Source organism: Cornus florida, unplaced genomic scaffold (assembly GCF_030987335.1).
Source record: "Cornus florida cultivar Cherokee Brave unplaced genomic scaffold, ASM3098733v1 CherokeeBrave_3.0.0_Hap2_Chr05, whole genome shotgun sequence".
NCBI lineage: Eukaryota > Viridiplantae > Streptophyta > Magnoliopsida > Cornales > Cornaceae > Cornus > Cornus florida.
The window spans coordinates 116,222,927-116,278,485 of NW_026775575.1; the positions used below are offsets into that span (position 1 = coordinate 116,222,927).

Here is a 55,559-nt window from a genome sequence, read left to right on the forward strand (position 1 = left end):
AATCATCAAACTCCACAACAAGGTCATCCAATTGAAGTTGCATGCTCTCTTCATTTAAAAACACCAAAAGAAAAATTAATATAAATACCAATGAAAGTAAATTTAATTTAATTAATAGAAATTTGAATTGATTACCTTTTATATTAAATAACCAATCTCTTGTGCAAACCAAAGCCTCCACATTCTCAGGTTTAAGACAACTACGGAATTGATCAAGAATTCAACCACCAACACTAAAAGCAGGCTCGGAAGCAACCGTAGACACTGGAATGCTTAATACATCTCGAGCCATACGAGAAAGTACTGGATACCTGAACTGGTTGGCCTTCCAATATACAAGCACATCAAGGTCTACTTTCCTATCAACCTTTGGCTCATCCAAATACAATTCTAATTATGATTTTTAAGCACTAGCAAATTCATCACTTTCAAAACTATCAAATTCCTATATAAAAAATAAATAAGTAAAAGCAAGTACTCAAATAAATATTTTACAAGAATAAAGTAAAACTAGTTAAAATACGTAAATGAAAAAATAAAATATCAAATTACCTGCATGATATCTCTACTCTCTTTTGTCCAAAGTGCTTCTTCTCTTTCATAAGAACAACTTCCAACTGTTTGTGAAATGGCTTTTGTGCTCATAGGAGAAGGAGAATCATGCAAATACTCATTAAAGAGACTAAACAAGTTATCACGGACCTTTTTGATCTCTCTAGAATCATACCCATAAATCTTAGTGTAACTAAAAGCCACAAAATAAAGCTTGAAACGAGGGTCTAAAATCACAGCAATAGCAAGGATCATGCTAAATTCTGACCAATATTTAAAGAATTTCGAATACATTTTAGTGGCCATGCTAGACAAGAACTCATCCAAACTCTCCTTTTCAGTTAGCAATTTTCGTTGAACTAAAAACACAGCAGGGAAGTACAAATTTGCTGTAGCATATTTTGTTCTAGAAAAGACTTTGGTGACATTATAAAATTCTCTTAAGAAATTGCAAATCTTCTCCACTTTGCTCCACTCATCTTTAGATGGACAATGCTTATAATTTGAGTCACTTAATGCCATGTGACAAAATGCACGACGATAATAAATGGCACACTCAAGCATAATAAATGTTGAGTTCCATCTTGTAGAAACATCTTGCCTCAAACCTTTTTTAGAATCCAAAGACACATGAGAAATGCATTCCAAAAATTTTTGTTTTCTCCCCGGAGAACCTTTAACACACTTAACACTTTCACGAATCTTAATGACAGATTCATCAATTTCTTTTAAACCATCTTGCACAATCAAATTCAAAATATGAGCACAACACCGAATATGAAAATAATTACCATCACTCAACAATGCATCATTTAAATTTAATTGACACTTCAACATGTCAACAAATGAAGTATTTGAAGAAGCATTGTCCAAAGTGATTGAAAATAGTTTTTTCTCAATCCCCCATTCGGTTAACAATGTGTAAATTTTTTCATTTATGGTAACCCCATTATGTGGTGATGGCATGTAGCAAAAGTTCAAGATTCTTTTCTGTAATTGCCAATCATCATCAATAAAATGTGCAGTCAGGCACAAGTACCCATCAGTAGTTAAAGAAGTCCATAAATCAGATGTCAAACAAATCCTACCCTGCACTGATCCTAACAAGTGTCGAAGCCTACCCTTTTCAGTTTTATACATTTTCAAGATATCAGCCTTAGCAGTATTCCTACTAATAGGTTGAAAATCCTCACATAAATATCGACATACTGCTCTAATGCCCTCATACTCAACAAATTGAAAAGGTAGCTCATGCATTATAATAGCAGCAGTCAATAATTCACGAAACTTTTCAGGATCAAATTTTGATGAATGCACTTGAGATAAAAGAAGCTGACCTACATCACGTGTGTTCTTTCTGATACAATTATCAATATGCCGCTTCATATTCCCAGTTCCATACTTGGAACTACACAAATAAACCGTCCCGCATTTGTTGCACTCGCATCTTGGCTTCTTGTCTTTAGCAAGATGACGCATCTTAAAATATTTCCAAACGGCAGAGGTGAATTTTCTTTTTCGTTTTACAGCTTTTTTTGGTTTGAAAGCTTCCTCATCTCCTTGTAGCTCTTCAACTTCATCGCCACTTTCTTCAACATCTTCAAGGTTTATTTGAATATCAGTAGCAGCATCCATCTACAAGTTTGCACCGAAATAAAAGAAAAGTAAAAAGATAAGATAATAGAATACAAAAATAATTTACTAAGTTAATTTAATATATATTTCTTATTTTAAGAAAAGATTAGTTATTGTTCTAATTTCTAATACACCCAAATTCTTTTTTCTGTAATAATCTCTAGAGTTTAATACAAAATAATTATAACATAGAAATTTTCTTTTGTTTCAACAAAAAGTATTTCAAAATTTTTTTTCGCAAAAAATAAAATATAAGTGTGTGTAAATGTCTAAGAAATTATTTAACTCAAAAATATTTGTGGAATTTATATTTCAGTAAAGAATATACAATATTTCTAAACGATTTAATCCAAGCATAAAAGAAACTAAAAAAGAACAAGAAATACACTGACATACATATATGTGTGTGCTTACATAGAAAATTAGAAATACACAGAGACATATATATATATATATATATATGACTTATAGATGGTGTGGTCCAGCTTTGTCTTTCTGGGAAGAAAGGTAAAGATGATCAAAGAAATTTATCTGTATAGCCCAAATCTTATATTCTTATATACTAAAAATAGAACCGGCATCAATTGAAAATATAGAGATAGTGTCTGAAACATTCATTAGATTTTGAGCCTAAGCAAAGATTTGATTACTCTCCCTTTGACCATCTTCTGTCAAATCTCAGAAGAAACACCAATGAACCAATCAACACAACACACAAATAAATAAAGCACTAACACTAACCATATTTGCTAAAAAGAACCTCGGAATATCAAGTTCGTAGTGATAAAAACTATATTTCAGTATGCTGCTTGTAAAACTGCCACATGAGGAATCGAAGACGATCAAAGCTAGGGTTCGTAATCGCCTTTTGCTCTCTGTCGGCAGAAACAAAAAAATGGAAATAGTGAATAATGAATATAAGAGATAAGAAATGAAATAGGTACTAAAATCGAATGATCTGTACCTTTGTCGACTTTGTGTTAGAACTCGATAGAAGGAAGAAATCACATGAGGAATCGAAGAAGATCAAAGGCTCAAAGCTAGGGTTCGTACTTCTTAATCGCCTTTTGCTCTCTGTCGATAGAAACAAGAAGATGGAATATGCCGTATGCGATAATGCGATAGGGTTAGTGCTTTTTTTCTCATATTTTTAATTTTACACCTATATAGACAAATTTACTAATTTAGCCTCTCTTATTTCACAATTTACTATTTTATATTTTAAATGGGTTTGGTCGTATCCGTGTTGACACGACCCGTTTAACCCGTTTAATTAAACGGGTTACGCGGGTTGAACCCGAACCCAACCCAATTTTTTTCGTGTTTTAATCGTGTCAACCCTTATCCGACCCAAACCCATTTATACTAAACCCAAACCCTTTTATCTCGTGTCGTGTTCGTGCCGTGTTATCGTGTCGTGTCCAATTTTGCCACCCCTAATATATATATATATATATATATATATATATATATATATATGTGTTGATGTATAAAAGATCACCATCCTGATCCATATATGTACTATTTATAAGACACGCTCCACACACTTCAATGTCTATATATTAACTTTGGAAAATCTCGTGAAAGTTGATCCTAAAGGAAAGTAGTGATGGACAACAATAGCAACGACATGACTTTTTGAATAAGCTCACAAGGTCGATGATATGGATTGTTGAAATCACTTACATCAACTTGAAGTATAAATAAAACTAGTGTTCATGGCGTATTTACCCGAAAAAGAGACAGAAATGGAAAAAGGGAAGGTCATGAATGGACCCCATCCTGTAATTGAATCATGCAAAAGCATTTTTTTTATCTAATATATTTTTGTATCTTCAAAATAAATATGTTATATGAGTATTTGTATCATTTTTGCATAGTTATTGTATTATTGATGTAATACATATGTTATATTTTGTGCAGTCCCAGTCCAATGGTAGGGCATGTATTGTTTGGGGTCTTTGGCCCGTGTTCGAAATCCACCAGCATTATTTCTCCTCCCCTTTAACTTCTAACTTCTTAGACGTGACATTCTGTATTTAAATTGCACCGGAGTATCCTAAGAAATGTCCTAATTTTAATATGAATATATTTATATCTATATATTCATATTAAAACATTTACACCTATCTTTTAAAAGTGATGGCACACGAGCAACATTAATATTTGTTGTGACATTATAGTCGGCTCAATTTGGTGACAAGAACAGTACTCCCATTTCACATGCGCATTAAAACCCTCTTCTGGAAATTATTAAAACCCTCTTCTGGAAATTAAAGAACCCGTACTAGGTTAATAACACTTCAACTTCTTATGATTTTCAGAAAGAAGGTAGCGTCCCTGTTATGGAAAAAAATAACTCTTCTTTTGATTTGCATATGTTGTCAGTCGCAGTGGCAAAGTCAAATTTTTTTTTTAACAGGGAGCAGTTATTAAATTACAATAATATGATAAGAAATTTTGAAACAAAATAAGGGATTTTTTCTGAGTTTTGATTCTTAAAAATTTTGTGGGACTCATTGGAGGAGGGGGAGAAAAAAAAAAGGGGGGGGTTTTATGAGATTTAAAAGTTTTGTTGGGCAAATGACTTAAAAAATGAGGGATTTTTATTATCAAAATTTATGTATAAGATATACAATTAATATAATATTTCAACGGGAGCAATGTGGCTCCATTGGTTGTCAGGAAATAGAACTGAAATTACATTTCAAAAAAAAAAATGAAATTAAAAGTTCATCTATTTTTTTATTTTTACATGAGATGTTAAGAGAGATTGGATGGAGACATACCTAATTTTTGATGTTATTTTGTAGACAATGTAGTACGTTTTTTTTTTTACTTAAAATGTGACTGCATGCAATTATGAATCAAGTCATTTGATGGTATTGGTGGAACCACGAACAAGAAAAAGAGGGAGGAATATCACTATCATTATGTTGCCCTTATCTGAAAAAAATAAAAAAAAATATGATTATTATGGTTGAGACTTCAAGTGCACCGAATATTAGTCTCTATTGTAATCATATTATAATTATAATTAAAGATCCTAACTTTCTAGCTGGTGATATTCTTTTACCTTGAGAGTCACATGACCCTATCAACCTCCTCACCTTGCCACAGTGGTACAAGACAAAATAATTATCACTGTTACTTAACAGTAAATCCTTCACAATCACAGTGGTACCAACTAAAGTAGGAATTGTAAAAAAAAAAATTGGGGTACGGTTTCGACAACCTCGTCCCATGAGAGGGATCTTCCCATGAACCAAAACACCTCTTTTTTTTTTTTTTTTTTGATTTAATACAAATAATTACTGTATGCATAATGTATATACAAATGTTTACAACATAAATAGTCTTATATATATATATATATATATATCTCTATATATATACTCTTGTAGTACTTTTATATATGTTCTACATATATCAAGTCATATCATGCAACTAGCAACCATCTCTCGCCCCATCTAAAAGGCCTTTTTAATCCCTTCACCCCACGACATTTGTTTGCACCTCTTAGCCAGCTCATTCCATTCAACACCAACACCAACAACACCAAAACCAAACCCCCCCCTCTCTCTCTCTCATCAAATCCTCTCTCTCTCTACACTGCTTGTCAACGTTTTCTCCACCAGATCTCTCGGAGTAACCCTTTGGAGATGCGTGCTTGTTGAGATTTCAACTCTCTGGTTTTCTGGCTCTTTCCTCTCTCTTTAATACATTGCGTTTTTAACCAGTACATATCTATATCTATATCTATATCTATATCTATACACGCACATATCTAATGTATGTGTAGTCTCAACTCAACATTGCCATTCTTCGTTATCTGTTCTTTTCGTTATTTTTCACGAGGTTTGGTTCGATTTCTCTCTGAAGGACTTGGTGGGTTTTTATTTTTGTGTTTTTGTGTTTTATTTTTTCTTGTTGCGATAACAGAGTTTTAGAGAGAGAAGATGGAGAATGGTTCTGTGGAGAGAGAAAGCGGTGCCGGCGCTTTCATGTTCAGCGATGAGGAGATGAGTGAGATAAGTGGGTTGAAGACAGGCGATGATTATGTGGAGGTGACGTGTGGGTGTACGAGTCATAGATATGGCGATGCTGTTGGGAGGCTTAGGGTTTTCGTTGGTGGTGATCTCGAAATCAGCTGTGAATGTACCCCTGGTTGTCAGGAAGGTCTCTCTCTCTCTACTTTCTATCTCATCTTTGCTCTTTCTGGGAAATGGGTTTCACTCATATGCATGCTATATTTATATATACGGAGAGTCCGTGGTTCACTGGTTTGAAGTTGATGGCTTTCACTCTGTGTTTTCTAGTCTGCTTTACCATCGAATATGGTTTCCTTTCGGTTTTCATTGATGGGCTTGAGAGCATTTTGAGATTTACTTTGTCTTTGTTTAATACAGCTCAATTGTATGTTGATTTGTCTAAGTGAAAGAGTTGTCCTTGCTATCATTCAACAAAATATTGTGTATCTATATTCCTTCACTTCTTTCTTTCATTGCTGAGTTTCAGAGTGGATCATGTTGTTTTAGTTGATAAAGACACACCTTTTGAAGTGGCTATGGCTAAATGAAACCTACTTTGTTGTTATTGTTTGTGATTGAAATGTGGTGTATGCTTCATTTTTTAAGTTTTGATTTCTGATGCTAGAGTTCTGTTTGGGGAAATGAAATCTTTGTATAATCATGTAGGATGATTTGTTTTCAACTTGGCTTTTAACCATGATATGTTATTGCTTTTGATGGCACATCTTCGCAACTCTTGTACACTTCAAGCTGATTCATGGTTAAGGCAATCAAGAATGATTTTTTCCAGAACCTTCTTGGTTTCTCTTAGGGATTAGAATTCATACTTAAGTTTTGAGAAGCCTGACTACTGATAGTAAAGCTAGCTAGGATGCCATGTTTTTCATTACTCATCAATAAAGGAAAAATAAAATAAGATTAAAGACGAGTATTTGATGATCGCTATCCAAAAAGTTTTTACATGATAATTTATTTTGCATATGCTTCTATTTCTTGTCAGTGCGAATCTGTTTCTACAACATGATAATTTATTTTTCATATGCTTCTATTTCTTGTTCGTGTGAATCTGTTTCTACAACATGATAATTAGAATTTATAAGGCAGGTGGTTGAAGCTCTGTGGAGCAACTTTTCTAACAACTGGGGTTTCCAACTTCCCACAACTAATAGGCTTCTGGTGCGGTGCTGTTCATTAAGATGGTTAGAGCATAGTTAAATCACTGAATATTTCTGAAGTTCAATCTAATATGCATGAAGAATTGATGTGGAACACTAGAATGTTAAGAACTTCATATTGATTGGGGACTGAAGTTTGGCAACCACTCTTGAGGATGTTGTGATTACAAAAGTGTATGCTAAGATGAAGATTTAGCCAGTGAAGTGCTGTTTTGGGAACTCTTATTTTCTTTATAGGAGGATGAATTGTGTCAGAGTGGTAAATTTTGTAGCCATCTTCCTCCAACTGACTTTTTCTGACTTCCGAAGTGTAAGCCTTCAGCATTTGTTGGGACTCACCATTGGAAATATCACCTTGTGTTCTTCTCACTGAACATTCATTTCTATTCATTCGTAATTGTAGCAACAGTCCTTATGGCATTTGAAAATAATTTGTTGGATAATATGTCTCAATTGCTCAATGTATTCTCAGGACGAGTCCCATAAGCAGTAATTAATATTCTTAATCCTGGCAACTATACTGCTAGGAATGTTGGGCTAGTCATGTAAGTTATTATTAATTACTTTAAGCTTGCATGAGAAAAACCAGTATTCTTAGTTGAGTGCATATGCTTATTGAAAATAATACTACATTGGTAATTCTAATTTTATTCTTCTTCTTCTTCTTCATCTTCCTTTATTTATTTTTTTGCTGAAAACGTTTTCTTCAGGCTTTTTTATTTAAAAATGGTGTTTTTCTTGATTAGATAAGTTGACCCCCGCTGCATTTGAGAAACATTCTGGACGAGAAACTGCTAGGAAATGGAAGAATAATGTTTGGGTCATAGTTAATGGGGAGAAGGTTCCGTTGACGAAGACAGCGCTGCTTAAATATTACAATCAAGCATCAAAAAGTGCCAATGGATCCCATAGATCTCATAATGGTCGAGTTTGTCATCGTGATGAGTTTGTTTGCTGCAGTAGGTGTAACAAAGAGCGCAGGTTCCGTCTCCGCACCAAAGAGGAATGCCGGGCTTATCATGATGCATTAGCAGATGTTAATTGGAAGTGTACTGATATGCCATATGACAAGTAAGTTTCTCCTCCTTAAATTGAATGAATGCTTGACGAGTATTCTTTTCATATTATATTTTGATTTTTCTTCTCTAACATACAAAAGCCCTAGCAATTTTTTAAAATGTTACTGTGGCTTTTTTGCCACACAACAAAAATGAATTACATGTAAATTTGTGTTCTGTATTGACTACCTCATTATCTGTATCTATTTGATGTGTATAAAAGATTTGAAATGATAATACGTAGAAATGTTAATATAGTTCATCAGTCATGAATCTTTCAGACACGTTTGCAAATTTCAGCGCTGTATTTGCCTTATGATCCTAAAAGTTATGTTTTTTATTTATTAAGTTATTCTAACCCCATCATTTACCTAGCTATGTGTAAAGCTTAATTATTTGAGTACACTATTGTGGCATGCATTGAATTGCCAGTGCCATAGGGAGCTTAAATTATTGTGGGGTAGTTATTTTGTATTTTTTGGGTGATTTTTCTTTTGCAAATTAATAAATTGGTAACTTTTAGATACAACATTAAAGTCTATACTGATTATTTTAACTTTGGGTCCTTTGCTCAGGAACCGTTTAAACACAAGTGTAAGATTTTATAGATGTTGCTTTGTCATTACATGGTGATTGTTGATACTAATTAGTACATTTGTATTTTAGGTGTATTTCCTTTGTTGGTTGAATATTCTCTACATATCTGAGTTGTATCAACTTTAAATGCAATCGGAAGAAATGAAACAATTAGAATTAGGATGTAAAAGAGGATTTTGATATCTGAGGAACTCATGGTTCTAAGATGATATATTCATTGTTCACAATTACATAGTCGTCATCAGCTGTAATGGCTAGGAGAAACTCTTAATCCCCCCCCCCCGGCGCCCCCCCCCCCCCCCCCCCCCCCCCCCTTTTTTTTTTGATAAGTTTTAATCCCCCTTCTTTTTTCTTTTTTGATAAGTTTTAATCCCCCTTCTTTATCACCCAACACTCTTTGCTACTCTTTTTTCTCTCTTCCATCCCATGTATTTTGTTTGTTGTATTATATAAGATCTCTAGATTTTGGTTGTGCCATGAATTGACTTCTATTGGTCCAATTGCAGTCATACAATGTCCATCTTATTGCTGCAGCTAAGCATTACAAGGACAAATGTACTTGTTAGGCATTTTTGTATATAAATATTTTTGGTAAGTAGGCCAATTTTATAGTTGAGTTGCATTTGAGCACAGTTTTGTTAGCATCTCTGCACTATGGCCTTTTCTTTTCTTGCTTTTGGGAGCCAAGAGCAAGAGATTTACTTTTCATTTGAAGTAGATACTAGTTGCTATCAGCAGCTAAATTTTTGCCTTTTCCTTTGGTAAGTACTAACATTACCATCACTAATGCAACATTTGTATCATCACTATCACCACGGTCACTATCATCTCCACTGATGCCACCCCCACCATAACTGTTACCTTGAAGTCACTGCACCATAATTATTTGTTGTACGTAACCATATGTCACATAATTCTACCATTACTTTTTTTGTTGCTATATCCATCATTAGCACCACCGAAACACTACCACCGCCACCTCGGCTGTAACTATCAGTTTTCCCATAGCTGCCGTCTCCTTTTCACTGCTTCTATCCCCATCATTGCCAGCATTTCATGCCACTGCTGCCTTTTTTTTTATTGCCTTTTCTGCCATTCCCATGAACAGTAAGGCATTACATGCTTTCTTGTTTCCAATTTTATACCTGTTGCCGAACATCCTACTGAATTTACTCTGATTTTGCAAGAAGAGTCGAGCTGACAGAATGCTTTTTCTAGCTTCTCAAAAGTACTTCTATAATAGGCACCAAACATTGGCTCTCTACGAATAGATTTTTTCCTTCATCCAATTACTTACTATAACCTCCACGCCAATTCAAGAGTTTGTATCCCATTGGTTGGTTTTATTCTAATCTTGTGTAGAAGACGAGGTGTGAGCTATCTTATTTACTGTCTTTTGAGGTTTTACTTCTGACCTTGGTCTAGGCCCCTTTTGAGATTGAACACCTTCACCTTCACCTTCTCCTCTACTGTAAAATAGGGATGGTTAGTTGGGGTTGGAGGAAAAGGTTCCTTTGCCAATCCTATCAGGGTGGTATTTGTAACGACCCGAACCTGGGGTCCGAATCACTATCCGGGTCCTTACCAGAACCCGATGACACACAAGGGCAAAATAGTCATTTCAAGGTAAATATGTAGGGTGAGTTGAGTATGAGTAGTCATATGGTCCTCTCTAACCTCACATTAACCAAGTAACCCAAGTCCATAAGTTTCTAATGGTCATAGGTTTAGTTTCCCATTTTTACCCATTGTAGGTTTGAAGGATTTCCCGACACTACTTCACTAAAATTGCTATAACTCTCAGTATAGTTGGAATTTGGGAATGGGATTGATATCATTGGAAAGCTGACTTCAAGCTGGTCAGTTTAGACTCAAGAATGACCCAATTTGGGTTTGAAATGAGGGAGTTATGGCCGTTCGAAGTTTGGGTTGACAACCAGTGGGCAAGTAAGGGTGCTCGATCGATCGAGTCCAAGCTCGAACGGTGGGGCCTAGAGCATGAAATTTGAAGTTTTCTCAAAAAATTTTAAGTAGGAGAGGCTCTGATCGATCGAGTGACCCAGAAAATGGTCAATTTGGACTCTTATTGGTTGCCATCCATCCCAAACCATGAATTTAACCACCTAGGCCATACTAAACCTGTCCTAACTCACAACAATTATAGAATAACCATCCCATAACCTTAAACATCAATTTGAACATTCATCATAGCTCAGTTACATTCATGCTTAGTCTTAAAACAAAATGGTCCCCATTCATAACATACACCTCTTGATGACCCTGTGAATCCAAACAAAGCATAGAAAATGGGAAACGGGATCATGCTATTTTAGGGGAGAATAAACCAACATCAAGGTCAACCAATCCATGCTATATAATGCGATGCTAATGTCACCCCCCATTTCCAAAAACCTTTTCCTTTTATCCTTTCCAAACTGTTAACGCAACCCGGCCCATGGCAACTCCTTGTCGCCACAAGAGAAGGATTGGCTAACTATCCCTGATCTATGGCAACTCCATAGCGTCATTTGGGGCCTAGATAGCTCAACCACGCTAGGGCAGTCCCTCTAGTTCCCTCTAGGTTCCATTAACGCCACGTACACTAGGCAAATCCTAGCCGTCTGGTTTTCGCAAACCGTTCTTCAAAACTTTTCCCCAAAGTTTTTTCTTTTTCTTTTCAAAGCAATTCCCCATTTCTTGCCCAATGCTAATGCATGAATGCTTCATGCCTTTCAATGCCATGCCAATATAAAATTTCATACATTACACCTATATCATGCTTGCATGCTTTAGGAGTAAATTCCTGCACCAACATCACATTTTCATTTTTAACAATCATGGCCTCATAACAATTAAAGCATGTAGGAAAACCAACTAAGCACATATCTTTACAACAATTTCCTTAAACATGCATTTTAACACAATTTCCACATAGAACACCATATCATGCTTCACATACATATAAGTTCTAATAGCCATGAACAAAACCTACAATTTAGCGCGCAAGGATACAATTACAATAGAGGTAATTCACAAAAATCATGGAGATTGAGTCTTAGAAACCCATACTTCAAAAGTTTAAGCCAAAGCCCCAAATCAAGCCCTATATTTCAAAATCCCAAGGGTGGTCAAATGAAGATCGACTCCGATCAACTTGTAGCCCTCATCGAGCTCTTTAACTAAATCCAAGAGAAAATAGATGAAAAATGGCTTTGAAGTTGGAATTTTAGAGAGAACAAAAGTTTAGAGAGAGAGAGAGAGAGCATTTCGGCTAAAGAAGAAGAAGAAGTGCAGAATTTTGCACTACAATATTGCTATAACATGCATTAGTCAATGGCGGGGCCCACTTTAACCCACCAAAAGCCCATTTTGCCCCTCCCCCATGTGTATATGTATACATATGCTATAATGATGAAATTAAACACTTATCCAAATAGTTTTGCACCACATAGTGATGTATGAAATGCAGCGGCCCCGAAAATAACCCCGTGCATGACAAATTCTGTTGCGGGTCTCGCCCGGGACCTCCTGGCCTGAAAATTTGAAAAACGCCGAAATGGTCAACAATACATTTCTAAGAGTCCCGAACTCGAAGAAATGCCCCAACTGACTCTCGAAACTCACCCAGCACATCCCACGTTGTCCGCCATGTAAAACGAGGCGAAAGATTAAAATAATGCCGAAAAATAAAAAAATCCTAGATAATGGAAAAATAGAAAAATGAGAAACATTACAGTATCTGTACTACTTTGCTAATTGCCTTCTTACGCACTTATTGTTATTCTTTTTCTTTTTATTTATTCCTTGACCTCTATAATCTTCCCCTCAATGGTTCCAACAGAAGATCTCAATAACTTTATAACACAAGCTCTTATGATTATTTCGTATCTCTCAATTTATCTTCATTACCCTTTAAAAATATAAATCGGCGTGCTGTTTGTTCGATGCCTGATTTTGAAGTGAACAAGAGATGTTTAATATAATTTAATTGGGTTAAGATACATATAAAGGAAGCCTTTTTGTTCTGAACCATGAAGGTAGTTAACATGCCTGTCACAGGATAGAAGTTGTTGAATTATGGATGGAAGCTGAGTTGGATTGGCCAAGAAATCTTTAAGCTTGTTAGGACTTGGAGTTTGGTAACTTCCTAGGCATTCTCAGACTTTGACAAACGACTCATTTAATATTACTTCTGTTATCAGATAATGTGATTCTCTCCTGAAGAATGGAGGCCTTAGATATCTGTAGTGCGATTGTTGGAGCCACCAGTTTCACCATGTAGGGGCAGTTGCAAGCAGATCATTTCTTTTGGGTAAGAGAAGATCCACTTCATTGGAGAGAATGATGCCTATGATAATCTTAATCTTACATTTGAGCAAAGTGAGACATTGTTACTAATGATTCACGAGTAGTTAATTATCAGAAATGAAATTGTCCTTTGGAAATGCTAACATTCTTTTAAAGCACACAGATGTTTAGTTGGTACCTGGTACAACTAGCGATTTTTTTATATGATGATGTTCTTAGGGATATGAAAAAACAAAATGTAAGTTGCTCATTGACGAAAGCAATAAAATCCAATCTAAAGTTCGGAAGAGATGTCTGAAAGAACATTGACATCCTTGATTATATAGAACTAGTGATTTAAAATAATGACATAGTTTTGGTGACTCACCTTTTTAATCAGGAAGCTGTACAGCATAAATTATCACGTGATGTTGCTCATTAAGGTGGCCTGTCTTCAGCCCATCAAACCTGAACCTGGCTCAAAGAAAGAGAGCCTATTGACTATCGGTTACCTGTCCCCCAGTATCACCTGACCACCACCTCCTATAATGCCATGTCAGATTTAACGACTCTTTTGAACTTCTTATTGCATTCTATAAGTATCATGCGTGCCTCATAAATTATTCAACCTCTACAGTCATGATCTTTGGCATACTTAGTATAATATCCTAATCAAGTAACCATAGAGCTACAAGGCTTGTCCTATTGAACTGCAAAATGGAGTCATGCCATCATCTGCCTACATACCAAAGTCGGTTGAGAGGCCAGAAGACCTTCACCACCAAACCCACTCTCACTAAAGAAGCTCAACTACCTCAGCCCACGCGTGAATGCCTTAGTCAATCTTTTCATGTGATCTCTCCTGTAATACCTTCACCTTCAGGTGTCACAGGTCATCATCATATTGTCAATCTTTTCTCATCAAGCTCACCTTTGCTTCTACCTAGCTCAGGCCATTGTGGACTTGCAATGTATTTTGAGCAATACCTCTATCATTTTAATAATCATTTTGAACCCGCACTAGCTATACAAGTGTCCACGAAGCTCCATGAAGAGGGAACTGCATTTTATAATACGTAAATGCTGCGCACATGCTTATGTAGTTGGCATTTGTGTGTTTTTTTTTTTTTTGTCTGTGTTTGGATGTGTGGGCAGATTGTGTCTTGGTTATATAAGTTGGTAGATAAGAAAGCCAGGATACCACAACTGACGAAGCATCTAGGGTAAGACACCACAAGAATATCATCTCCAATAAAGCCATCAATTCTCAGTTCTACATGATAAAACATTCATTGGCAACCAATATATATATATATATATATATATATATATATATATCTTAGAATAATTTGAACACCACCAAGGATTGTAGCCTAGTTGTATCTCCTCTTCCTCCCAAAGTGGAAGGTGAGGGTTCAAGTCTCCTTAAAAACAAATGGGTGTATGACCTGAAAATCTGCTATTAGATGCTCAATCAGCCAAAAAAATGTGGTTAGCTGGACCATTCTTTCATTAGTCTCTTTGCCCACATTTGCGTATTTACTTCGTTTTTAATATACTTGTAACATAGCCTTTTGAAGTTATTGGTGCATAAAAAATGACCTGTAATGGCTATTAGAAACATGTGTGTGCAGCTGGACATTTTTAAACAGAAAAATTCTAAATGTGGAAATATCCTTTATCATGAACTGGGATTGTCAACTTCAAAATTGCCTCTTTTAGCTACTCGAGAAAAGCAGGTGATACTTGTTTTCTTTGTGAGATCTTTGACATGTCAATTTATTGCAGTGATTGAATTACACTTTTATGCACAGGTTGAGGTGGGATGTAAATGTCAATTGTAGAAACTTGGATGTAATTCTTTCCAAAGTTTTACTGTAAGCTTATCCAGTGCAAGGAATGGATGGAAATTGAATTTGCATATGCACACACAAACACATGCAAGTACATATATGTATTACACATGTATATACTAATTTATTTGTGCTTGGACCAGCATAATGTTTGATTTACATATGTAAATGTTTTTGTTTCATTTGCTACAGAATAACATGTGACGATGATGAAGAACGAGCAAGTCGCAGAGTTTATAGGGGCTGCTCCCGTTCTCCAACATGCAGAGGTTGCACCTCCTGTGTGTGTTTTGGATGTGAAATCTGTCGTTTTGCAGACTGCAGCTGCCAGACTTGCAGCGATTTCACTAGGAATGCAAGGGCTTGAATCTCCAAAACACTGCTTTCCAGTCCTTAAGTTTCCTTTTTATATTTGATGGGTTCCTTATTCCCATTGTTACTTCATTTAAACCCATGCCAATTTTTACAGAGAGCTCAAGTGAAACTCACTTTTTACATGAAACTGATTTTTCTTTCCCGAATCACAGCTTTTATGTGTTACTTTATAATTTAGAACTAGCAACTCCAGCAATTTATTAGCTTCAATAGACTGATTTCTTATGGATGAGATATTGACGTTTGCAAGCATGCTTTAGGAGTCGTTGCTCGAAGCAATGGTACCAAGTATTGGCGGCTAAGAATGGGTATATAGGTTTAAATATAAAGCCAACCACTTTATGTAAACAATGTTAAAGGTTAGATTGTCATGGGTGTACACGGATCTGTTCAAACTGTCAAGCCCATTTAAACTAATACGATATGTCGTCTGACACATGCAAAGATAATGGCTTTTGCAATGTGGGTCTTTGCTTTTGTTTTTCCGAGGAAAGTAATGCAGAAGTCTAGATTTAAGCTCGTTCTCGAAAGGCTTTTTTGCCTCTTAAGGAAGATTTGATTAGAGCATAGTTTAGCGACTCTTGTGGCACGAATATGGTACAAAGCCCTGTAGTTTCTGCCACCTCTAGCCAGTCAGGAATGGACGCACGCAACAAGATATTGAAGTTCTAGAATTTGTCCGGTCCAGCAATTCAGAACGTTTTTGTCCTTGAATGATGAAATTTTGAGAAGAGGCCTTTGATTGTTGAAGTCTTGAAGAAGGTTGTCACTGGTTATTTTGCTTATATATAAGGTTAACTGACCTGTGAAATGAATTACATTTAGCTTCAGCAGTAAACAGCTGAATAATATCAGCAAACTTACTCTACCTCTAGTTTAATGAATCGGTTTCTATTGATATAACTGTCAATGGAGGTTCCATTCATCCCTGCATCAATGTTTTACTCAGTTGGCATGGTGCCAAAAAATTGATCAAACAATTCTCATTTACTTGTACGGTTGCAAAATATCAAGTTCTGAGCTCACCATAGGTTGCAAAATCGAGTTCTGAACTCACCATGTGAGAAGAATAGGAGGAAAACAAAAAGGATGTCCAATAAAGAAGCCACTAGCCCTCAAACCCAATCGCATACAGGAAAGGCAAACAAGTTTCAAAATGCCAGCCTCTTTACAAAGACTATTATAAGTTTATCTACAACACCAACTAATTATTTGGATTGCTGCTGGGCTCTCCCTCTACCTCTCCCTCTTCCGAAACGACCGCCGCCTCTGGGGTATTGTCTCCCACCACGACCAAGATACACAGCCTGATTAAAATTCTGAGAAGCTTCAATGTGGCCTGGATTAACAGGTGGTGGCTGAAGATCACAATTGTTTTCTTTTTGCATTCCACTTGACGGAGCTCCTTGTTCTTCCACATTTATGGGTGGGCAAGGATGCTGGTTCCGCAATTCCATCCCAAACGGTGTTTGGTTGAAGCCACTTTGGCTTGCATATGGAGGCCAAGGCGCATATGCGGGTCCTGCAGAAAAATATGACTGCTGACCTGGTAAAACAAGATTAGATGGTAACATCTGGCTAGGATTGAACTGCTGTTGAAATGGCATTCTGTTCGGGAAAGGCATCTGATAGGATTGCTGAAGATGAGTCTGTTGCAGCCACGGCATACTATTTGTTGGATATCCATTAGGAAGAACAGTGCCTTGTTGCTGCTGACACGGCATCCCATTTGTAAAAACCCCATTAGAAGGTGTAACAAAACCAGGGGCCTGCGCCAGTTGCAGAAATGGTGGAACGCAGCCTGGACCGCCAGTAAAGCCTTGTCCTTGGTTAAAGCCTTGACCTTGGCCAAAGGAGTGAGGAAAATTACCACGGTCTAGTGGCACTGCAAAGGGTGCGATACAATGTTGGTTTTGGTTAGGTGGAAGCTTGCACACATCTACTAGCCCTTCTGAGGCTGAAGGTTGACCATTTTTCCTGGAAACATCTAGCTCTTCTGAGGTTGAAGGTTGACCATTTTTCCATGTTCCGCCACGATTTTTGAACTTCCTACCTTTTTTTGTGTTTCCATGTTTCTGGTCATTAGTTCCCCCCCTTTTTGTCATCTTCAGCATCCTCCTGTATTCAGCCTCTTTCTCATCATCTGAAAACTCTGCCTCATCCGACATCTCTTCGTCATTTTCACCAGATGCATCATACCCTTTCTTGTAAAGATTGGGGTCTTTGAGGACATGATCCACAAATTCTGGGACAAAAGAGATCAGAGTGCCTTGTTGAATCCCAACAGGGACTTCATTGTCTGAATTGTATCTTACCATGTAATAAGGATTCTTGACAGGTCCAAAAATTTCATCAACAAGCCCTAATGGGGATCTGCTTCCTGTTATCCAGAGGATAGAACCCTCGTTAAGAGGGTTGTGCTTCTCCGCCCCTTCCACAATGACTTGGGAACCGATAATCTGTATAATTGTAAATAAGAGCAAAAGCAATAGCATTTGAGTGACTGACACTCCTATGTAATTGTGTGTGAATGTGATGAAAGGATTTTTTTTTATTTATTATTATTATTATTATTTTGGTTTATTTTTAAAATCAGGTTCTTGTTTTCTATGAGCTTACCGATAAAACAAATCCTACTGGTAGGGTCTGATGATACGGTTGCAAGGTCACATTCACTGGAGGAACTGGAGGGAGATCCTGCATAAAAAAGATTACCAAAAATAATTTTATTGCATGCAGATAAAACACAACAGAAATAGGGATGTGATATTCACACTCCATAAAAGTATTGACACTCCAAAAAAGTACTCTTGCACTCCACCAGATTATTTAATTAAAGAAATGACACAACTGCCACTAAAAGTGGAACGTAAGAGTACTTCTGTGGACACAATTCATCTCATTTTTTTAAGGGGAAAAAAAAAAGAAGCAAGTGGAATGTGAGAGTAATTTTGTATAGTAAGAATATCATTTCCTAGATAGTGTCATAAAGATTCAGACTTACAAAAAAGTCTCCCGGACGGTCACAGTATTTCAAATGTAATATGATAGGCTGAGCCTTCATTAATTCAACTAAGGAAATAAAATGATGTAAGAAACGAAGAGTACAAGAAATTTGTATTTCATTAATTCAGGAATATAATTGTAAATGTTGTAGCCATTTTGTCCAAAATAATGTCAAAGGTTAGTAGAATCTCTAGTTTACACCTCCCAACACCCTTTGTAGGAGGGACCAATGTTAGATCATAACCTTTTTGTATAACTATAAAATCTTTTAGCCAAGAGAAAATCCATAAAGTGTTTACAAGTGAATAATTCAACAAAAAAGGTAATAAAGGAAGAAATTTTTTTAACGATCTAATCCAACAAATGATATGACATACTATAGCACATTCATGACCACTAATTACTATTTATACTTTCAGCGGCCTAGAGGTGTTAATATACTCTTATTATGGTTATTTAAAAAGGGTATTGATGGCACGCTTGCAAAACAATGAACCGGTGGCCCCCCAAATTTTCAATTTCATTTTTTTTTCTTCCAAAATCCTTATTTATGATTACCAATCTATTGTAAGTTTACAAAAGGAATTACATGTGGCCCCTTCAAAGTCCATTTAATCTTTTTAATTGTACTTTTAAATGTCCATACCTAGTGAAATACACACACACACACGCATATATATGTACTACCAGCCCACTGCATCACATCAATTAGGGGTGGCAATTTGACCCACCACAGCGAGTTCCACTTTCCACCACATATGGAATGGAGATGGTATTCCTTTAAACAGGTTAAGAGCATATATGGGATTAAGATACAATCGGGTTCGGGGCAGGGATAGAGATACAAGGATAACCCGCCTGGAACATATGTATCTCTTAAGAGAGTTATGGTTTCTAATTTTGTATCCTATTCTACTCAATTGCCGCCGCTCTCTTCTCTCGCAACTCCCAGTCTCGGCTGCTCACCGGCTACTCCTTTTGACCAACCACTATAGCCACGGCAGCTATGGTTCTCACCAGTAAAATCGTGTGTACTCTCTCTCTATTACATAAATATGTCTATGTAAACATATCATAGTTGTACTAAGGCGCAAAAGGCCTTCTGGAGCCTAAGCACAGGGTGCAAGTCTGATCGAAGTAAGGCGCGTGTATATAACAATGCATATTTAAACATATATTATTATATATATTCATAATCAAGCAATAATTGCAGTTAATGGAAGCAAGGAACCATAAATTTATGAATTTTGTCAAATATTTCATAAGGTTAAACAATAAGATATATGATATAGAACCTTTTAATTTAGTAGTCATTAAGTAAAAAAGAAAATGATACGAATAAATGATTAAAAAATACAAGGCGCGCCTTTTTTAAGCCTAGACCTACTAAAAAGCGTGAGCCGGAGGGCTTTATGTGAGCCTGATTGAAGGGGCTTCGCCTGTAGTAGGTTGAGGCGCTCTGGTTGAGCTTTGACGAGGGCTTTTTTGGAGCCTGGAACCTACTAAAAAGCATGAGCCTGAGGGCTTTATATGAACCTGATTGAAGGGGCCTGGCTGTAGTAGGTTGAGGCGTTCTACCTGAACCTTGACGAGCCTGGGGAATTTTTGGAGCCTTGGTATGCCTTTAACAACTATGATACATATAGATGGCGAACTTTCAGATCTCTATCTCTCTGTCAAGTTTCAAGGGTTTCTCTATTTTCAGCTACAACTGAAACTTCTTTCTCCCTCTATTCTCTCTCTATATTTAAGTAGTTATATCAGTATCGTGACTATCGTCTTTAAATGTTTATTTGTTAACTTCTCTGAAATTCCTCATTGTTTCTGCATTTTTTTTTTTCTTCTAATTGTGGTGCTCGTCATCTGCATCTGTATCTTCCCAAAATCCATATAGACAGACACAAATGAATGGGGCTAGCGAAGCGGGGACGGGCTCATGGAATTCATTTTTGTCGGGACGGGGATGGTAGTTGTACTTCCAACCCGTCCCTGGTTTATAATGGGATCATTGGGATGGAATAATATAATTTTAGACACGGCGGGGCAGGGTTTAGTTAAACCCGTCCTGAACTCACCACGATGTCATCCCTAATATCAATACTAGTTTGGCCTCCCCCGAACGAATATTTATGGCTCCGCCCTTGATGACTGAGTCATACTTCCCCACCAAGTTAAATTAGCAAAAGGAAGGAAATAATAAGGTTTCCATCTAAAACTCCATTCATATACAAAAGATTAATTTTTTTACATATTATTTAGCATGAAACTTACACTAAATCTTAGTATCATCTCAATTTTTTGTTTTATCTTTTATTCTTTGCAAATAATCACCCAATATTCTCCAATGTGACCAAAATGTGATACCATCAAGAGTTGCATTGACAAGTAGGAAAGTAACTTGGAAAAAAAAGAAGTATGAAAATTAAATTTCCACACTTGTTCCTTGCAAAACCAAGTAGCAAGCAATTTTTGAGGCAATAAAGTTAGAATTAGGCGGATTACAATCCACCTTATTAAAGCCCAAAAGAACCAACCTTTGAAGCTTTAGTTAAACATACATGTGCGTAAAAAACATTAGTGAAGTTTTAAGAGAGAGAGTTGTTTACTCGTACAGGTAGGAACACGAATTCTATCCTTTTCATGTCCAGTAAAAAACCAATAAACACGTTTCCAGCACCAGCCATTCCCTCTTTGGACATGGCAGATGCTAGCTGTGCCCTAATGAAATCATCATAAGCCCCAGAAAATCAGCCTATTCAAATAAAGAACTGGGTGAATCAATGGCCACAACAAATCAACCTATTCAAGTTAATATATTTTCATGTAACCTAAACGTGACTAACTAATTTAGGCAATATCCAACCAACATTCAAATCCATAAATAAATGCGCATAAATCTAATGAATAACATCTGAATTGCAAGAGGAAATTACTTGCATCAGTTAATAAAAGACATATAAAAAGCATAATGAAGCAATCTAACAAAAATAAAAAGCATAATGAAGCAATCTAACAAAAATTACCATCAATTACCTTAAGCTCATTCTTGGACCTAATGGGTCCTTTTGTAACACTGCCACCACCACCATCATCTTCATCGTCCTCACCATCACTCCAAGTAATCATCTCCCCTCCATCAGAATCCCTAATCTCACCTTCTTCTACATCTGTGTCTCTAGTTAACTTTCCCTTCTCCCGCTCATCCTCTTCATCTTTATCTTCTTCCTCCTCCCCTTCTACATCCTGCTGCTCAACCTCATCATCTTCACTACTAGAAGATGACGCAGATGATGATGATGAAGAACTCTCACTCTCCGACTCTGAACTACTATCACTCTCATCCCCACTACTATCACCCTTGCCATCAATGCTCACAGTTTCACCACTCTTCACACCATTCCCATTAACACAGACAAAGTCAACACTCTTAGATTCAGTACCATTAATACCTGTTACTTCACCGCTCTTCGCACCATTCCCATCGGCAACAACCGAACCACCTAATCCCTCTTCCAGACTAAACTTCCCCATCTCTTCCTCAATCGAAGAACCAAAATTTTCCATTTTCTCAGACTCATTACCAAATCGCTCACCAACAGTGGTTTCTCTAAGAGAAACATCTGCGGCCATCTTGATACCCTTCTGAGCAACCCCGAATTCAACCCCTTCTGTACCAACCGTATCAAGTTCTGATTTTGGCTGGATCAAATTTGGGTCTGGAACTTCGGCCATCCAATCCTTTATGGAATCTAAATCAAGAAATGAATCTGCGAAAGAGTCGAGTTCGGGAATGGAGAGGTCAAATTGATCGTCTGGGCTCCTGAGCTTTGAGAGGTGACTGTTGAGGTCGTCTTCAATGTTGGAATCAAACAAAAACCCCACCATTTTGAAACCGTGAGATTAGGGTTTTGTACATAATCCTCATAGTTATGCAAAAGGAAGGCATCGAAAGTGTATATATATATGCACGAATAAGTCGGGCTTTGTTTGGAAACCTTCTGCTGCTTAAACCCTAGACGGGGAGAAACTAGGGTTTTGAACTTGAAATTTTCATAATATTAAGCAAATAGGTCACACATGTTACACCCTTAGATTGCCACGCATCTTACACCCTTAGATTGCCACGATACTAGGGCCCACCTGTAGTGCTGACCTGTCGAAATCAAATAACCGATTCATGAGTTGACGCAACCATGATCCTCCTGATCAGGTGTGGGTTGGCCCAATCAGATTTGGCCCAAGACCTCTTAAATGACACGAACGAAGCCCGATAATATTTTTACCTACCTTGGTAAAATACAGAGATCCTCCTGAAATTTGGAGTAAGGATAAAAAGATGAAAGTTTGTCTATTTTGGAACAAAGACACCCCCTGAGATTTGATAGAGCTAGCAAAGACATCCCAATGATAAAGAATTGACATTTTTAACCCTTTGACTTTTATATTGACCAAATTGACTATTGAAATTACCTTTCTATCCTTAAATCCATACACATTTCTTTCGGTCTCTCCTCTCTGTTCTCTTCCTCCTCTTACTTGAAGGTATTTTTGGACAACAAATACCTTCAAGTACGTACATGAGTAACCAATATGCATTGAACCCATTTGCATGGTAAGGACTACCATTCAACATAAGCTGTACTCTTCTGTTCCAATGAACCCATCCTCTGCTTGTACTTGGAGAAATATCCCCGAGAAAAGAACCAAGAAAACCAAACTCCAAAGCTTCATCTCTCTCCCTTGCCTCCTTTCTGTCTCTAAATGCAAATTTCTCTTTCTAAATAAACTCAATATGAGAATATATCTATTCGAATATAGGAAGCAAGCTCTCTATCTTGCAATAAAGGAGTTCATAAAGTTTGTGATTGTAAATCTAGTTGTCGAAACAAATGTATTAAATAATGAAATCCCCACCTTCCTTTTTTATAGGTTAAGAAATAGTTGCATGCTTTATTCATTAATTAATGTATTCATGCTATTTGCATTCTAATATTTTATTATTTTTTTATTGTTATTATTTTTTTTTTTAAAAAAAAAAGAGTACTGACCAGTTAGGACCTATTTGGTTAAGATTTTTTTTTTAAAAAAATTGAGTTTTTAAAATATTATCAACCAAACGAATTTTGTATTCTTTTTTATTCTTTTAAAATAGAATTTATTTTCAGAAAATTAAACCAAATAAATGGTATACATTTCAAAGAAAACTGTACCGCTTTTATGCTAATTTATGCTTATTTCAAATATTAAAAATTAAAACAAGACCTTATTTTATTTTATTTTTTAAAGGTAAAACAAGACCTTATTATAGATTGGAAAAGCAGCAACATTTATTTGACAAGTGCCTTCAAGTAGTCATCACGTACTGAAAGAGGAGGAAGAAAACAGAGAGGAGAGCAGGAAAGAAATGGATATGGGTTTGAGGGTAGAAAGGTCATTTCAATAGTCAATTTGGTCAATATAAAAGTCAGAGGGTTAAAAATGTCAATTCATTATTATTGGGGTGTCTTTGGTAGCTCTATCAAATTTCAGGGGATATCTTTATCTCAAAATAGGCAAACTTTTCTCTCCTTGTTCTTACCCCAAACCTCAGGGGTGTCTTTATACTTTACCCTATCTTTATTTATCGTAGCTGCATGTAGTTGGTGAAGATCTTGGAATGTGCTTAACTGGAAATTTTACTTGTGTAATTTATGTTACATTTGGCAGAGGGAAGGATAGGAGAGGGATTCCATTGTTTGGTAGAAGAAAAAGAAAGGGGAAGGGTTTGTTTTGCTTCCATCCAAAAAGTTGGAGGAAGATGATATTTATTACATTAATTTAGAAAGATGTATTTGCCCGCTTTTTAATGTTTTAGTTATTTATTAAAGAACAAGATTTGCCTACTCACCGGTCTCTACTTATCCCTAATGTAGTCTAATTACAAATGCACACATAGTCTGTTATTTCAAAATAGATATAAAAATATATATATTATATAAGGAAAATATAGAGGGTGACTGAATTTATTTCCAAAAAAGTTATTTTCCTTATATTTTAATAAATTTTGAAATAACAGACTATATGTACATTTGTGTAGAGATTACCTGTTCACCTGTGAGTAAACAAGTCTTGTCCAAATAATAATAGTTATATCATTATTCCTTTCCATCCGGCCAAATAGGAGTGGGATGAACAGCATACTTCCCCACTTGTTCAAAAAAATTTATATGGCATGTCTTGTATGTATACATATATCTACAATGTTTAAATTTACATAGTCTATAGTGTCATAGCAAAATGCTCGTCAAAAAAACATTTTCTTGCACCACCAAAACAACTGAAAGTCAGTTTTCAAATTAAAATTGCTTTAGTATGTCGATTGGCAATTGTTTGAAAACATATATTGGCACTCTCAAAAAATATATACATATATATTCGACTTCTTGAAGACATATATCACACAAAAAGGAGTCTGGAACAAACATATACTGGTTTCAATAGAATCTGAAAGAACGATGTCTCAAGATTGGCCTCAAATCCCCAACAATGCTTTACAAAAAAACAAAACTAAAATGTCAAAAACTATACTTGTTTGTCTAGACTCTAGGGTCTTCGTTTATGTATATGATATTTAAGAAATTGCGTCAAAGAACTTAATTCTAGATCAAGCACTGAAAGGGATGAGAGAACAGGGACTTAAAAGAATTCCATTTCTCAGAATTAACCAACCAAAGAATCTGTCAGTACGTGCCATCTAGGTTCCATAGGCGTCATGTTATAGCGCTGCCATTACGCCCTGTCGTTTAAGTTCTGCAGCTTTACCACTGCCTCGGAAGTAACTGTATATTTGCTGCACAAAGGGGTACAGAAAGACAGGTCTGATTTAAGAACATGGTAAGAAGAAAGTGCTACGAGGAGCATAAATTGAAGCCGGATTATTGAACCTGGAGAACAGATACGCTAAGCAATGATTCAAGACAGAACAACCCAAAACCAATAAAGTAGAAGACCTGCAAGTAAAAAGCAAGTGTTAATTACATCAGGTTATGTCAAGATTGGCCATCTACTTGAAACCACTAACATGAAATTCTTTAAAGGATCCATTTCTTCTTGGTCAGTCTTGCATATTATTTAAATATCTGAAATCACCAAAATCTATACGAATAAGCTAGAATTGGTAAAAGTCAACAAAATGAATTCAATCTGTTCTTAGTTAAAATTTAATACGAAAAACTAACACTTACCCCAACTAAAAGATTATCAACCATAAATTCTAAGGCCGGCAAGATTCCTCTGTTACACAATCACAGCATACAAACATCAGTTGCATGATACAAAATATATTTATTTCTCTGTTACACAATCACAACATACAAGCATCAGTTGCATGATACAAAATGTACACTCGTGCATGCACAAAGGTTTTCCCTGTATATCGTTTGGCTTGTTTAGTACGAAATGAGGAATCTGATAAATGTAGTTTCCTAATAACTATTGACTTTATAGTAATGAGACTAATTATAAATTGTAACATCCAATGTTGGTTGATGTGCTTCATCTCGATTCCTAAATAGGACAAACATGGAGACCTTGGTTGACGTACTTCATGGACATGGCATATGTACAACATGGATCTGTCCACATGTCAGATCCTAAAAAAGTAGAACATGGGCACGGGCTGGACACAATATAAATATGTTTTTATTTATATACATCTATTAAATAACATGATTATTTCCACTATAGAAAATAAAAGCTTCATTGAACTCACAGAAAAAAGAAACAGCTTCATCCAACTCAGAGAGAAAATAAAAGGCCCATTACAATGAATTTATTTCCACTATAGAACAAGTAGTTCTCATTGTGTAATTCAGTGACAAATCCAGACTCATCCAGTACACCTATCATGACCTAACATGCAGAAATCCAGAATCAGTCCTTGATAATTTCCAAGAAATCTGAGGGGAATGCAGATGGCTATGCAGTGAACGGGGTGCGGAGGGAGGAGGGCTAGGGGGGACCTAATTTTTTTCAAATTCTTGTTTAATAAATATATACTAAAACTAAAATTCTTGTTTATATGAGCTGAAGAGAGAAAAAATAAAATTACACTAATAACTCCTCATGTTTAATAAATATAGACAAATTTTCCTTGTCAAACATTTTTGTTAGATGGTGTTCACAAGAAAAATATCTAGAATTATATGTTAATATCCATCGGAGAGTCTTGGGCGCACTAGGAAGGAGGAAAAATTGAAGTGTTATGAAACCAAGATGAAAAAAATGCCAATAATAACAATGGTATCATATATGCTAATATTTTTAGTTCTCAATTGTTAAATGACAATTCATATAACTACTCCATGTATAAGTTTTTAAAACACTATTCCATTTTGTTCTTGATAATCTTGTTTTATTTGAACTTGTGATATTTTTTTTATAGTTAAAATAGTACTTCTTTTTCTTAATCTTCAACCAAGGTACGTAAAAGGAAAATTAATTCTTTTAACAATATTTTCTCTTTACCAATTCTCCTTTTACATTAACTTATTGTTTCCTCTTCTCTATTTTTTTTCTTTCTAATATAATTTTCATCACTATTTATTTAGGTTGCATTTTTCTCATTTTTGGATTATATTTTCCTCAGTATATAGTAAAATTGATATTAAAAATAATATATATATATATATATATATATAATTACACAGAACTAGTCCCCCCACCCCAAAATAAATAAAATAAATAATAATAAAATTTTCTGTCTCTGCCTTGACAGTGCGCAACAGATCAGATTTGATCAAGCAACATGAGACCTACCATAATTCATAGCAAAATAGATTGATTGCCACATCTTTTAAGGCAAAATTTTGGGAGAGACAAAAGGAGCAGCAACCACTTTGTTTAATGCCATGTTACATGAACTCCAATATGTGTTTCAGGTCCCCAGATCCAAGGAAATATTCATACAATTTATTCTTGTTCTTTTATTTTCTAGAATAAAATAATATTTTCACTGGAAAGCAAAAGGAACATAATAAAATTTTATGTATAATTATATAATCAATTCGAATTGTTGCATATGTTTGTTACGTGCATGTCCAACCATATGTGTTAGACACATATTCCATACCCATGTCCACATATCATGTGTCCAACATGTGCGTCACACATTTTTTTTATGAGTCTGTAGAATGGGTTCAATATCTGAAAGTTGTGGATCATTACATGAGGCTATCATGTGCTCCAACTGTTTCCCTGGTACTATTGCAAATTTTTTTCCCGGAAGGATGGTACTATTGCAAATTTTTTTCCCGGAAGGGTGGTACTATTGCATATTGTTATTGAAGATATTAGATGCATTGATGATGGAGCAGTATGTCAGTGTCTACCTCTTTTTCAAGTATATCACTATGAGTATCGGCTTCTTTGTTAAGAGTCTCACTAATTTTTCTCAATAGACTTGAATAAACAAAAAACCAGAAAAAGAAGTGATGCTGCAGGCAAAACCCAAGGAAGCAAATATGACAGAAAACTCACGCAAGAGAGTTTCCCTTGAAAATAATTGGAGGAGCAACTGCAGCGAAGATGCAGAAGGCAATGTGAAACTGCATGGAGGAAAGAAGGAACAGGAGGGAGGCTTCATAAACACGTTCGAAGAGAACAAATTTACAATAAGAATATATAAGAACTTACCAGGTAAGACAAGAAAAACCACCCGAAATTAAGGGCACTATCAGTCCTGCAAAACAAATTGAGTACAAATATATAGCAGAGCATTATCAGGTAGATTCAATGTTTAAGGATAACAGAATTACTAAATCATAAGTATAATGGAGCCAGCAACATGTGGACCAAAAATCATAGATGTAGAGACTTTAAAATGTTTAGGACAATAGAATTACTAAAACATAAATATACTGGAGCCAGCAACATGTGGACCAAAAATCAGATATATAGATGAGAGACAATCATTTTTTGAATCATAACTCATCCCATTCTCTCACGATTAATATACCAGACATGAAACACAATAGAAGCGGATAAGACAGCCCTATGAAGGCTATAAGATCTAGTGGCTATTGACATGTCAATAACGTATTGTAATCCAGGCTCAGAGAGAGATTTCCATGAGTGTTTTCTAGAGTCAAAATGTCTAATCAATATATTATACAATCTATTTTTAAGTCATCAACATCCTCAGGATTATTGACATATTCCTAATCAGGGAAAAAAAAAAAAAAAAGAGAGAGAGATTATCAACATATGATATTGACAATATTATCATTGTATATATAGGCAAACCAAAATATAAACCAATTGCAACATAAACAATTTCTTTGGAATTTTGGATTGCATTTCAATTTCTTATTGTTTCACCCCCTATCAGGACTCAAAAACAGTTCCTTTCTATCTGTTGTCATTCTTAAATATTTTCTGAGTATTCATATTAAACTTCAGCCTTATCAATACCAGAGCAAATTCTTCCCTGTGCCTTTTAGTTTCAATTACAATGAGAATCTCATAATATTTTATCTATTAACTTGGAGCTAAATAATCTTCTTTATTAAGATTTATTTTATAATACTAGAAGGGTAAGGCATGCTATGCATAAATGCTCCATACATTATATGATCTCCCTCTTTCCTTCAGTTGTTACAACAGCACATTAAATTTCTCCCTCCGAAAAAAGGTGGTATGGACGTGTTAAGGAGAATAGTTAAAAAAGGTTTGACTTACCATTCATTTGAGGATTTAGTATACACCCTTACCCAGAAGCAATTCTTCCATCTTATGTGGGAGAACAAAAATAAAATAAATAAATGAAAAAAAATAAAAAAATAAAAAAATCAAGGCTCCAATTATCTCTATAAATAATTGACTGAAAAATGAGGAAATTAAGTTCCTAGTTTTTTTAAATAAAAAAAACACACACACACACAGCAATTAGTTTTTGCCCTCGGAAGACAATGCCTGGAACATTTTCCCATAAAACAGAGCCTCAACACAAGTGAATAAGGCTCTGGCCCAAGACCAAAAAAATATCTATAGCTCCAAAGATGTGTGCTTTGGCTCTCGATATATCCTAAGATCTGTACATAAAAGCATTTCCGAAATTCTCTCACATATAATCCGATCCGCGGGCTTTAAGCAATCAGTCAGATTATATAGGAAACCATTCCACGATCACCCAAATCGATTAAGCATGACATCAGATTTGTGTACTTCACTCTGTGACATTGTGAACACATTCCAAATGATTATTATATGCAATCAAATTTGCATGATACCTTCAGCCCAAAATATCCCATGGAACATATAAAACTAAATGGTTGGATTCATCTTTTGCAAGTACGTACAGAGCCAGGAGTTTCATAGGTCTGAATAGTGCACAGGAACCATGTTACCAGTCTTTGACTAAAATCAAATGAAAAGAGAAAATAATAGTACCTCATAGCACGATAAAGAGGACGATACCACATTATATAGGCTCCTGGAACCCCAGATATGAAGTAGATAATAGAAAGAAGCCAAATTGTTGGACCTATACAAAAGAAAATTCGCTAATAGTATTTAAATCAGTGATATATCAGTGAGAGGTTCATGGGTCTATGCGAAGTAGTTACGAACCAACCTTCCCCTTTGATCCAGGCTGTGGTTGTTGCTGCGATATTCCATAGCAGACAAAATACCAGACCTGTAAAAGGTCAAAGTGTTAGAAAAGCTGAACTCACTACAGACCATCTCAACTGGTTTAAGATTGAAACTAAACTAGAAAACAGGTATTGAACAATGGAAAATTCCACCTCAATCCAAAAAAATTCTATATTGAGCTAAAAAAAATTCCTGTAAATGGATAGGGATTTGAAGTTCACATACCCAACAATGTTGTGAATGCAGCATACTGCATTTTCTGTAAATGGATAGGGATTTCATTTGGAATGTCATGATGAATAATTGGAAAAAATGGAGGCCAATTTTTCGTCTCTAGAACAATTCCAGCTGCCAAACAAAAGATTTTTTTTTTTGCTGAATATGCACCCAGCAAATTGAATTCATTTGATTTGTTAACGTACACACAAATAAAGATAATAATACTACCTTGTGCAGCAGCATCCTCCTTCCGCCTTACTTCCTGCATAACATCATGAAAACTAATACCTGATTAGCATAAGGATAAATTATGCATGAAAGCGCATGAGATAAAAATGTCATATTTTTGCCACAAAGTACACATATGTCATCCAAATATAAAGCAAGATTGACATAGATTTTCAGGAAATCCAAATGGCAAACCCAGTGCACGATGCTCCCTCTAGGATCTGGGGAGGGTTAGATGTACGCAGCTTTACCTCTGCATGTGGAGAGGCTGTTTCCTTGTTTTGTACCCGTGACCTCCATCCAGGTCACAAAGAACAACCTTACCGTTACGCCAGGCTTGCCCTAATTTTCGGAAATACAGAGTACTAATAAAATAAAATGACATATAACTCTGCTATAATAACGTATTCGATGCTAAATTTTTGTTTCACCTAAGCGTCCAGTCCATGAATGGCTAAAATATTATTCCTCCTGGCAAGACTCACTACCACTCCTACTAAAGAGATTTCTCTAGTTGAACTTCATAATTAGCAATCAAATATAGCATGCAGTAGTAAACAATTGAGCTTGAATGGATTTCGTATCTAATTTACAGTGTCTAAGTTAACCATATTCAGAAGTTACCTTATGAATAAGTAAAAGGAAGTACCTGTTCCCTCCTTTTCAATTCAGCCTCCTTAGCTTGAAGTTCCTTCTCCTTCTTTTTCAAATCCTAGCATTAACAGAAAATAACAAAATTAATATATTATGACACAAAATATACAAAGAGTTGCACTAGGTAACCTATTATCTAGAGATCTTTGACCTGCCTTTGCACTATCAAGAGGAATATCAACTGTGGCACTGCGATCATATTCAGCAGGTTCAGGAGGAAGCGGTGAAAGCCTTGAGTTTGCAGGGGGAACATTTCCAGGATTCTGGGTGCCAGCAGATGCAATCAATAAAGCACAAGCAAGATAATAAGATATAAAGAACCAATACATCATGCAAGCACAACTTCCTCTTAGATGCAACATTATGCCCAAGCGTTCTGCCAGAAAAAAGGTTCATCAAGAAAGAGCTAGCCAAGCCAAGCGCTATGCATTGACTATTGACAAAAACATTAAAGGCTCATTTGAGTGAAGGAACAAGGATTAAGTTAGTGGTAGGGTTGAGTTTTGAGACCCCTAATTCAAATATCGTAATTGAGGTGTTTCCAATAAAACTGAAAAAAAATTCTACCTCAAATCCAAAACTACCTTTTTATTGATAATTTTAATTTACAAAATCCTCACATGGAACTAATCTTTTATAAATACTAATAAAGACTGGCTGATGCGAAAACAAATAACCAGAAGGACAGCCACTACCAACCCATCTACCATCATACCAGCCTATCCTAACCATTCTCCACAACAACTTCATTTATGACAAGCAGCACCCCTGCAAGCACATTAACATTCCTAACATGCCACCATTAGCACTACTACAATAATGAGAGGCCACCACAACCACCACCTTAGACTAAACCACAAGCACTCCCTCACATTTAAATTCATTGTGAACCCTGCATCTTCTTTACCACCACAACCTCAGGAACCAAGGAAAACTCCAAACTGACAAAAGAGTTCTAGTCCAACCATATTTACCACCCACTCATCACGACAGCCACTGCAACAATCCATTAGCATTGCAGCCATAGGCAAGCTACCACCATTAATAGAAGTAACCACCACCTCCAAAGCACTGTCACTGCCAACCAACCATTACGGATTACGGAGCAATTATAAGACTTCACAACACCAACACCACCTCTGACAAGCTATCACCACCATAACCCGATCATCTCGCCATTAACTATCACCACAACTGGCAATCTGGCACCACCAAAAAGAACTGTCAAGCACCACCACTATCATCACCATGACTGCAGCAGCATCTACTGCACCAACCTGTATGTCCAGTACCACCGTCTTTACAACCAACATGTCATCACCTTTAGAAGCCATTACCGGCCAACAAAACCTTGAAGCACAAATACATAAAATATACTTAAAATATCCACGAATGGAAGAGCTTATAATTAAAAAAAAGTTCATCTTTCAGAGCTGCCTGCACAAACATCTCTCAAATTGCTCCAAGCAAAAACACAACACTTAAACAATTATAAACTGTTTTTTACTCGTCTTCCTTTTTGATGCTCAAGAAAATTGAGGGAAAGAAAAAAAATGTTGTTTGTGGTTCCAAAAATAGTTAAAACCTCAGTCAATTGCGCAAAGTAGTTTAAGCAGTGTCATGAGAACTACCAAGACTCAAAGTCCAAATTCATCTATTTCCATTTTTACATATAGTTTCCCAGCAAACAAACCAGTAGTTAAACTACGCCTATGGATTAATAAAATACAACAAATGAGTGAAGAAAAAACCATTGCATATAATTTATACTATTAATCGCGAAAAGACCCTCGAGTCAGACGAAGATCAAATACAAGAGAAAGACCAGGTAATTCAAGCAATATATCATCAAAATCAACCATCAAATCCACTTATTCAAATGCATTAGCAAAATTTCAAGAAACCCATGCACCAAAAAACTCCAAACCGCAAGATCCAAACCACAAAATACATATATCTACATATATTTCTCGCATTACATCAAAACCACCCATTCTAATACTAATTACATTGTCTGAATATGTATTTTGGTATAAATTAATACATACATACAAATACATGAACCGCATCACGTGAACTTACCGCAAACGGGTTCACTTCTTCGTCATAAGGAGTAGAATCATAACGGCGAGCCATGAGAGAGAATCAGAAGAAAAGTAGAGTCTTTTGAAACACCAAAAGCTACAAAAACAGAGATATGAAGATCTGAAAAGCGGGACAGATGAATTTGAAATGAGGTTTTAATTTCGGGGTTTTGTTTTGGGGATCAATTGGATGAAAGATGACAGAGAATGTGTTGGCAAAGCGCAGAGGCTTTGGATGGGACGAGGACTTTTGTTTTTGGGTTCTTTCGAGTTCGTTTCTTTCGCAGGAAAAACCTGAAAACAGCACAAACTTTTCGCGGGTGAGAATAGATGCAGGAAACAAGTTTATATATAGTTTGTGGTTCAGGTTCTAAACTCGGTTGGGTCAAATCGCGAGGTGACACGGAGTAGAAACTCGGTTAGATGAAACAAATGGGGCGGAGGACATTAATTGGAAAAACAATTAATATTTTCATAATTTCAGTGAATGAAGAGAGCTCAATATTGACAAAACCATTTGGATCGTGCATTTTTCAAAGTTTAAAAAAATTCAAGAATATAGTTTAATGAGAAAGAACGCTTGCCTCACATTATTTTGAAAGCCTTACTAGTTTGAATTCTCTTTAAGCTCATCGGATATTTTTCAAAAGACTTTAACAATTTGAAGGTTAAATAAAATTTTATATGATGAACTTCACTCAGATACTCAAATTTGTAGAGGAAAATAAATAAATAAATAAATAAGAATAAAAAAAATAATTCTTAATTTACAATTACTAATTAAAATTCAGCTCTTAAACATTTTAGTAGAAAAATTTTTATTTCTTCACCAACTGTGGTGTTTAGGTTAAAAGTTACATATGATATGACCAATTTATTTTCTTCCTTCTAAATTAATAAATGACCAAGAGCATAACTTAATTAAGGTTTCACATTACCCACATCTATACATACATTTTACCCGCACTTGAACCTCGGTACTCTCTGAAATTAAAGAAATTATGGGCTTGCTTGAATAGTAGTTATAAAAACAGAAAGCAGTACAAAAATCTGCTTGATTTAATTTTCAAAAAACTACTTTTTAAAAATTCAGTAATAAAAATACTTATTTTTAAATAATTATAAAAAATTGTTATATGAAAATAATTTTATATTCTCTAAATTTTTAAAAATTATTTTCAAACTTACAAATTAAACAAGTCTACACTATTGAACTTAGATCCCCTTCCATAATAGAACATGTACAATTATTATTAAACGACCAAGACCAAATTTCCTATCTAATTATATACCGTTTGCATCAGAAAGTGACCTGAGTGGCATGTTTGGACCTCTTGGATACTTTGTTTTTTTTCTGTTGATTGTGACTCTCTCTTCCTGTTATGATGATAGCTCTGTACTTTAGAAAAAGAAAACAAAAAATGGAAAAGCTATCCGGTCCGAGTATAAATTTAAAAAGCAGATATCAAATTTGTGTCAGCTCAGTGAAATAAAAGCTTATCCTTTGCAATCACATTTAATGCCCCACATGATGTATTATTGCATAGGAAACGAGACGTAAGAGCATCTCTAATAATTTGTTAAAAAAAAAAAATTATGTATTCTATTAAGATACACTGTCAAATCTCCAAGAGCTTGACCTAGTTTGTAAGGTAACGACCTGAAAACGCTCATGTTCCAGGTTCGAACTCATCCATCGCCATTATAACTCTCAACTGAAATTGTTATTAAGGTGTGAAACCGTCGACAGCATCCCCGGTTTGTAGCCTGAGGTGGGTCCCGAAGGGGCCCTGCCCAGGTGAGTTCCAATGCTAGCCAAAAAAAAAAGATACACTGCCAACCCATGTGTAAAAAGGTTGTGTATTTTACACAACCCTTTTACACAGCCACATAAGTACATTTTCTCTCTCCTCCCCCTTTCACACTCGCGGTTCTCTTTCTTCTCTCTTATTTCTTTACGCCCCTTTATTTCCCACTTTTAGAGCGCCATAAAGAAGAATCTGCAACTGACAGCAAGATAAGAACTATTCGACCATCTTATATTTTTCTTTTTTAATAAAAATAGGTTGATTCATCACTTTCGTTTCTTGTTATCTTCTGTAATCATCGTCGTAGATTCTAGAGTTTTTTTAAATTTTTTATCCTTTTACATTCTATTCTAATGAAATAAATATGTACCAGCCAAAGATTACATATATATTTTAATCACGATTTTATATAATTGTTATTTAATACAATTATACAAATTATTATTATTATTATTATTATTATTATTTTAGTGATTAGTCAATTCAACCGCAATTGTTGTTGCATATTTTTTGTTTTTGTAGTAAGTGAAATATAAGAAAAAAATAATTAAGGAGGATTGGGACGTGAGATTTAATCGCAAAAAAGTAAATGAATCAAATAAGTTTGTAAAAGTTAAGTAAGATCTTTGGTATGACACGTGGTTGATTATTATTGGGAAGTATTTTTTTTACACAAAAGCTATAAAATAACTGTTGAAGCTAAAAATAGGTAATACAAGTTTTTTTTATGTAAATCTACTCTGACACATCAAATTTACACAAAAATATATACACAAGTGTTGAAGATGCTCTAACCAAACAGTTTCAACAATTCCACAGTTACTAAAGTTTAAGCTCAGTAAAGTCATCAAGAATTTATATTCCAAAAAACAATGCAACTTTGGATACATTCCTCAACCAAAATTCTGATACAGGATTATTTTAGACAACTTACCCTAAAAACATGTACAGATCAAACTAGCTTCTTCCATTCTGAAAGATTTACTACTCAATTTAATCTTCTACTTTAGTTTTTGCAGATGCATAACAGATCAACAAAGATATGGTCATTAAAGGATCATTACCAAGTTCAATGGTCCGGTTAATCAAGGGTGCTGGAAGAGGTGGTGGCTCGGCAAAATCAATAAAAATATATTGCAATAATAATCACAAAGGCAAACCATAAAAAAATTTCATTCAAGAATTAATGGTAAGGAATAATTACGAAATAATGGGCTTAGCAGCGCATTTATGCAGCACAGCTTTCATCACATAGTTTAAATGAACAATAGAATGGATTGCAAACAGTTAACCCGAAGAATCAGGAGGACCAATCAAAAGGTTCTGCAGCTGGTTATCATCAAACTCCATTTAGGTGTGCCCTTGGTCTATGAACTGTGGGATGTGTTATCACCAGCATCAAGTCTGCAGCCTAAATACCCTGGGTTAATATCGACCAAATGAAATTTCTAGACCTTTGCTAATCATGAGCTTCACTATTTGAGAACTGAGATCACCGGTCTGTATCGATTAATCTCCCAGTTCCCATCATCTATTTGGAGACTCCCTCCGTATCATTTCTATGAGGTCCTGAACAACTTCAGACATCGGAGGTCTAAACTCTGGCTCTTGCTGGAGGAAGAAAGAAAAAAAGGTTAGGTCTACCCAGCGTGAAGAATGATAGATAATAGATATGGCAAAGGGCAAAATCCCTAATTATACATTATTGTGTAAAGAAAATAGAGAGCAAAAATGTATTAGCTCCACAAATTACTATCACAAATCTGGTGCACAACCTGGGAGGGCGTCTGAAACTGTCAGTTAATTTCTCAATGATGCAATGTTCCTGAGCTATATATAACAATATTTTTTGCATTACCATGACCAACTGTCAAAGCATCCATAAGAATTGAACTTTGAATCTTCATTATGTTTAAACTTGGGATGAAGGGTTTTCTTCTGTTAACTGGCTGCATTTATGTGAATGCACGTTTGCTTACATACGCTAGACAGTCTAGACCAAGTTCAATGGCAACTATTTTGGGATGACTACATGAATCATGTTTGCCATTCTGCTTTATCTAGGGGCATAATTTCATCCAAGTCATAAGTGTTGGGATTTATATGCCCTAGCATAGCAAATTCTTATTTGAATTAAAGTGGCATATGTTCCTAATAAATCTGAAATATTTATACTTTATACAATTGGTGAATTTAATGTATTATATTTCGATTCATTATGGAATTGATAGTGTCCACTTGATTACAAGAGATATTTATATATGTATGTGATGGCGATCAATACATGAATATAAATAGTAATCATAAATAGTTCATAGTCGGTAATTATAGATGGACTCATTATTAACTAAGACTTGAACTGGATCCGCGTTAGGTTGAGATATATTGCAAGAGCCGTCGTATGCAATTGCTCCCTATCACTGTCATGGCATTTGACTCTCAAGCATGAGAGAAGACTCTTTTATTAATTAATAATTATTTTGATTTGTTCGGCGGATACTTCGGAATTCATAGATCGACACTTTGGGTAGTTATGTAATTAATAGTTAGAGGGTTATATTCTCAATATTTGCATCAGTGCTACTTGTATTTATTTTGTATTGATTATGATTGATCACAAATTAAATTCGAAGGCCTTCGTATGTTTTAGACAAAATGATTTATTATATATTTATTTATTTAAATTATTATTTTTGTCAAACAAATGTTTTATTGTGATCAAGCCGGAAATAATCAAAGGTACCAAAATATATATATTAATTAAGTAATCAGATTGATGACTTTATTTATCCAATAACTAATTATGCATAGAGAGGTCAAAGTGTAACATTGACTTAGAGGTTATTTATTATTTAATTGGAGTTCAATTAATTTCTTTTAGTGGAGTAGAAATTAATTTATAAAATTAATTGAATTTGGTCCATGGATCGGGCCAATTATTAATTTATTGTAGCCAAGAAAATAATAAGCCCAAAAGATTCTCACACATAGCCCAACTTGATATTAGAATCCTATTAAATTTGAGATATGGTAATTAGAGATTGAGAATGATTTATTGTTTCATTTCCTTATCTTTATGTTGCCTATATATACATGGTTCATGTATATTTTAGGAGAGACTTGGAGAAGGAAAAAGGAATATATTTTTTCTCTCTCTAGAAATTTAGGGTTAGGATTCTCATCTAATGGAGGCTCCCACAAGCCTAGTTTTGCAAGGTCATTCATGGAGGCTTATGGATAATTCCTAAAGGCAAAACCATTACCAAGAAGATGGAGATCCAAGAAGAAGGCATCTAGCAAATGGATCTACAAAAAGTGAGAACATTCACTTTAGAGGAGAGATTTAAAGTTTACTCAAACCTTGATGTAAGTTTTTAATTTATTAATTAAATGATACATCATATTTTATTTTTGCATAAAACTTGTCTCTATGTGATGAATCAAGATCTATGTATGAAAATTCCTAAAAAAGTTTTTAAAACTTGCACGTTTCCCAACAATAAGTTGTCGTGTCCTTCCCATCTCAAACTGGACTTTACCAGCTCCTTTAAACTGCAACCTATTTTTATGCTCTCAGCCCATCACTTGCATAATATTTATGGTTGTATGTCTGAAAAGGAGCTTTTCTTTTCCTTCTTTTTTTTTTTCATTTTGGTATTTTGAGCATTTTGAGCATATCAATCTGCCAGAGCAGAGGTTAGGAAGACCTTCAATTTAAACAAAAGTCTCAGTAATCCCCATAGTATACTCATTGTAAAGCCCGAATTTTAGGGAAAGCAAGAAAGGGAATGCAGATAAAATGAAACTGAATCTCCTACACTTGTTACATGTGAAACATTCCGTATCGACAGACATAGGAAATCCAACACTAAACTCTGAACTCATGGTGCCAAACTATAAGAATATTCCAGGACTAAATATATGCAGAGTTTAAAACATTACTACAAATAAACTCACCTGAACACACCGGGAAATAATGTCGGCAAAGTGTGATAATGATTTAGCAGGGTATTCTCCATTGAGAAAAGGATCAACCATCCTTGCCAATGCATCAATATCATGAAGCTGAGGGATCGCCCATCTGACCAAAAATTGCTCCCCACGATTCCGTGTCCTGAAATTGATTTGGAAGAAGATAAAAAGTGGCCAAAATGGGTGTCACATCAGTGACATCACAAAGAAATATGGTTCTACTTCTTTCTTTACCTGTCATGTGACTTTCTGCCTGTTAGTAGTTCCAACATCACTACTCCAAAACTGTAAACATCACTCTTGGAAGTATAAATTCCTGACTCAAATTCTGGAGCACCATAACCATAAGCTGATAGGAGGTGTCCTGACAACTGAGAGTAGATAGAACAGTTTAACACTGCAGTAAGGATCCAGACGTTTTCATGGTAAATAAAATAAAGAAGATAGATTCATCACATATTGTTACGACAAACGCAACAAACACAAGATAAAACCAAGAATCACGACAGAAAATAAACAAGCCACCCCCAAAGAAAACAACAGAATTATATGTGATTCGGCAAAGCCTACGTCCACGATGGAGATCCAGCGAAAGTCTTCACTATGCGAAAAATAGGAGATTAAAAGTTTCAGCCCCTCTTTCTCTCTACGATTTTCAATGTCTCAAAATCTCTACCCACTCCAAACCGTAAACACCCTTATATATAGTACTAATTAGGGTCCACGACGCACAAGCAAAAAAGGGGTCAAAAATTTTGGTCGGCTTGGGCCCACACAAAGCTCATTCAACGGGTCGCAACATCACACATATCAATGTCACAGTTGTATCAGTAAGTCAAACTTCCTTTCTAGGATGTATTTTTTTTTCTCAATATCAAATGGAGGCTAAACAAATGTATTGTAACTGACATTTAGGATTAAGTTTGCAGCTCAATTTTATTACATAAACATTGTATTATGAGGTTTTGTTACAAATATTCATATAAAACTTACTTTGATTGCCATCAACTGCCCTCTCAATGGTTGGCCTAACACAACACTTGCTATTGTTATACTGCCTTTTGCCCTTTTTGTTACCAAAGAGGCTACTAACATGTCTATAGCTCTTCTTTTGTTTGCCCCTCTTTATCTGTATTTTGCTCTTATATGAGTGGTGGCTCTAGGGTTTTTCCTTTCCAATGTTAACCTGGAGTATGCCCCTTGAAAACATGTAAATTTCCTTGTTTCTATATTACACTCACCTGCTTACTTACCAAAAAAAAAAAAAAAAAGAACCATCAACGGTATCCTGATAATCACAATGCCTTAACAAACCAATTAGACAAGACACACAATGCCACTTTTATCATTCAAGACCAAGTATTTAGTTCGCAAGTCTGAGCAAACTTTGTTAATTGTCTTCAACATTAAATCCAATTTGACCAGCTAATTGTTTCCAAGCTTAAGGAGCAGAACAGAAAGCACATTTGGGCTCAGTTTATCTGAGGGAAAAAATTGGAAAAGAAATGCACTCATGCCCTGTAAGTACAATGTAACGGGGCTTTCCAACAACCCTTTCCAAAACTGTAGCAACGGACAAAGCTTAACTTAATTCGGCAAAGAAGGATCCCGCTCAAACCAACTAAACTCATTAAGCCAAGAAGAAATTACTCCCTTAAATTTGATCCTGCGTGGGGGCATTTCATTTGTTCATTTTTACTTACCCCAAAAAAAAAAAAAAATTACTCCCTTAAAAATACAAAACAAAATCCACAAAAGGACTGCCAATACTTGAACAGAAAATAATAAGTGTTCTCGTAGTCATTGCCGCTCGAAGGAGAACGAAATCTAGCCTGAGCAGACAATTAAATATGCTGATGACTGATCTCTCGTATTTTATCACACTAAGAAAGGAGCAAGGAAGATCAATAGCCCCAAAAGCAAGTCCAAAATTAGAAATGAAGATCATCCAACAAAATATCCACTAAGCCTACTGGATACCCTTGGAACAAGCCACAACAATTCGCTCATGAGTACAGCATGATGCATGCAGGATAATTATTTTTCCTTGCATCCTGACATGAGCATCAACAATCCACACATCTGGCAGCTGCTGCTTCTAATATTCTTTAAGTCAAATCAGCTAAATATCAGTGTCAATCTTTCAGTATGATAGCTTTTGTCCCTTGCTATGTACGCCATCTCTTCACTTAGCTTGTTAGCTGCACTTCAATGAAGTTGCTCATTCTAACAAATAGTTCAAAATATAGATTCCAGTAACAATCCAATCTTTTGACTTGTTAGTCCCAACTCAACGAAACCTGTGGAAAATAACTTTCCAAAGAAAGTGAATCCATGTCGTGAGACTGGAAATCACTGACAACCTGAAGACAAGAAAGAACACTAGAACACAGAGAACTCTACACTAACGCTCTCAGGATTTCTTGTGTTGCGCATTAGATTTAGTGCAGGGTCCCATTTATAAAATCGAACATGTCCCTTCATGCATCCTTACAGTAAGTCATATCCTTTCGCAATGGGTCATGTCCTTTGGTAAGGAGTCATATTTTCTCAATCCAAGGGAAGTATACATTCATTTTTGTTGAATAGGTATCACATAATAAAGAATTAATATCAATATAATGACCAATTCCTATTGGTCCTTCACATGGAAGAGGGTGACTAAATAGTCATGTTTGTTCCATCCTGAAGTTACCATTGGAAAATTAGTTCTTTTAGAGTCATTTAGCTCAAAGTCTTCCTTGTGTGTGATGCTCACACTATAAGAATGGTCTTTTTCACCATGTTCCCTTAGGCTCATTATATGGAATATAGTGCCTAATGCGATGTCCTCCATTGTTCACAACTATACAATAAATTGTTTCTATTTATTATTTCTTTTCATCCACATATTTATTGTGTCCGCGATGGCCAACATGATGTTGTCCATACCTGCACATATGTAGAACTGGTAATATTTGAAATTATAAAGATCAGGACCTACCTGACTCACAGAGCCTGATGATATTAAAGGAGCCAAACCACAATCGGAGACTTGTACAGCAAGCTCATCGTCAAGAAGAACATTGGCAGACTTGAAGTTTCTGTGAATAATAGGGGGCTCACAAACCTCATGCAAATACCTTCACCACATAAAACCACGAGAAACATTATTACTCTAAATAGTGGATGCTTTCACAGAAATATTCATGCAAATGAATTTTAGTCAAATATTCTTGCAAGTGAAAAAAGAAAAAGAATGCCCTTCCCCACTCTTCCCCAGTTCCTCTATATGTTGTGTGACTTGTGTCTTCACATATCAGCCTCTCTCCCTTCCGAGACTTTTCCTGACTTAAACTTTGTAGAATCACAGTAGCCTCCATGGACCCTATGGAATAATACTAAGTGACGTGGAGCCAAGATGCAGTCTTACTCTTGCTCAGTTCATAAACAAATTGAGTTTATAATGAGTGCTTTAGTTCGTCTTGCTTCTAAAGTGAGGACACATGAATGATCCTATTACCATCAAGAGACAAAACCATTCATGATCAACTACATTCATTTGCAGCCCTATGAACCATATTAAAGGACAAAGGCCTTCCTTTGGGGATCCTAACCAAAATTGAGTAACTGCCGAAAAAGAATATATGGCATATCAGAAAGCTCTTATTGAGTCATTTGGCATGAACTCTTTACTCACTTTTACCCACCTGAGTTTCTTCATTTATGTTCTTACTTCCTGGAATTGTTATACCGAAATTAACTAACCAATAGCATGTTAAAACAAAAGTATCCAAGTTATTAAATATTGAAACTCTTTTGTTCCATTTCTTTCTTCAAAGCACCAAAATGAAATTTACTTGCATGCAAGAAACAAGAGAAAAGAATGATGTTGAGCTATATTAGAAATGATTGCCCCAGCGGTTGTTTGACTTACTCCAAGGCTCTTGCAGCTCCGAGTGCCATCCGGATGCGGGTAGTCCACGAAAGTTTCTCCTTAAAATCATCATCTGAGTGCAGTGCATCTTGCAGTGTCCCATTACTGCAATACTCATAGATCAGAAGCCTTTGACCATGCTCTGCACAATAACCCTTGAGCTCGACAACATTAGCATGACGAATTTTATCGATACTGTTTACAAGATCAAGAAACTCATCATCCTTCTGTTGACTGGAAGCCCTTTTGTCCAATTTCTTGACAGCTAGCAACTACAAAATCATCCAAAAAGATCAAATGTCAGGTTTGAAGGTAATCTGTCAAATATATCCCAGGAGTAGAACTAAAGAGAATTAAGTGAGTAAAGTACAGAGAAAAAACTGAATACAATCAGCAGCCCAAGAGTAACACAATCATGTGTTGATTTGACCCTATCAATTAAGAAAATTCCTGTTTTGCGTGATCATTAATCTAGCAGAACTCAATCTTATCCCCCAACTCCCTCAATAAGGAAAAGAAAGAAAGGAAAAAATGGATGGAAAAAGAACAAGACAGATTTGGTTGAACATGGCTGAATAATTTGACTAGAAAGAGAATTTTTTTGTATAATTAAAGCATGAAAAGATATTCAGTAATTCCTGTGTAGTATAACTATCTTATAAAAATAAAAAATAAAAAATATCCTTTCATACACTGTTCCTGACTTCCTGTTTTCATAAAATTTTGGTAAAATGGCGTCTGTTTGAGTAACCAAGTTGCCCATTAAACAATAATAACAGTTCAGAAAGTGAAATTCAGTAATACTTGTTAAAAGAAATGCAGCCCAACAAAAAGCTAGAAGAAACAAGTAATTTAGAGATGGACACTCTTCCCAGAAAGAAAAGAAATGAAAAAACAAAAGCAAACAAACAAAGAAAAAAATATAAATATCAATACCAAACAAGATTGATTGCAACAAAAACTAAAATAAAAAATAAAAAAATGGAGGATTGATTGGTTTTTCACGTTGGTCTGAGTTTTTTTTTTTTTTTTTGGTGCAATTTATATGAGTGGTTGTAGTCAAGATTGTCATAACACATGTAATTAATCCAGTACCGACAAAATATGTGTGTGGATGTTCTTAAATCGGTGTACCCATTTAGTTCAGCTGGTTCGATACTAATTAGACACACAAGGACTGATGAAAATAATCAGCAGCAGATGGAGTTAAAGGGCAGAGCCAACGAACTAAGACATAATGTTTAGGCTATAAAGGTCCACGGCAAAAGGAAATAAGAAAGAAAACCCTAACTAACCCGCATGAATTCAATTACAATTGAGAATTATACCCTAACTAATCCCCATGAATTCAATTACAATCGAGAAGTATACCTTTCCATCAGGAAGCTGAGCTTTATAAACACTTCCCAGCATGCCGCCTCCAATAAGATTTTCTTGAGAAAAGCTATTTGTATATTGCTGAAGAGATGCAATTGTGTAAGACTTTACATAAGTTGGAAAATTCAGAGGTTTGGTGGAACTCTTCCCTGTAGTTACTTCAGCAGGCACAATTGGCTTTACAACGACCTTCTCAAAATAAGCAGGTGGTGGTGGTGGTGGTGGTGGTGGTGGTGGTGGAGGGGGAGGTGGCGGCGGCGGTAGCATCGAATCAATATCTATTCTGCCCATATCTATCTCATGACTGTCCTGTTTCGGTATTGCACTCAGTCTTTGCACATTTAGCTCCTGCTCATTATGTGGCTTGGGGATCTTACTAATTTTTCTTGGCCCTGTTTGATGTTCCTCCTTTGGTCCAACTGCCATTTTTGGAGCTGTTCAAAGAAGTTAAGATTGCCATTAGTCATGGGAAAACATAACCTTACAAGGAAGAGAACAATTTACATAAGAAAATGAATACAGACTAAACAAACTCGCTGCTACCTTTCTCCGTTTGATTGCTTGGTTGGACTAAGGATCCATTATCAATGGTGTTATCTCTGCTGCCAGTATATGGAGCTATTTCTTGCCGCTTGGAAATCCTATCAATATCTTGCAACCTTCTGCAACATCTTGGCATAAAAAGCACAAGTGCTAAGAGCAGAATTATAAATAACAACACTGCCGCAATTGATATCCAGACTGTCCTTTTAGTAGTAAAAAACTTTTTTGAACTTTTGGAATTTGATTCCTCTGGTGCAGATGGTCCATCAGCCTGTTTCCCAGGTATTTGTTCGGAAGATGGTGCCCCAGAAAGAGGTGGTGTTGGTATTGATGATGTAGGTGATTCAGGTGGAGGTAATGGAGCAACAGTAGAGTTGAATGGGTTCCCATCTTTTCTGCACGGTAACAAGCAAAATTAGCAAGCAATGCACAGAGTAACAACTATATATTTACACCCGTGACCTCTATGCTCTTTCTTTCCATTCCAAAAAACTTCGCTGATAGCAAAATTTGACAGAAGTGACTAACTTAAACATCAGTTATAACGTACCATGTGTTCTGGCAGGTGTGATCTTTCATACATGATGTTTAAGTTCAATCAACGAAGGCTCATTTCCAGTTAAAAAATACCATGGTCTTATGTATTGTTTTAGTTCTTGAAGTATTGGCAACAGTCTCAGCAAGCTCCAGTGTGCCTTGACATAAGCAGTATAATGTGGTGCCATTGACATGTGATGACAAAACATAAGAGTATTTACGTGATACTGGGTTCATCACAAACGCAAGAACCTCACTTTGTCCACAATGCAATCTTTGGCAAGTATTCGACAATAATGAACAAAAATAGAACACTACAAAATGGAATTAAAGCTTCCAAAATCTTATCTACCTGTGATGCAATACGTTATGGGTGCTTGTTTATGGGAACCTATCAAGCATTATTTCAAATTCAATGTCTAGAAAATACAGAAAGCTAGAAATCAAAGATGCTGTGAAGACTTCTAAACATTTGCATGATTTTCACGGCCTGCTATATTTAAGGGAGATAAGCAATTAAGTGCATATTTCTACTAGTTGCGGAGCTTTATAAAGTATCCACTATATCTATACAAGTAACATTAATATACCACATATATTCCCATGCTTGGCACAGAGAGAGAGAGAGAGAGACGGTGATTTAGAAATGAATATTATACTCACAGCTGTCATATATGACCCAAAACCATATAAAGTATGCATTCAAATTGTGACCAAAAAGAAAAATAAACTACAAAATTATATTGTGGCTCTTACTTGAAATTGGGGATGCTCAACAACTTGACAGGTATAGGTCCGGAGAAGAGGTTGTTCTCTATATTCCTGTTCAAAAGGGAGGAAAAGATAAAAATGTGCAAGTCAGGAAACCATGAAATGGAAGCATCTTGTCCTACAACTTCCGAAAATTGTTTACAAGTTATCCCTGAAATGTAAGCCATACAAAAAGAATAGAAGATCATCTGAAGTTTTTATGCAAAATGGTTAAGAACAGTACAAATCTCTGAGGGGAAGATCTTGTAAAACATCAAGGGTCCCAGTAAGCTGATTGTTCTGCAAACGGCTGTCAATCAAGAAGTTAGTTTTATCCAAATAGATAGAATAAGTGCAAAAAGAAGGGGAGCCCTAATGATGTAAATCACTCACAGGGTGGTTAGAGATGACAAATTTTCTAACGAGGGTGGCAGATGCCCGCTCAAATTGTTGCTGGATAAATCTCTGTGCAAAGATAAATTGTCCAATTAAATGTAATAATTTCAAAAAGTAGAGCTGGCAAAATGATAAATAGAAAATAAAAAGAAGGGGAAAGGGGGTTCCTACAGATTGATCAACCCTGTAAGGCCTTGAAAAGAATCAGGTATTTCTCCAGTCAACTGGTTGTCGTTCAAAGACCTGAAACAAATACAGAACTATGAATTAGGAAAATACATTTTCATAAAAGTGGGAGCAACTACCACTACACATCTACACAAACATGAGAGGGGCAAGAACTTACATAGCTGACAGTTGACTTAGAGAGGCTAAAGAACTTGGAATGCTTCCAGTGAACTGGTTATCTGAAAGGAAACTGCCAAAGGTAAAGACTATCATATGTTTCGCATAAGTAGGCAAGCAGAATAACTTAAAGCATCAAAGCTAAAAGACAGCATCATGTAAATAATTCCTTTTTCATGAAATATTATAAAACATACAAGTTCAGCATGGTAAGGGGCAGACTGGCTGGAATACTACCGCCAATGTGGTTGTTGCTCAGATCACTGCCATAAAACAATGGTACAAGCATTAATGACATCCTCAATGGATAAATCTGAATTATGTGCAAAAATGAAAAGAAAATGAAATAAGTTGTGTTCTGGAGAAGAGCAGATACACCCAACCCACTAGCATCTATCTCAGAGGGGCAGCCAGTAACTCAGCTTGTGGACCACACAGGAGGAAGATTAAAGATCAGCCCATCAGGATGATTCTAACTACAAGATGAGGATTTGACTATGAGAGTAGATCCTAGTAGTCATCATTCTTGCCCGCCTTAATCCCATAAGGGTCCGCCACATAAATTCTCTTCCACATTCATTTCTGCTACAATTCATCTCTCCTATTATATTTTCTTTTTAAAATAATTTATAATAACTTCAGCCCATGTTAGTTTTGGTTGACATTTCTATCTCTTACCTTCCATGCAAACAAATGTTCCTCTTCTTATAGGTGCTCTGCCAAACGGCTCACCTCTAAACCAAAAACCTTGGGAAAATATTTAAACTATTGTAAAACCATTAAAGAATCTATTAAGTCTTGCCAGTGCCACAAAGAGAGAGAGCAAGAAAAAGAAGCACTTACATTGCTTTGATAGAAGAAAACGATCCCAAGTTATCACCCAGTTCTCCTCCCAAATTAGCACCATTTAGAATTCTATAAAACCAATAATTTTAAGAGGATTATAGTTAGCAATATATTGTTGTATAAACATTATCCACTAAAGAGGACAGTTAGATAATAATTAACATACATTGAATTTATGTCTGTATTGTTACATTGAACACCTTGCCAAGCATCAGCGCATGGGTCTCCACCAGTAGGAACCCATCCAGGAAGAGTAGGGTATCCCAGAGCAGCATATAAATTATTAATTGCAGCAACTGATCCAATATAAAACAGTACCAAAAGTAAGCATCGGAGACAAATTGATTATAGACAACTGAAGGATAACTAAAAAAGAGCACAAAGAAAAGGAAATGAAACCAACCCTTGTTTTGGTTTGCCCAGAAAATAGAATAAAAAAGAACAAATTACAGCATATAGGTTATAAGTTGCATAGCCATATAAAAGCATGGCAATAAACGTGTCTACAGGTCCAATTACCTAGACTAAAAGTTGGGATAACACTAACAATAAGAAACAGACCAAGAAAAAAAAAAAAAAAAAAAAATCACTCTGGTGTAGTAATGCATCAAAGTTGTTCAAAAGTATTATAGAGAAGATAGATTTTCCAGCTCAAGATGAAAAAATATTGCTTTGGTTGCTGGGGAAAGGTAGAAAAAGAAAACAAACTAAAACGATAAATCTCACATTCCCAGCAAACAATATAACACTACCGTTTATCTGAGTTAAAGTGAAGTTAATGTGAATTTTCAGTCTATAGGAAATGTGGTAACACAAAATAAAAAGATTCAGAGCTTTACTTTGTCTTCTCTTTCTCACCATTTCCAATTAACCAAACAGTGCCAGAAAATCAGAAATGGTTGAGTTCAGTCTTACCATCAGCAGGATTAGTGTAACCACGCGAAATTTGCGCTGCAGAGATCAAAATAAACCCCACAAAGACCTTGGCATAGATTTCCAATTCCAGGTCATTTATAGCAGATCTCTTCCAACCCATTGATCCAAAACTCAAACCTTTTGAATCAATTTCCTCTCTTTGACAAGCCCTCTCATAATTTCCACATAAAAGGCTCTCCAATCTGGAAATCAAAGCAAAAACCACAAGCAATGTCGGTGATCTCATCATGGCTCAACAGTCACAAACCACTAGTTGCTTTCTCCAACAAATTTAAAAATAAAAAACAAAAACAAAAAATTAAATAAAAGAAGAAAAAACAAAACTTGTGACAACTAAGACACAACAAATTAATACAAATACATACATATGTATGGAATCAAATCAAATCTTGGAAAATAAATGAGCTTAGAGAGAACTTGAAGAACCCTAAAACATACCAAATGCTGAGTGAATTTCAAGTAAAAAATAGCATCAACAGTGAGAGAATCAGTGACGAGTTTACATAAAATACAGATTTTTGTGAATTAAGCAAAACTCAGTAGCTGAGATTCAAAGAAATCCAAATAGACGTTAACAACATATTGCATCAAAAAGAGTTAGCAGCAAATTTAGAGAGAGAAAGCCCTAACCTCTGAAACAGCTGGTAAAAGAGAGATAAAAAGCTAACGTTAGAAAGTTGCAGAGACTACAACAACAGTCTGAAACTCGACCCCCCTCTCCTGCTTTTCTCTCTCTGCTTTCTCTTTCTAAGTAGCAAAACTGTGCGTGGAAGTCATACATATCAATTTGCTTAATTTTGCTTGCGCATACATTGTTTTTTCACGAGCCCAGAATCACGCGCTATGAGATTTCGTGAAAAAAGTGACTTTATTACATACATTATCGTCTTGGGAAATCTAATAAGATTAGTGAATAATCCCGAATTAAATGGTGTACAAGTTAGTCAGAGAGTGAGTGTTCGTGTGATTTAAATGCGCGTGGTGTATCATTTTGAGGAAATTTATTAAAACTTGTAGTTTCACAAACTATTATGGGTAATACTAGCCGCCCTGCCAGTTCTCTCATATGTGGTTTCTCAATTTGGGAAAATTTTCTCCAATTCTTCTTCATGGTTCGAAGCCATGGGGGTTTACATTCCCGTGTTTAGAGAATGTTGTCATTGGTACATAAGAATGAAATAAAATCGACTAACTATTTCTTATTTGATATAAATTTAATGTGAGTGGAATAAAAATTTGTTACAACAAATGCTCCATAACTAAATATATAAAATAAACATTGTATTCTTAAGTAATTTTTTAAAAAAAATTTATATTCCCAAAAAATATTCATGTTTGAAGTCTAAAACCTACCACCACCTCGATTGTCTTTTATCGGTGTCATTTTTACCGCCGCCACCACACAATTGTTGCCATCACCACCACCTTCACTGTCTTCCACCTCCATTGCCTTCACTATTGTCATTTTACAAAATTATTTATTTTAATATATTTTATAAAATGGTTCAGTAAGAGTAATTTAGTCAGTTTGGGGTTTAAATTTATCGGAGAGACTTATTTGTACCAAATTGAAACTTTAAGAATGTTTTTAGTATGTGAGAGGTGTGATATGTATTGTAATCATACTTTAGAGATGTTTTTTACACTTAACCCTTTTAATTAATACTCCCATAAAAGATAGATAAGTGAGTAAAGAAAAAATTACAAATGAATAAAGCTTGTAATTTTCTTAAATGCACAAGTGCTAGAGGGAACAAATTCAACCTTAACTATTGCACAATCCAACCTCGAAACCTATTTCGATTTACTAAAATGCGCTGAGCTCAAGTAAAGAAACACTTCCATCTCTCTCACAAATTTGGACCTCTTATTGTGCCTTGGTCTTGTAGTGCATATAGATTGCTAATGTAACCCATTATATCATAGTATAACAGGTACATAAAAAAAGTTATTGTTACATAAATAATGTAATATGAGTTGTTTCATATGTAATGTAATAAGATGAGTTGTTTTATATGTAATGTAATAAGGTTGGACACAGCAACCATAAAGTAAAACATGAGAGGATCCGAATTCTCTTTCAAATATTTCACATGAAAAATTATTACATGATTCCGGAACCAATCATATACTAAACACATAAAAAAAAATTATAAAATTGACACAAAATTGTTAGCACGACCAAGACCAATAATTTCAAACCCATATAATAATTTCTTCACATGTAAGCAATCTCTTTCTCCCTTGCTTTATCCTTCGCCTCCTGCCCCGTTTCTTTCCTCCTGCCAAAACAAAGATAAAGAAGAGATTGATTATTTAAATCACATATGTGGAATCTCTTGATGAAAAAATCTTTCAACTTTTTTCCTCGAAAAAAAAATGATAAAACACAGTGACCAATTAAAAATGGCCAATTAAAGAACAATCAAAATGATCCAAAGCCCAGTACGCCCACACAATTAAAGGGCGTTTATCAATATTTTTAAAAATTAAGCTTTATGTATATTCCAATTGAGAAAAGTCACTTTTGTAAGGTTACTCAATTTTCTTCTCTCTCTCTCTCTTTAACGGATAGAAAGAAAATTTAGTATTGAAAACTTTTTTATTAACGTGTGGTGAAAGGTCACCAGTTTTATTTTAATCTTTTTGATCCGACCATTTGCTAGTAGCTGTCAAGTATCACGGAATCTATTTGATATTTGATAGACGCTGCCAAATCACCGAAAGCTCCATTCCCATTTATCAAGACCTCCACTTCACTCAAATTACCTTTTAGACCTTTTGGCCTCAAAATTATGGGTGTGAAAGACTTTCCCGGGTCGGTGATAGTGATACTATGTAAGTTGTGCCGTAAATTAATTATATTTTGGTATATAAATAAAAATATCTTATTTTTATGAGTTTTATCATTATGTGTCAATATAAGTTAGTGATATCATATCATTAATAAAATATGAACAATTTCGTACGAGTGATCTACGGCAGTGTATGGCCATATATATATATATATTTGATAAAACCAATTCAGATTTTGCCTTTCACGAGGAGTTCTGCACTTTAAATATAAAATAATGATTAAAAGTTAGAACTGAACCTCAAGTCATCAAAACTCATACTTTTGCAGTAATATGCCTTCATATGAAATTCCTAGAAATCACACATGAATTCTACTTATACACATAACACGCACACACTTACTATGTATGTATCTGCATCAAGACAGCATAAAAAGAGAAGTGGGGTCAAAAGTATTGCTTGTGCTTTGAAAAAAATTCCACTTTATATTCTTTTGGGTGAGTTTAAACTTTTTCTCTTTTTCTTTTTAAATTTTAGATGAGTATATTAGCAAAATATTATATTTAAACAGGTGTGAATGGGCCGTTGAATTTGTGAATATTCGCACTTTCTGTACAACATCGAACATAAATTATCAGAAACAAATATAAATAGTTTGGGTGGAGATAGTTACAAAAGGTGAAATTGAAATTTTAGATGTATATAATTATATATCATGAAAGGGGGCATTTGTGTCATTTAAATGAGAATAGAAAGAGACATCAACATTTCAACAAAGTTTAGTTATTATAACAAGGTTGTTAGGTCACACTCAACAGAGGATTTGTTGGATATTTAACGGTATAAGAAGCTACATTCTCATTGCATCAATCAACGTTCAATTTCAATTTCAATTTGACAACGTTATCATTTGTGACAACATTAGGGGATGTGGTGGAGGCCCAACTTTTGGTGCTTGGGATTCATTATGGGACCCACTATTGAAAGAGAAATGTAGGGTTGCAAACTTGAACTTGAGGCCATTTGGCCCATATCACCCATCAATTATATGGGTGGGCGTTAACAAGTTTTAAATGATTTGGAATCGAATAAAAAATTGGATCAGGAACTAGGGCCTAATTTGACCCAATTCAAAGGGCTAGTCATAATATTTTGTTCCTGTTTCTGTAAACATGTTGCATAGAGTGGAGGTCTCATATTTGTTAATATTTCAATTCCAATCCATTTTTTTAAAGAAAAATAAATGAATGATCAGGGGCCAAAGTGGTGTATCTAACACAGAGATAAAAGTAATGGCATGTATATATCTAAGGGATTATTACATATAAATGGGATTAGGGGACCATATTTATTAAGGGGCTGAGTCAAAGTCCCATAGTTTCTCTAAAATGAGTTTGACCCAAAAGCTAAGGTGGCACATAAAAAAATACTGTTTCATATTTCTGTTACCTAAAATACCCTTCTTCTTATTTTATGTGTTGCCTAAAATGCCATTTTCTACACTTATCTAATTTCAAGCCCTAATGCCTCTTTCATATTCCATTCGTGTCGCCCTCTCTCTCCCCCCTTCTCTGTAAACAGCGATCAACAAACCCTTAACCAATTCCGTGCCTTTCGTGTGACGAAGAGGAGCGACGGCCAGCGACCAGTTGTTCAGTTCTACCAGGACGAAGGTACCTTTTCATTCTTAAATGTTTTCTGTTCATCTTGTTCCTTTTGTTGCTTAACAAAGTCATGAAAAAAGGTGTCATCCTTAGCAGGATTTTTGCTGATTTGGGTTCTAATTATTTTTTATTTTTTATGTTTTAATTTCTGTGAAAATAGAAGAATTTTTTTTACTAGAAGGTATTTAAAGTTCACACCCAATTTTTTTGCCTTCTTTTAGTTTCTACCCGATTCATCACCAACTGTTTGGCACTGAATAGTCATTTTTTCTCTGGTTAGAATATAGACTTTGGTGTGTTCATGCCTATTAATTATTATATATTCATACATTTTTTTTAAAAATTAAATCTTTATTCATTCAACTATGTTCCCTAATTTTCTTCTCTAGTATGGATGCTAAAAAAATTTAACAAATTTTTTTTTAGGGAAAAAATTAGATTTATGTGACCAAACTTGAACTAAATTGCTCTAAATTACGTACACAAATATTTTTGGATTATAATGGAATCGGTGATATTTAAGAAAAGTCTAACAAAAATGTCCAAATTACGTACACAAATAAATATAAATGACCAAAATATACATATTGCCTCACTCAAGCAGTGTTACTGTCGGTCCCTAATGTCCTAGTCGTGTCATCTAACCTACCTTGCCTAATAATAAGTTTATCAATCGACCAGAACGCATGAGTGCAGGATCCAAAATATCAGCTCTATTTGTTACCTGCAGTTCATGAGATTACGAAATACTGCATTACTAACTCGGATAATAATTTAAGTTAACTGAAATTTTATTAGTGAAGTAGTTATTTGTTGGTGGCATCTGAAGCATGGCTCATAGACACGGGCACAGATGAGTCTGCTATGACTCAGCCGGTGAGGAAAACTATAATCTGAAGACACTCAAAATGTAGAAACCATAGCCCAGAATTATATTTGTCCCTTCAACAAAGTAAGAAGTTCTGAAGATACAATCTCCATGCCAAAAATATGGGGACAAAATAAAACTCTGCTAATTATTGAATTCAAAACCTTCTAAATGCTCACAATTGCCTGAACGTGTGACCAGAAAACTAAAAGTGTGTTTAATTAAAGGCAAACATAAAAACCTTTATCCGTTCATTACTACTAAATCCATCAAGCTGATTGAGTAACTCCAACATTATCCGTTGGACTTCTCTATCCCCACTGACTTCACTGCCTTGAAAGAAACAATTTACAATCAATTAGTCACATTATGACATAACTTCTTAAGTATTTGAGGAGGCCCGAAGTGACATGGGCCGGATATGACCTGCAAACGCGACATCCGGTCCGTACAGATGGGTCAGGCCCATAGAAAGACACTGCCATATGGGCCGAACGCGAATAGCCCATCAAAGATGACCAAAACTCACAGAGGAACGGGCCTAGATCTAGTAGTACATCAATATTTGTAAGTATATATAAATAGGAGAAATAATGGATAGAGCAAAGGAGGAGATATTTTTTGGTTGAAATGTAAGAATTCTAGAGAGAGAAAGAAAGGATGAATTTCTTGCATCTTCAATTGGCGCCGTCTGTGGGAATTGTTGAAGATTGATTGATCATTGATCAATATCGCGTGAATTCAGACCAATTCGTGGGAACGAAACTCGATCTTTGGGAGTTGGATCCAGATCTGAGCGATTGTGACCTACTCTGGAGGAATTTTAGTTCCTGTTGCTTTGGCGGAAGTGGCTTCAGATCTATGCAACAACGAGTTGTTCGATTGTGGCAGGATCTGACGGATTTAGAATTCGGACAATTCAGATCTCGTCAACCGTGAGCATAATTCGGAGAATTCGAAACCAGATTTGAAAAATTCCCACTCACGAAGCTCAGATCTACTCACGAACTTGAGATTAATGCCTTTACTCCGTTCAGGAATAATGATAGGTGAAAGCTCCAATCCGATGGAGGCTGTCCAGCAAACGAAGCTTGAGGAGTTGATGAACTTGATCGAGGCTCTCAAAAAAGAGAATGCAGAATTGAAAGCTGGAATGCAACATCAGCAAATACCCGCGGTTTCGCGTCCACTTCCGGCCGGTGAAGGAGGTGTTCAATCTAATATTGCGCATCAAAGCGAGCAGGACGAGAACAATCAGTCAGCTCTCCACCGTGATGAAAGGAGGATGGATGATTTGCCGTCAAATGCTCGTCGAGTTGAGGATCATGAAGGATCGACTCACGTTGATCCGCGACACGAGCAGATCAGACAGAACGAAGCCATGACCTTCGATCCGCATCGGGAAAGGTTCAACCGAGAG

The 55,559-nt window shown here is 35.5% G+C and overlaps 4 protein-coding genes and 1 long non-coding RNA gene across 8 annotated transcripts in view; 1 reads left to right on the forward strand and 4 right to left on the reverse strand.

Moving 5' to 3' along the window:
* Positions 1–834, reverse strand: part of LOC132310504 (uncharacterized) — a 1,187-nt gene extending 353 nt beyond the window's left edge. The window contains exons 1-3 of the long non-coding RNA XR_009482612.1: positions 553–834; positions 136–445; positions 1–48 (exon numbers count right to left, since the gene is read on the reverse strand). The exon at positions 1–48 is cut by the window's left edge and continues 72 nt beyond it. This is a non-coding gene — a long non-coding RNA (uncharacterized LOC132310504). The remainder of the gene's footprint in view (positions 49–135; positions 446–552) is intronic.
* A 4,848-nt stretch (positions 835–5,682) lies between these two features.
* LOC132308870 (protein ULTRAPETALA 1-like) lies at positions 5,683–15,709 on the forward strand. Of its 2 annotated transcripts, none has more exons than XM_059807138.1 (4): positions 5,683–5,879; positions 6,130–6,366; positions 8,140–8,464; positions 15,381–15,709. In XM_059807138.1, exons 2-4 carry the CDS (start codon positions 6,147–6,149, stop codon positions 15,553–15,555), a joined length of 720 nt encoding a protein of 239 aa, XP_059663121.1. In that variant the 5' UTR covers positions 5,683–5,879; positions 6,130–6,146; the 3' UTR covers positions 15,556–15,709. The 2 variants fall into 2 exon arrangements, with proteins under 2 accessions (XP_059663121.1, XP_059663122.1); XM_059807139.1 differs by lacking the exon at positions 5,683–5,879 and adding an exon at positions 5,886–6,045.
* A 926-nt stretch (positions 15,710–16,635) lies between these two features.
* LOC132308872 (H/ACA ribonucleoprotein complex non-core subunit NAF1-like) lies at positions 16,636–22,623 on the reverse strand. The gene is made up of 3 exons (XM_059807140.1): positions 21,603–22,623; positions 18,183–18,260; positions 16,636–18,022 (listed from the first exon to the last, which is right to left on the reverse strand). Exons 1-3 carry the CDS (start codon positions 22,452–22,454, stop codon positions 16,772–16,774), a joined length of 2,181 nt encoding a protein of 726 aa, XP_059663123.1. The 5' UTR covers positions 22,455–22,623; the 3' UTR covers positions 16,636–16,771.
* A 2,381-nt stretch (positions 22,624–25,004) lies between these two features.
* Positions 25,005–33,555, reverse strand: LOC132310505 (secretory carrier-associated membrane protein 1). Its single transcript, XM_059808673.1, has 12 exons — positions 33,384–33,555; positions 31,457–31,564; positions 31,297–31,359; positions 30,648–30,681; positions 30,426–30,548; positions 30,181–30,243; positions 29,997–30,090; positions 28,242–28,287; positions 28,086–28,153; positions 25,793–25,841; positions 25,493–25,558; positions 25,005–25,398 (listed from the first exon to the last, which is right to left on the reverse strand). Exons 1-12 carry the CDS (start codon positions 33,435–33,437, stop codon positions 25,324–25,326), a joined length of 843 nt encoding a protein of 280 aa, XP_059664656.1. The 5' UTR covers positions 33,438–33,555; the 3' UTR covers positions 25,005–25,323.
* Positions 33,556–36,304: 2,749 nt separating this feature from the next.
* LOC132308873 (protein STRUBBELIG-RECEPTOR FAMILY 3-like) lies at positions 36,305–49,645 on the reverse strand. 3 transcript variants are annotated; one of them, XM_059807141.1, is made up of 17 exons: positions 49,442–49,645; positions 48,791–48,993; positions 48,042–48,171; positions 47,873–47,944; positions 47,227–47,292; positions 47,031–47,102; positions 46,856–46,927; positions 46,682–46,753; positions 46,533–46,598; positions 46,295–46,360; positions 45,002–45,396; positions 44,453–44,892; positions 43,082–43,353; positions 42,149–42,287; positions 39,400–39,536; positions 39,151–39,307; positions 36,305–36,804 (listed from the first exon to the last, which is right to left on the reverse strand). In XM_059807141.1, exons 2-17 carry the CDS (start codon positions 48,909–48,911, stop codon positions 36,721–36,723), a joined length of 2,361 nt encoding a protein of 786 aa, XP_059663124.1. In that variant the 5' UTR covers positions 48,912–48,993; positions 49,442–49,645; the 3' UTR covers positions 36,305–36,720. The 3 variants fall into 3 exon arrangements, with proteins under 3 accessions (XP_059663124.1, XP_059663125.1, XP_059663126.1); XM_059807142.1 differs by lacking the exon at positions 49,442–49,645 and adding an exon at positions 49,250–49,385; XM_059807143.1 differs by lacking the exons at positions 47,873–47,944; positions 48,042–48,171; positions 48,791–48,993; positions 49,442–49,645 and having other exon boundaries at positions 47,031–47,091.
* Between the last annotated feature and the right edge of the window lie 5,914 nt (positions 49,646–55,559).

What these genes read in the sequence shown, in the direction of transcription:
- LOC132308870 (XM_059807138.1), top strand. Translation starts at nt 6,147, where the DNA reads ATGGAGAATGGTTCTGTGGAGAGAGAAAGCGGTGCCGGCGCTTTCATG. An exon ending in TACCCCTGGTTGTCAGGAAG is followed by an intron (nt 6,367 to 8,139) that starts GTCTCTCTCTCT and finishes TTTCTTGATTAG; the next exon opens with ATAAGTTGACCCCCGCTGCA. An exon ending in ACTGATATGCCATATGACAA is followed by an intron (nt 8,465 to 15,380) that starts GTAAGTTTCTCC and finishes CATTTGCTACAG; the next exon opens with AATAACATGTGACGATGATG.
- LOC132308872 (XM_059807140.1), bottom strand. Translation starts at nt 22,454, where the DNA reads ATGGTGGGGTTTTTGTTTGATTCCAACATTGAAGACGACCTCAACAGT. An exon ending in GGTCCAAGAATGAGCTTAAG is followed by an intron (nt 18,261 to 21,602) that starts GTAATTGATGGT and finishes TTTTTTATGCAG; the next exon opens with GATCTCCCTCCAGTTCCTCC. An exon ending in CAGTAGGATTTGTTTTATCG is followed by an intron (nt 18,023 to 18,182) that starts GTAAGCTCATAG and finishes ACAATTATACAG; the next exon opens with ATTATCGGTTCCCAAGTCAT.
- LOC132310505 (XM_059808673.1), bottom strand. Translation starts at nt 33,437, where the DNA reads ATGGCTCGCCGTTATGATTCTACTCCTTATGACGAAGAAGTGAACCCG. An exon ending in TTCAAGGGAAACTCTCTTGC is followed by an intron (nt 25,842 to 28,085) that starts GTGAGTTTTCTG and finishes ATTGTGTAACAG; the next exon opens with AGGAATCTTGCCGGCCTTAG. An exon ending in TTGATAATCTTTTAGTTGGG is followed by an intron (nt 25,559 to 25,792) that starts GTAAGTGTTAGT and finishes TTTTACTTGCAG; the next exon opens with GTCTTCTACTTTATTGGTTT.
- LOC132308873 (XM_059807141.1), bottom strand. Translation starts at nt 48,911, where the DNA reads ATGGGTTGGAAGAGATCTGCTATAAATGACCTGGAATTGGAAATCTAT. An exon ending in AATACAGACATAAATTCAAT is followed by an intron (nt 47,945 to 48,041) that starts GTATGTTAATTA and finishes TTGGTTTTATAG; the next exon opens with AATTCTAAATGGTGCTAATT. An exon ending in GGAGCTGCAAGAGCCTTGGA is followed by an intron (nt 42,288 to 43,081) that starts GTAAGTCAAACA and finishes TATGTGGTGAAG; the next exon opens with GTATTTGCATGAGGTTTGTG.